General features: G+C 36.3%; 1 protein-coding gene across 1 annotated transcript; it reads right to left on the bottom strand.

Moving 5' to 3' along the window:
* Positions 1–53,106: 53,106 nt before the first annotated feature.
* LOC309824162 (RNA/RNP complex-1-interacting phosphatase-like) lies at positions 53,107–53,883 on the bottom strand (the record flags this gene model as incomplete). Its single annotated transcript, XM_082656897.1, has 1 exon — positions 53,107–53,883. One exon carries the CDS (start codon positions 53,881–53,883, stop codon positions 53,107–53,109), a length of 777 nt encoding a protein of 258 aa, XP_082513023.1.
* Positions 53,884–72,089: the final 18,206 nt, after the last annotated feature.

The following is a 72,089-nucleotide window of genomic DNA, read 5'->3' as shown; positions in this document are numbered from 1 at the left end:
TTGTTGTTTAATTTACTGTTTAAAAAGACCCCCAAGTACAGTGCTGGCATGCTGTATAGTACTCCTAGGTACAACAGGATGTGAAATCCCTTAAGAAGAAAATGTTGTGTTAGATAAGTTTTGATCAGGCATGAGTTACAGTAATGTTGGGTGTGAGTTCAATGTTAATGAATCTACAAAATATATTAAGTCCCTTTAAACAAAAACAAAAAAAAACAAGATTATTGATTCACCAGTTGATTAAAATGTTGTAATCAGAGACTCAAAGGGACATAACCTTGTATTTCCCCTAGGAGTAATGCTTAAATATTCACAATTCAGTGTTCATGGTGACATTATGGAACATAGAACTACCACAGATAATGAGAATTAATTATAAATAATAATAGCAATACATTGTAACCTGTTGAATAAAATAGAAAACCATAAATCCATATAAATATAATTAAATAAATTAATTGGAAGTTTGATGAAAAGGGGGATATTTTCATAGTCTCTACCAGAGATTGTTTTCTACCAGATATTTATTGATTGAAAGTAGGCACAACCTGGTAGGATGCATGAGAATGTGGCATCTCTTTTGTCATATTCCTATAAAAGTTGCATATTCTGTCTAATCATGAGGAAACAGCAGTCAAGCCCCAAAGTATCAAGGTTATAAAATCAAGGAAAGACTGAGGAACTCTTCCAGAATGAACACTAAGATGACATGACAATTTCATGCAGCACAAAATTCTGGACTCGGTCACTTTGCTATAAAAACACTATTGGGACAATCAGCAAAACTTGAATGGAGTCTGGGGATTAGATGGTAGTAATGTATCAGTTCTGATTACCTGATTTTTGTCTGCATGTGGTTGTATAGGAGGACTTCTTGTTTATACTAGTCAGGAGTGATTAGAGCATCCAGTTGGCAATTTACTCTCAGATGGTTCAGAAGAAAAAACTAATTTGTACTGTACTTCCAATTTATCTTTAAGTTTGTGATGTTTTCAAAATTAAAGTGTTTTCAAAAATAGACATTGGTTTAAGTTGTTAAAAAACTACATATGCTATGTCTTCTACCAAAAAAAAAAATACTACACCATTGTCCATTTTGTCTTTAGTAGGTCAAGGAGCTTTACAGTCTGATGAATACCACATGTTTTTTTCAGGCTAATGTGATCATGTAAATTAATTTATACTGAATAGCATGATAATGTGCCCAATGCCATATAGCAGTTGGTTGGTCTATGATCCCCCACTTCATAGGCCATTTCTGAGACCCTTTCCTTTCACCTTTTAGCCTCCTTTTTTATGTCTCGGTACTTTTATTTGAAGTGTATTCTTCATTCATCTGAGAGGGACGTTTCTATAGAAAATTCTGAAATATATTAGTGCCACATGGAATAAGAGAAATTCAGTGCTTCCCTGATACAAAGCTTTCAGTAGCAGCCCCAGCCTTTTTTTTCAATTTGTACCTATGAATCCCAAATTCGTAGGCTTAGTGATCAAATTTCTTAACTCTCTACTTTCTTCACTGGACAATTCAATATAAACACTCAGTAGTCAATCTACATGCTCACAGTAGTGTCTAACTTCTGTATCTTAGGCATATGGGCTTTGCTCCCAGGGGTCACTTGCAAACAGGATCCACATAAAGGTAAAAACATTCATGTCAACTAGGTTATTATTAGTGCTCCATTTTGAAATAAGAATCCTATGCTAATTTATTTGAAAATCATACCATCCCCAAAACATTTATTCAGACACATTCCCCAAAGAATTTTTTTTCATTAACCAGGAAATATAAATGGCATTTGTATCAAGTGTAATCATAGAATCTCTGTCAGTTGGGCATCAGAATTTAAATCTTAAAAAACGCAGGTGACTGATGTTAGGAGTGACACATTTCTCAGGTCTTTTGATTCTTTCACATTCTTGTCTAGTGGATTTATTTCTCTCTATTCATTTTTGCCATAGGAATGCAATTTTCAAGGTCCTGAATTTCTTTTTCATGCACAGCGATTGCTATTCTTAGTCCTAAAGGATTGTTCAGTGAAATACTATTTGATTTCGGTGCTCCTTTTGTCACTGAACCTAATATGTATGACTAATTTTACTGTTTACTTAAAAAAAATTATGCTACAAAAAAAATTAGAGTGGCATATATTGAACTCTAAATAAAAGAATTACCATCATGTATAGTATAGCCACAGCCTGCTATATTTTGAAGGCTTGTATTTAAGTTATAGGAATATAGCTTAATGTTTCTCAGTTTGGGCTGCAGTTGAAAATTCCTTTAGGGTGCCTGTCCAGCTCACAGTGACCCCTTTTTCTGATAGATGTGTCTTCATATGTGATTGTGCTTATCATTTATTGCCAGTGGAGCAAACTGGACCTAAATTTAGCTAAACCTATTCTTTCTCTTATAAATTTTGGAATTGCAACTGAGAAAAAAATGGCAGTCTTGGCTGGACTCATACCTGGGGGAGAAACTTGACAAATGCAGAGTGTCTGTATAAACAAAAAAAATCAGAGAAATCAAATTTATGGAGAATAAAGCTGATATTCAGTGAGATTCAGAGGCAGAGGATAGGAACAGAGCAGAGCCTCCCAGAATCCTGACAGATAGTTGTGCTTGGATTCTACAAGATTCCCAGGATCTTTTTCTCTTTTTTTGGCATAAGCCAGTTCAATTTTTTTCTCTACTATTTTTAAACATGGGGACTAGAAATCAAATTATTTATAGCCCTTGAACTTCAGATCAAATGGTGATATCAGAGAAGTAAAAACTCCGTGAAAAAAGATTCAGTTAAACCAAATCCCTGGCCACCCAAGCCTAGTCCATGAAGTCTGCTGTAATATTAAGAAGGGCATTAAGACTTCAGCATTAAAAGGCTGTGTGATGAAGGGAAGGAGTATAAGAAAAATGGTTCTTACTCAGTTGTTCACAATAGATATCACAACTCACAACATTTCACCATAAGAGAAAAAAAAGCCCACATTTCTAAGATGACTACACACACACACCAAACACACACCCACACACACGTATTAATCATAAGAATACACTGTATATTATGTACATATCTATATATATAGTCTGTATAGTATTTATGTACGTATATAGGTATATATAGAAAGTATATATATACATGTTGTCATCTTAGAATATGTAAGTCTATATACATACATATTCTTGGAATATATGTATTTATACACATTTTATAAGATATTTATAACTATATATTTATAATTATTGTGACCATAGGGCTTGGTTTGTCCAAAACCATATCAGTTTATGCCACTGTCTAGCATAATTTCAAATAGCATGCCATGAACCCATAAGAGTTTTGGATGATGAATGTTATAGTCATCCAAGTTCACATTCATTTTAAATTGCACAAACATAATATAGTTAGGAGTAAATTGTTATGTTGCACATTTAAAACAAAAATAAATCAATTAGTAGTTTAAATTTGTAATAATTCTGAGTAGCACAAATTTTATGATTCCCAAAGTTATAAGAACTGGAGTCTCTCATATCTTCCAAGTTCCTTCATAGTCTCTCCATGAGGTCCCATAAGGACTCTTAAAATACAAAGAGTTAATCTCCAAAGATATTCATCCGAAGGTATACACAAATTACAAGATGCCAGTTATAAGTCCTGTGGCATTAGACTAAGACTGGTTCAGTAAGAGATGATGCACCAACTAGCCATATTATGAGGAATATGGTTTCCTAGATGATTGGTTTCAAAGATTTCAAATTTCAGAAGAATTTTTGTGTGAAATTTCTAAGTAAAAGAAATTGTACATTTACACAGAGTTGCCAAGTTTTGATTTTGCCAAGAAAGGACTTCACAAAAATAAATACCACCTCCTTTACCTCTTGTTATAACAGGATAGGTATTTTCAACTCAAAACAAGAAAAATAAATCATTTATCTCAACAAAAGCACACTGACATACAAAGAATAATGATAGAAGTAAAAATCGTTTTTTTCAAATTTCAAATCTAAAATAAATTACAATATAATGATTTTATATGATATGATACATAACTTGTCTTGACGTAAAGTTGCCTGACTACATTTAGCAGCAGCATAAAGTGGTACTTAGACGACAAAGTTGCTCACAGTTTATTTATTACATCATCAAATTTTGAGTTTTAAAGTGGTACATGTATTGACAAAACATTAAGCACAAGTCACCTCTATTTATAACAATTTAGGAAAATCTGGTAAACTGTACTAGTTTATTCCATCAATTAAACGGTAAAACTAAAACACTGTCGTAATTAATGAAGCTTTAAATAAACTCTTGAAATCAGGTAGTGTAAGTGCTTCATATTTGTTCTTTTTCAAAATTATTTTGATCATTAAACTTCCTTTGCATCTCCATATACATTTTAGAATTTTTTTTAATTTCCACAAAAAAAATCTGCTGGGATTTTAATTAGTATTGCAATGAATGTATAGATCAATTTGGAAAGAACTGCCATAATAACAATACTGAATTTTCAGAATTATGAACATAATGTACTTTTCTATTTCTTAGGCTTTTTAAATTTCTCTCAGACCTACTTTATAGTTTATAGCAATCAGATTTGTATATATTTTGTCAAATTCACCTCTGAATGTTTCATATTCTTTGTGCTACTATAAATTGTATTATTAATTTAATTTTAATTTCTGTTTATAGCTATAGTTTTTATTTGTAGAACTTGTATTCTACAAATGTGCTGAACTCATTTATTGGTTTTAGTACCTTTTTTCTAGAACCCTCAGGATTTTCTAAATTGATAATCATGTCATTTTTAATAAAGAGAGTTTTACATCTTCATGCCCAAACTTTATGCCTCTTGTTACTTTTTCTTGCCTTATTATCCTAACAGAGATGTAGAAGTAAAAAGGAGCTCCAGATTGGGGCAGAGAAGAATTCTTGAGTTCTGATTAGATTAGAACTGAGCACTAATTAGATTGGGCTGAGCACTAATCTATGCTAAAGTATTAGGAAACTACATTGGACCAGGAAAAGAACAAACAAAGAGAAATAAGCAGAATAATCCTTTGGGCTCACACAGCTCTGTTTACATCAGCCAAAGTGGAAAGACTTCCTAATACAGGGGACACTGGGTAGAGTCCTCAAAATGTAATGGCATTAAATGTGAGCCGAAATTAACCTTAGAACAAAGCCTCCTATGGACTTGCCCCAACAGTCTTAAAACCAAGACTCAAAAGGATCAAAGTAATTCCATGTAATTAACTACAATCTAAAACAAATTCAACAGTATTTAAAGGAATATCTCAACATCCAATAATGTATAGTTCATATTATCTAGTATGTGATAAAAATCACTAGGCATGTAAAGGAGTGGGAAAATATGATTCAAAATCATAGGGAAAGTCAAACAATTTAAACAGTCCCAGGAATTTCACATAAGGTAAAATTAACAGAAACAGTTATTAAAACATCTATTAAAAATAAATTTAACATATTCAAGATGACAGATGAAAATATGAACATGATGAAAAGAAAAACTGAAGATTTAAGAGCCCCAAATAGACCTTTCAAAGATGAAAAATATAATGATGAAAAATATAATAACTAAAGAGAAAATACATGGGGCATGATTTACAAATCAGAGACTTGAAAGAAAGGATATCAGTGAATATGAAGGTATATTAAAAGAAATGATCCAAAATTTAAAACACAGAGGAAAAATTAAAATACTGGAAAAAATGAACAGAATATTAACAACATGTGGGTAAGTATCAAGTTGTATAACAGATGTATAATTGGAGGAACAAAAGGATAGTAAAGGGGAAGGACAGAAGAAAGCATTTGAAGAGATAATGTAAAAAATTTGCCAAATTGTAAGAAAATTAAAAAGATACCCAAGAAACTCAGGCAGAAGAAATATTTTTTAAAATCGTATTTTTCTCTTACATTCCCACTTTTGGTAATATTGTTGTTTATTTTTTCACATGCTATAAATTCCATAGTACTTTGTTTTTATTTCAGACAGAAAATTATCTTTTAAAAATTAAAAAAAACAATAAATATAATAAACATATTTACCTGCATAGTTACCATTTCTCACACTTTGCCTTCCTTTTTGAAGACATTGTCTAGTTTGACAAATTTACTTTTTATCTTGGCACTTTAAAGATGGCCTTCCCATTGTCTTGTACCTTGCATTGCTTTTATAATAAACCAATGTAATTACTTATCAGTGTTCTATTGATTGGTGTTTTTCTCTTGATCGTAGTTAATTACATGTCTTTTTTTTAAGATTTTCTTTTAATATCTTGTTTTCAACAATTTGACTACAAGGTGTCTAGGTGTGGGTACCTTTATGTTTATTCTGTTCAGTATTCCTTGAGCTTCTTAGCTTGAAGGGTTAATATTTATCATAAAATTTGAAATATTCCTCAGCCATTATTTCTTCAAAATTTTCCTTCCCCAATTTCTCCTCTATTTCTCGGATTTCAAATGCACACATGTTGGAAGAATTGATTTTTCTTTTTTACAAATCACTGAGGCTTAGTTCATTTTTACAAGCTTTTTTTTCAGTTCTAGAATTTTAATTCTTTTTTACAGTTTTTATTGCTGTCTGCAATTACCCATCTGTTCATTTATTATGTCTATTTTCCCTTGTATCATTAAAATATTTTAAATAAGCACTTTAAAGTCCATTTCTGCTAACATTAACATTTCTGTTATCCTATTTTATTTATTTTTCTTGGCTTGGATCATATTTCTTGAGTAACATTTTACACAGGTATAACAATTTTTACTGCATTCCAGACACTGTGAATGATACATTGATGAGTGTGGAGTTTTGCTGTTTTCTTTTTTTAAGTTTTGAGTTTTGTTTTTGAGGGCAGTTAATTTACCATCAGATCAATTTGTTTTTAACTTTTTGAGGTTTTAGTGTGACGCACACTCTAGGGCTTGAGTAACTCTATTCATAATACATATCTTTTCAGAGGTCTGAACCAAATGCCAAGGTCTCTCCTTGCTGGCTGGTCAGACCTCCTACATTTTCCAGTACTGTGGTAGCACTGGAATTTCTGTTTATCTAATAATTCCACTAGTTCTTCTCCACCATGCTTTACAAAAATTTTGTTTGTATATGTGACCTTAGTGTTCATCCAAAGGATTAATGCTACTGCCATGACAATTTTTGGACCTCTTTCTCTGTGTACCTGACTTTTCTGGGACTCTACCCACACCAAAGTGAGCTCCTTCAGCACCTACAAATTCATATTTCTAACTTCTCTGTTCAGTGAGACCACCAAAATGTACTCCCCTACACTGTGGTCCAAAATGTACCTCCAGGGTGAATTCCCATGTGATCATGTCTATCACCCTTTTCTTAGGAATCATAGTCCTCCACTGCCTATTGTAAAATGCGTGAAACTCAAGCGTCTTATAGTTTTTCCAGTTTTATACAGATGTTTATGTCAGGAAGGCTAGACTAGTGTCCATTATTTCAGGATGGTCAGAGCAGAAGTCCACCTAAAGGCAATTTAAAATCGTGGGATAGATGGCTTGTTTTCTTCTCATTTCCAAATTGAATTCCAACTTAATCTCCACAATAAGACTGATTGTTACCTTTTTCAAGCAAAGAAGATTTAAAAGAAATTATTTCAAAGGGTATTTTATACAAGCCCTAATCTTACATGATACTTTATCTTCAATCTCCCTACAGCTGCTAGTGCTGATGTTAACTTCAGTTAGAGAATTTGGCTTTTCAACAACCTCTCAGTCAATGTGAATTTCAGAATGCAGACTGAAAAAACTGCTCTTAGAAATGCTACATTTTCTTTTCTTTTCTTATCACTTTCAGATAGAGCGTATTTCAAAGCAAGCTCATTTCATGTAATTGCAAAGGCCTAGAAGAAGGATGAGTTTAAATCACAGTTGTTCAGACTTCTGGCTGTGTGATCCTCTTGGTTCCATTCTTCTTCTATGTGTCAGCATCACTGCCTAGTTGACTTCCTTTACAGTGACAACAAGACTGCAGCATTTGTAAGTTTTACTTCTATATACCACACCATACTAGAAGGAGAAAAGTTATTTGTGTAACAGAATTTCCATAAAAATTATTGAAATGGAACCCAATGATTGGCTTAATCTAGATCATATGCTCCATCATTAACCGAAATAGATTCCCAAATGAGGCTGAGTGCTCTGGAAAACAGAACAGCAGCTGAATGCTTAGGAGGCAACTGTTTATTACAGTTGTAGTCTGATTTTGTTTAATGTTATATCATAAGCATTTTTCCAGTGTTCAAAATTTTTGGTTATCATATTGATACAATAAACTATCCTTCATAAATTCCTCTACTCTTGTGAAAACTAAATTATTTTCTTGAAGCTTCTTTTTTTTTTATCCTGACCATGTCACTATGAAAGAGGTTAAAGGAAGATATTATTAACTCCCCCTCCCAATTTACAGATAAAATAATTATGTCATAATATGTTTAAATGGTTAGGCCAAATTCATGGAGAGACCAAATTAGTAGAATGCCAGTTATCACACCAAAATTTCATGCATCAAACTATCTCCACTCTAACACAGCTATCTATTTTATGGAAAAGAGAGATAAATTCATAATTTTAGTCAGATTAGTTAAATTCCAAATAACGTAAAGAGTTTCAGATTTTTTCAAATGAATGAAGATATTATTAATCAGTCAAAGGGCACATAATAAAAATTCATTTGTAAAGATTAATTTATACTTTAAAATGTATTATACTACAAAGATATAAAATGATTTGTCCTATTGTTCCATTAATCATTACCTATATATTATTATATTCTATCAGATATGCATCACTCATTCCTCTGAAATTCTTTCTGTATCACTAATTTGATACTCAGTACTACTTCCCTCCCTGGCCTCTTCTTTACTCTCTCCTTCCCTTTTCTCTTTCCTCCTCTCATCCCCACCTAGTACCTCACTGCCTCAAAGACATAATAAAGACATAATAAACAGGTGAGAGAGAAAGAGTGGAGCACTAACAATTCATAAAATCCAATCACAACATCAAGTAAAAGTATTACTATAATTATATCCCAACCATAACCATATCTAATTTTTTGCCAGAACACGTCACCGCATACTACAATATTCTATCTCAGTTACATACATACGTCTTACATAAGTTTCATCACCTTATCCTCGAACTTATTCCTAAAAGTCAAGGAAACAATAAATCAGATAGTTTATACAAAGTACTTAGTACAATGCTTGGACAAAATAACTACCTTATGAATATTACCTATCTTCAATAAGTGTTATAAGAAAACTATATACTTCGTAACTAATTATACCTGAAACAATCAAAAAAAGGTGGAATAGAAATTTCAACCAGAAAAACCTCACCCAATGAAAAGCTATACTGCGTCCTATTCTTAAGTGCTACATGGTCATTTTGGCTTGTGGATGGCACTATTCCTCACAGAAATTTTGTTTTTCCCTTTGTACTACCCTTTTCAGGAATCAGGGCTATCCCCGTTTAGGCATTTCAGGGGAAAAAAAATCCAGTGAGTCCTATGATTGGAACTCTGTGAGATACAACTGAGGAATCTGAATTGTGTACAAGAAAGAGATTTGGTGATTAGAGGAGTTTGAGAAGTAATATTCCTAAACTATAATCAGCATTTTAAAAGAATGAGGTTCTACTGGTCTTTTTGAGCTGTTTGATTCATCCTATTACTTTATTCAAAGTTAAGAACTGCTGAAATTGCACACGATGAAATGTTTTGCATGAGGCCAAAGACTTGGTAACCTTAAGTAAGATTAAAGAGCTTTTCTCTGGAGGATCAAGTTAGACATACCCTGAAGTGTTTTCCTGGTCCTCTGACCTGAGACAGAGCACTCTAGCTCAGCCTCCCACTGGGCTGCTGGTTACCACCCCTCACTGTGGGGCAGAATTAATTAGTGTCTCAGAAGCTCTTCCAAACTACTGTCCAAAGGACATACATAACAGTGGCCCCTCAAGCATAATCATCCTGTCAACCTTTTACCACCCCACAGCCCGGTTACACAGCTGATGTTTTAACACTTATAGTCCTGCAGTAAATTTAGCACAGCAACATGCCAAGTGTCATTATTCTCCAGAGAGACCATATTTAATATTTTCCTTTGCAGATTAGCGGCACTAAATTTACTACTTCCTTCTTGCTATTCAGTATAGCCTTGTATTTGGCATGCGACCTTAATAGAAATGTTTTCCTAAGCATTCGAAACACAAACAGCATCGAAACAATTTCCAGGCAGGGCACCAAATGAGTGTCAGTCGGAACAGGGAATCACAGCTGCAAAGGGACTGAAGACTACTGCACGTACACCATCCATCATGTTTCTGTCTGAGGCACAGAAGTAAGGAGAGTTTGTCGCCTCTGCTGTTCCTGGGAGTGTAGAGCCTATCAATCTAGCCATTTCAGCCATGTCTGCTAAGCCTTTCACTCTCCACTCACGCTGAAGATCTGGAGCCTTTCTGCAGATGATCCCTGCCCTTCCATCTGCTTTGGCATCTGTGCTAGGAGCAGAAGCAAAGCTTCACAGCTGTGGTTTCCCTTGCCCAAACCTCCAGGACCAACTCTGCAGATGTTCTAAGCACAATATAATTGGGATATTCTTTCAACCGCTGCTCACATATTCCTTTGAGTAATGCAGAGAACAAAATAAAACCTATCAGAAGTAATCATGAAGAAAAAGGTTTCTCCTCTCTATCCAAAGAGCCACAACAAATTACCAAGGCAAACAATTTACCAAGATTTCTGCTAAGGATGATTCAAATCACTGATAGTCTCCTGTGGAATGAGTAGGAAGAAACACTCTACAGTACTGAAGATACGAAAATATCTAAATCAGAGCAACTCAATTTACAACTGTTTTATTCTATAATTTGTTGTGTGTGTGTGTGCATGTTTACAGAAATATACATGCTTATTTTAGAAACTTGGAAAAATATGGACAACTATTTAAAATAGGGATTGGAAAATTATAGCTTGTGGGACAAATTTAACCCACTGCCCACTTTGATAAGTTTTACTGGAGAACAGTCATGCCCATTTGTTTACCTATTGTCCATGTCTGTTTTCTTGCTACAATCAGAGGGTTACTTAGTTGTAATAGAGACAGGATGGCCATCAAAGGCTATAATATTTATTATCTGGCCCTTTAGAAGAAAAAATATTCTCTATAATCTGATAACTCAGATATAACCACAGTTACATTTTTACATAATGATTTGTCTTTTTAGGCCTTTAAGGAAGGGAAACACACCCTTCTCTGAATCCACATTTTAATTCCTCCTTAAGAAGAAGAAATAAAAGCAATTATACCCCAATAAAGATGTTTTAAAAAAATAAATAAATAATCAGATCCTAAAAACAGATCTATGTTTCCTAGTGAATAAAAAGCCAGCAAATTCAACCACTGCACCACCAGGGAAGCCCCAAATAAAGATGTTTAAAAAAAAAAAAAAAGCCAGCAAATAGCAGCAGAATCAATCTTCCTTCTTCACACGGGTACCATCTTCTCCGCTGTTTCCTGTCTTCCTTGGAGACTGTCCAACAGTAAAGTCTAGATTTGGACTGAGGCAGAGAGTGAAAGCCTCTTAGGCTTTCAGCCTAAGTAGTTTACTTTGGCCTAGGCTAATAAAGAACACTTTATCTTGGAGCTGTGGACCCAAACCTAACGTCACAGTTTAAATTCAAAGAATCAACTCAACCGTGCAGAAACTTTTTCTGGTTTTTTTCCTAATACATAGTATCAATTTTTTCAAAAATCCTCCACACCCTTATGATACATGCACCTTGAAGTTAGCAATTAGTAATATGTAAGTTCCAATAATTTTGATTTTTTTTTTTTGCAGTACATGGGCCTCTCACTGTTGCGGCCTCTTCCGTTGCAGAGCACAGGCTCCGGACGCGCAGACTCAGCGGCCATGGCTCACGGGCCTAGCCGCTCCGCGGCATGTGGGATCTTCCCAGACCGGGGCACGAACCCGTGTCCCCTGCATCGGCAGGCGGACTCTCAACCACTGTGCCACCAGGGAAGCCCTATAGAACTTTTTCATTAAAGCTTTTGAATTAAAATAAGGTAAATAAAAGAGATTAAAGAATATTTTTAAAACAGTGAAAATAATAACATTTAAAAATTAAAAGATGGACTTTATTATAAAAACATTTATCTTTAGAGGAAGAAATAAAATATTAGAGCTTTAAGCGTAGTAGAGGAAAGAGGAAGAGTGATCATTCCTTCCCACACCAACAACCCTCTAGCCTTCTCCCACTTCACTTGGAATAATTCTCCATGCATGCAAAGGACAAAATGGAACTGCCACAGTAATGGTCTGAGCACTATTAATGTGGTCTCCCTTCAAGCATGGCTCAGGTCTTACCCATGCCTAAGGTTTCCTTAGTCAGGAATCACCTGGTTGCATGGAAAAGAAACACAGCTATACCAGATAAGTAAAATGAGGGGAGGTAGGGTGTGGTTGGAATATTGCAGGAAAATCTCAATGAATCCCAGAAAGAGGGACAGAACTAAGAATTGGAAATTAGCTGGAACCGAAGTAGCAACTCTCTGGGTCTGTATGCCCTTTCTTTTTTCCTGCTTTTCTCTACATGTCTCTGCTTTATTCTCTTTTTCTCTGCAGACCGGCTTTTTCTGATCTACTTCCTTATAGCCACCAGACTGTGTCAGCCCTGGCTCATTTAAGTGCCCTAAAAAGAATGAGCAGAGTAACCGTGCCTCAGATCCAAATTCCTGGGAGGGAGAGTCTAATTGACTGCTTGCAAGCCAAAGGGTAATCTCCTGCTGGATTAGCTGTGGTCAGGGACTCTAAGTCACTTAGTACCAGTGTTGTCCCTCCGCAGGCTATCAGGACAATTTGAGCTGGGCTGAAAATTGACCTAGTTTTTACTACAGGCTGTAGGTAAAAGAGCACCATAGATTCCACCAGGTTAGCCAGGGCCTCCATAAACCCAGCTCCAAGAGGATCAGAACCTTACCCAACTCCATCTGTGTGCACAGATTAAAGTGTTAAATCTAGCCTTGTTCCCAGAATATTGACTGATTGAAGAACTATATACTGTGACCAAAAAACTGTTTTCTGAAGACTCTATCCAATAAATACTTAATTTTTGACATCTTATAGCATGGGGTTAGAGTGCTACTTATATCAGTAAACATCTGGATAGCAGGCCTTAATTTCTGTTGCCAGGCTTACTTTACCCATGATGCCAATTCCCTCAATTAACTCCATGAAAAACAACATAATTTTTTTTAAAAACCTCCAAATAATCAGAAATCAAGGATTATCACCATTGTCACATTATAATTCTGATACAAACTTTCTTAAGAATTTACTATATCTCTTCCTCTTCTTATTCCCTCTTCCCTTTCATTCTCTCGTCTCCCTTCCCTCCCCTTCATGAACAATTCAGTCCAAAAGCTATTTAGTGGAACCAAGCAAGGTAGGCATCCACATGCTGAAAGAGAAGTGTTAGCAGCCTGACATGGTATGCTGGAACAAAAGAGGGATGGCTATGTGCAAGAGAATGGCCCAGAACCAAGAAGAGAAAGGAGGGCATCCTAGGGTGAAGCTTAAGTAAGGTGAGGAGGGTATCCACTCAAAGGACAGTGGTGAAAATGGCCTGGTGTTCAGAGCCTTTTCAGGTGGAAGACAGTGTATGTTCAAGTGGAATGGTGCTGTAGGGATATTGTGCAGATCTCAAAGCCCAAGCAAGGTAAGGAGGGCATCTAGATGCAAGGTGAAGTAGACAAAGTATTAGCAATGGCAATTTGGATAAATCCTTGAATAAGTAACCAAAATGAGGAATGCATCAAGTAACTATATTGAGGATAATGGGAACCAATTTTCTCACTGTCAGAGAAGAAAGGAAAACTAGAATAAACATTGTGGTATCGGATTTAAATTGCAGATATGGGAGTTAACATGTGGTTTAAAATATAGAGATAGAGATATATAAAGATATATGTGGATAAATAATTTATAGTTAGATAAATAAATATCTGTAAGTATAAATGTAATAGTCTCTGTTCTATTGAAACGGACAAACAGCAGTACCCTCAAGAAGGAAGTATACCTAATTAACAGATTTGGATTTCTAAAATCTATTCTACACTATAAGAACCATGGATCCCTGGAAAAATAGCTGATTCCAGGATGGGAGCAAGCAAATATAAGATAACTCTGAACTATCATTCTTCTGTACCAGAAAGTAAGGAAGTGTTCAAATAATGATGAAGACAAGTCAAAGTATACAGAACCCAGATTGAAGAAGCTCCTATTTGAACAAATAGGAGCAATGTAAGCATCAATAAAAATCATCACAGATTATAAACCATTGGATGAAACAGTATCCCATAAAATCCATAGTAGTATAAAAGCATAAAAGAATATACTGAAATTTGGTGAGAACCAGAATTTTACATAGCCTCAAAGTACTTCTTCACAAACTATCTAGTAATGACAAACAGCAAAATGGTAAATTTACAGTGGAAATTCTTTCAGATCCCATCCTAATCTAGTAATCAAAATGAACATCACATGCGATGGGACAAATAGAAAATGAGTTCCACACGATGGGATGAAAAGAACATAGCATTACTTCAATGATATTCCTGCCAAAGACAGATACTCTAAATCTAATTCATGAGAACACATCATAAATCCAAATTGTGGCATATTCTACAAAACAAATGTCCTGTAATCTTCAAAATCAGGAAAATTAAGGAACGTATGAAAAAGAGTTCCAGATCTAAAGAGACTAAATAACAAGACAATTAAATACAAGTGTTTTATTGTTGTTACTATTATAAAGGATATTATTGGAGCAACAGGTAAAACTTGAATGGGAGATAGGATTTCAGTAATAAATAAATGCTAATTTTCTGATTTTGATCACTGTATTGTGGTTAGGTAGGAAAATATCTACTGGGAGATATGAATATCTTTAAGCTCCCAGCATTGCACAGATCTAAGAAGCAGGAAATTAGACACAACAGAAACAAAATACACATAAACAGTAATGAAGTCTGTATTCCAAGTATTAACTAAATACAGAATTAAAATTCTGTGCAATTAATAAAAGAAAGCATTTATTAGGCACTTTTAATACAAGGTACCATAGTATATTTATTATACATTCTCCCAATTTTTAAAAAAACAGCAAAGAAAGATTACAATTTTCTTCATTTTCCACATTAAAAAACTGGGTCATAGAATGGTTACTTGCCCAAGATTATATCACTTATAAATGTTAAAGCCAGTGATGGCTAGTAAATGTTTAACAACCGGTTCCCTAGAGGAAAAAAAATCACTCTGCTTTGTACCATTTGCCAATTTCTGTCTTGTAAATACTCCCCCCAACACTAATTTCAAGCTACCAACAAACATAATACCGCTGAGCAGAGTTAGGAAGAGATGCACACAGGCTCCTCTTGCAAGACAACGCAAGACAACGCAAGCCAAAGCAAGCCAGCTTTCAGGAAAGCTCTGGTAAAGGCTACAATCTGAAAATTGTCAGTTGAAGTTCAGAGACCACCATGGCATAATGCCTACATTTAAATCTTAAACTAAAGAAGAAGAATCATTTCAATATAAAGCAGGTATGTATTTTTAAAAGATAAATAAAAAGAAGACCTAAACTGACCAGAATACTTGGTTAGAGATTTTACCAATCATTAGTGAAAAGGAATGAAAAATTAATTAAAAACTCACTATACATGATTTCTCACACTCACAATTATATACATTAAATGTTATATGTTATATGAATATGTGATATTTGCTACTGTGTGTGTACATATAAACATTACTGTATATACATATATATGACATTGGTTATTTTATGAGATTTGTTGATGATAGATATATACAAATAAAGAGATTAGATGTAGATAGAGATAAAAATGAGATCAGTGCATTTTATGTTATACATTATAGATGATATTAAATTATATATTGTATGCATAATATATAATAGACATATGAGATTGTTTGGCATACCTCCCATCCAATCTGTGGTAGTTATTTTATCAATAGCTGGGACTTTTCTGGATGTTTCTGTGCAGGTGTTTTTTTTAATTTGGTTTTGTTTTTGTATCTTTATTGAAGTATAATTGCTTAACAATGTTGTGTTAATTTCTGTTGTACAACAAAGTGAATCAGCTATATGTATACATAGCTCCCCATATCCCCTCCCTCCGGAGCCTCCCTCCCATCCTCCCTATCCCACCCCTGTAGGTTGTCACAAAGCATCGAGTTGACCTCCCTGTGCTATGCAGCAGCATCCCACTAGCCATCCATTTTAGATTTGGTACTGTATATATGTCAATGCTACTCTCTCACTTCATCCCAGCTTCCCCTTCCTCTCTGTGTCCTCAAGTTCGTTATCTACATCTGTGTCTTTATTCCTGCCCTGCCACTAGGTTCATCAGTACCGATTTTTTAGATTCCACATATAGTGCGTTAGCATATGGTATTTGTTTTTCTCTTTCTGACTTACTTCACTCTGTATGACAGACTCTAGGTCCATCCACCTCACTACAAATAACTCAATTTCGTTTCTTTTTATGGCTGAGTAATATTCCATTGTATATATGTGCCACATCTTTTTTATCCATTCATCTTCTGATGGACACTTAGGATGCTTCCATGTCCTGGCAATTGTAAATAGTGCTCCAATGAACATTGTGGTACATGTCTCTTTTTGAATTATGGTTTTCTCAGGGTATATGACCAGTAGTGGGATTGCTGGGTCATATGGTAATTCTATTTAAGGAACCTCCATACTGTTCTCCACAGTGGCTGTATCAATTTACCTTCTCAGCAACAGTGCAAGAGGGTTCCCTTTTCTCCACACCCTTTCCAGCATTTACTGTTTGTAGATTTTTTGATGATGGCCATTCTGACAGGTGTCAGGTGATACCTCATTGTAGTTTTGATTTGCATTTCTCTAATGATTAGTGATGCTGAGCATCTTTCCATGTGTTTGTTGGCATTCAGTAAGTCTTCTTTGGAGAAATGTCTATTTAGGTTTTCGATCCATTTTTGGACTGGGTTGTTTGTTTTATTGATATTGAGCGCATGAGCTGCTTGTATATTTTGGAGATTAACCCTTTGTCAATTGCTTCATTTGCAAATATTTTCTCCCATTGTGAAAGTTGTCTTTTCATCTTCTTTACAGTTTCCATTGCTGTGAAAAAGCTTTTAAGTTTCATTAGGTCCCATTTGTTTGTTTTTATTTCCATTTCTCTAGGAGGTGGGTCAAAAAGGATATTGCTGTGATTTATGTCAAAGAGTGTTCTGCCTATGTTTTCCTCTAAGAGTTTTATAGTGTCTGGCCTTAAATTTAGGTCTTTAATCCATTTTGAGTTTATTTTTGTGTATGGTGTTAGCAAGTGTTCTACTTTCATTCTTTTACACGCAGCTGTACAGTTTTCTCAGCACCATTTATTGAAAAGGCTGTCTTTCCTCCATTGTATATTCTGGCTTCCTTTGTCAAAGATAAGGTGAACATATGTGCGTGGATTTATCTCTGGGCTTTCTATCCTGTTCCACTGATCTATATTTCTGATTTTGTGCCAGTACCATACTGTCTTGATTACTGTAGCTTTGTAGTATAGTCTAAAGTAAGGGAGTCTGATTCCTCCAGATCCATTTTTCTTTCTCAAGATTGTTTTGGCTATTCGGGGTCTTTTGTGTTTCAATACAAATTGTAAAATTTTTTGTTCTACTTCTGTGAAAAGTGCCTCTGGTAATTTGATAGGGATTGCCTTGAATGTGTAGATTGCTTTGGGTAGTATAGTCACTTTCACAATGTTGATTCTTCCAATCCAAGAACATGGTATATCTTTCCATCTGTTTGTATCATCTTTGATTTCTTTCATCAGTGTCTTATAGTTTTCTGCATACAGGTCTTTTGCCTCCTTAGGTAGGTTTATTCCTAGGTATTTTATTCTTTTTGTTGCAATGGTAAATGGGAGTCTTTCCTTGATTTCTCGTTCTGATTTTTCCTTGTTAGTGTGTAGGAATGCAAGAGATTTCTGTGCATTAATTTTGTATCCTGCTACTTTACCAAATTCATTGATTAGCTCTAGTAGTTTTCTGGTGGCATCTTTAGGATTTTCTATGTATAGTATCATATCATCTGCAAACATTGACAGTTTTAGTTCTTCTTTTCCCATTTGGATTCCTTTTATTTTTTTCTTCTCTGATTGCCGTTGCTAAAACCTCCAAAACTATGTTGAATAATAGTGGTGAGAGTGGGCACCCTTGTCTTGCTCCTTATCTTAGAGGAAATGCTTTCAGTTTTTCACCATTGAATATGATGTTGCCTGTGGGTTTGTCATATAGGGCTTTTATTATGTTGAGGTAGGTTCCCACTATGCCCACTTTCTGAAGAGTTTTTATTATACAAGGGTGTTGAATTTTGTCAAAAGCTTTTTCTGCATCTACTGAGATGATCATATGGTTTTTATTCTTTATTTTGTTAATATGCTGTATCACATTGATTGATTTGCGTATACTAAAGAATCCTTGCATTCCTGGAATAAACCCCACTTAATCATGTTGTATGATTCTTTTAATGTGCTGTTGGATTCTGTTTGCTAGTATTTTGAGATGTATCTATGTTCATCAGTGATACTGGCCTGTTAATTTTCTTCTTTTGTGACATCGTTTTTGTTTTTTTTTTTGCGGTACGCAGACCTCTCACTGTTGTGGCCTCTCCTGTTGTGGAGCACAGGCTCCAGATGCGCAGGCTCAGTGGCCATGGCTCACGGGCCCAGCCGCTCCACGGCATGTGGGATCTTCCCAGACCGGGGCACGAACCCGTGTCCCCTGCATTGGCAGGCGGACTCTCAACCACTGCCCACCAGGGACGCCCTTTTGTGACATCTTTGTTTGATTTTGGTATCAGGGTTATGGTGGCCTCATAGAAGGAGTTTGGGAGTGTTCCTCCATCTGCTATATTTTGGAAGAGTTTGAGAAGGATAGGTGTTAGCTCTTCTCTAAATGTTTGATAGAATTCACCTGTGAAGCCATCTGGCCCTGGGCTTTTGTTTGTTGGAAGATTTTTGATCACTGTTTCAATTTCAGTGCTTGTGATTGGTCTGTTCATGTTTTCTATTTCTTCCTGGTTCAGTCTTGGAGGGTTGTACTTTTCTAAGAATTTGTCCATTTCTTCCAGGTTGTCCATTTTATTGGCGTATAGTTGCTTGTAGTAATCTCTCATAATCCTTTGTATTTCTGCAGTGTCAGTTATTACTTCTCCTTTTTCATTTCTAATTGTGTTGATTTGAGTCTTCTCCATTTTCTTCCTGATGAGTCCGGCTAATGGTTTATCAATTTTGTTTATCTTCTCAAACCAGCTTTTAGTTTTATTGAGCTTTGCTTTGTTTACTTCATTTCTTTTTCATTTATTTCTGATCTGATCTTTATAATTTCTTTCCCTCTGCTAACTTTGGGGTTTTTTTCATTCTTCTTTCTCTAATTGCTTTAGTCGTAAGATTAGGTTGTTTATTTGAGATTTTTCTTGTACCTTGAGGTAGGATTCTATTGCTATAAACTTCCCTCTTAGAACTTCTTTTGCTGCATCCCATAGGTTTTGGGTCATTGGGTTTTCATTGTCATTTGTTTCTAGGTAGTTTTTGATTTCCTCTTTGATATTTTCAGTCATCTCTAGTTTTTTTTCTTTTTGTTTTAAGATGTTGGGGGTAGGAGTTTATTAATTTATTTATTTATGTTTGCTGTGTTGGGTCTTCATTTCTGTGCCAGGGCTTTGTTTAGTTGTGGCAAGCGGGGGCCGCTCTTCACCGTGGTGCATGGGCCTCTCACTATCGTGGCCTCTCTTGTTGCAGAGCACAGGCTCCAAATGCGCAGGCTCAGTAGTTATGGCTCACAGGCCTAGCTGCTCCGTGGCATGTGGGATGCTCCCAGACCAGGGCTCGAACCCGTGTCCCCTGCATTAGCAGGCAGATTCTCAACCACTGCGCCACATGGAAGCCCATCTCTAGGTTATTTAGCAGTATATTGTTTAGCATCCATGTGTTTGTAATTTTAGTTTTTTTCCTGTAATTGATATCTAGTCTTATAGCATTGTGGTCAGAAAAGATGCTTGATACAATTTCAATTTTCTTAAGTTTACCGAGGCTTGATTTGTGACCCAAGATGTGATGTACCCTGGAGAATGTTCCGTGTGCACTTGAGAAGAAAGTACTCTTTTGTTTTTAGATGGAATGTCCTATAAATATCAATTAAGTCCATCTTGTTTAACATGTCATTTAAAGCTTGTGTTTCCTTATTTATTTTGTTTGGATGATCTTTCCATTGGTGTTAAATGGAGTGTTAAAGTCACCTACTATTATTGTGTTACTGTTGATTTCCCCTTTAAGGCTGTTAGCATTTAGCTTATGTATTGAGGTGCTCCTATGTTGGGTGCATAGATATTTACAATTGTCATATCTTCTTGGATTGAACCCTTGATCATTATACAGTGTCCTTCCTTGTCTCTTGTAACAGTCTTTATTTTAAAGTCTATTTTGTCTGGTATGAGAATTGCTACTCCAGCTTTTTTTTTTTTTTTTGCGGTACGTGGGCCTCTAACTGCTGTGGCCTCTCTCACTGCGGAGCACAGGCTCCGGACGCACAGGCTCAGTGGCCATGGCTCATGGGCCCAGCCGCCCTGCGGCATGCATGATCCTCCCAGACCGGGGCACGAACCCGTGTCCCCTGCACCAGCAGGCAGACTCTCAACCACTGCGTCACCAGGGAAGCCCTCCAGCTTTCTTTTGATTTCCATTTGCATGGAATATCTTTTTCCATCCCCTCACTTTCAGTCTGTATGTGTCCCTAGGTCTGAAATGGGTCTCTTGTAGACAGCATACAGATGGGTCTTGTTCATGTATCCATTCAGCCAGCCTGTGTCTTTTGGTTGGGGCATTTAATCCACTTACATTTAAGGTAATTATTGATATGTATGTTCCTATTACCATTTTCTTAATTGTTTGGGGTTTGTTTTTGTAGGTGTTTTCCTTCTCTTGTGTTTCCTGCCTAGAGAAGTTCCTTTAGCATTTGCTGTAAAGCTGGTTTGGTGGTGTTGAATTCTCTTAACTTTTGCTTGTCTGTAAAGCTTCTGATTTCTCCATCAAATCTGAATGAGATCCTTGCTGGGTAGAGTAATCTTGGTGGCAGTTTTTTCCTTTCATCACTTTAAATATATCTTGCCACTCCCTTCTGGCCTATACAGTTTCTACTGAAAGATTAGCTGTTAACCTCATGGGAAATCCCTTGTATGTTATTTGTTGCTCTTCCCTTGCTGTTTTTAATATTTTTTCTTTGTGTTTAATTTTTGTTAGTTTGATTAATATGTGTCTCGGCGTGTTTCTCCTTGGGTTTATCCTGGGTGGTACTCTCTGTGCTTCCTGGACTTGATATGACAATTGTATTTCCTATCCCATGTTGGGGAAGTTTTCAACTATAATCTCTTCAAATATTTTCTCAGACCATTTCTTTTTTTCTTCTTCTTCTGGGACATCTATAATTCTAATGTTGGTGCACTTAATGTTGTCCCAGAGGTCTCTGAGGCTGTCTTCCATTCTTTTCATTCTTTTTTCTTTATTCTGCTCTGCATCAGTTATTTCTACCATTCTATCTTCCAGCTCACTTATTCGTTCTTCTGCCTCAGTTATTCTATTGATTCCTTCTAGAGTATTTTTAATTTCAGTTATTGTGTTGTTCATTACTGTTTGTTTGCTCTTTAGTTCTTCTAGGCCCTTGTTAAACATTTCTTGTATTTTCTCTATTCTATTTCCAAGATTTTGGATCACCTTTACCATCATTTCCCTGAATTCTTTTTCAGGTAGTTTGCCTATTTCTTCTTCATTTATTTGGTCTTGTGGGGTTTTATCTTGATCCTCTGCCTGTAAGATATTTCTCTGTCTTCTCATTTTGTCTAATTACAGGATTTGAGGTCTCCTTTCCCTAGGCTGCAGGGTCTTAGTTCCTCTTGCTTCTGTTCTCTGTCCCTGGTGGTGGCGTTGGTCCATTGTCTTGTGTAGGCTTCCTGACGGGAGGGACTGGTGCCTGCATTCTGGTGGATGGAGCTGAGTCTTTTCCCTCTGATGAGCAGGGCCATGTCAGGTGGTGTGTTTTGGTGTGTCTGTGAGCATAGTATGACTTTATGTAGTCTGTGTGCTGATGGGTGGTTTGTGTTCCTGTCTTGTTTGTTGTTTGGTGTGAGGTGTCCAGCGCTGGGAGCTGCTGGCAATTGGGTAGAGCTGGGTCTTGGATTCAGATACAGGCCTCCATGAGAGCTCTCTGTGATTAATCTTCCCTGAGGCTGGGAATTCTCTAGTGGTTCAGCATCCTGGACTTGGTGCTCCCACTCCAGAGCCTCAGGCCCAACTTCTGGTCAAGGGACCATGACCCTGCAAGTCACTCATCCCGGCAATAAAGGGGATTAAAAAAAAAAAACAACAACTAACGAAACCCCAGACAAATGGTGAAAAGTAAAATCAAACAAACAGAAACAAGGAAACACACACACACACACAAAAGAAACAAGAACAGAACCAAATAAATCAAGTAAGGAGAGAACAACCAGACAAACAGAAGAACCCAAGAATGAAATAAACAATTACGAAGAAAGCTGACAAAAACCCAAAACCAAAAAACAAAACCAAAACAGAGTGCTCAGAGTGCTAACTGAAGAATGAAGCAAAGAAACAAACCAAACCAACAAAAATGATATTAAAAGAGAAAGGGGAAAGAAGACAGAACAACAGAAAAACAATGTAGAAACAGAAATATATTTTTTAAAAAGTAGAAAATATATTAAAGAAAAAAAAAGACAAACAAAACCCCAGAGAAATGGTAAAAACAAAATGAAACAAAAACAGAAACAAGGAAAGACACACGCGTAAAAGAAACAAAAACAGAGCCAAATACAACAAAAAGCAAGAGAACATCCAGACAAATAGAAGAACTCAAAAATGAAATCAAACAGGATTAAAACTAACAAAAACACATAACCTAAAAACCAAACCAAAGCAGTGTGCCAACTGAAGAAAAAAGCAAGGAAACAGAACAAACCAATAAAAATCATTAAAAAATAATAATAATAAAATAAAATTAAGTAAAAAGGGAAAAAACACAGGACAACAGAAAAGTAAAGTAGAAATGGAAATATAAAATATATATATATTAAAGCCAAAGAGGGAAAAAAAAAGGGAAAAGAACACAGAACAACAGAAAACCAGAATCAAAATAGAAATGTATAAAAAAATTAAAAATAAAAATATGTTATAAAACACGGAGATCCCAAAAGACTGAAAAAAAAAAAAAACCCAAAACAACAACAAAGAAAAAGAAACCAACAACAACAAAAAAAGCTAGAACAAACAACAGAATGAATCAAAACACAGTAAAATCAATAGTAATAATTATGTTTCCCTGGGGTCTCCGCTGTAAGTGTCCTTTGTGTAAGTGTTTTTGGATGAGAATTACCTTTAAATAGGTGGACCCAAGTTGACAATCATTCACTTTGGAAGGCTATCTCTATTTAAGGTTTTACTTCACAGTCAAAGAATAACTATAACTCAACAACTTTTTGACCTCCCTAATTTTTACTTTGTTGGCTACCATTTAACTCTTATTGATATCTTTCATGCAGATGCATTACATGTTGTCATCAAATGATCTTCCAGCTCAGGAATATCAATTAATTTTTATTTTGTTTTGTTCCTTTTTTTCAGAATCACAGTACCTGGAAAGTTAGAGGAAATAGCACAAACAATTTATCAGACCCTGGCTTGAAAATCAGACTCATGTTTGTGGTCAAAAGTGCAGCCATGAATTGATCAAGTTACGTCTTCAGATAGTCCAAGCTGCTGTCAAAACCTTGGTCATCCGAATTTTTCTCAAGACTGTACCACATGATTACAACACTATAAAGTCAATTCTGGACCCCTGCCTTCAATTAATCTCAGCTGATTACATTTTTCTGCTGTTTCAGGTTAACAGCTCTGGTTCTCCTCTGCTTTTTACTCTCCCTACTATCCCCAAACGTGGTAATTATGGACTGCCTCTTAATTAGTGACATCTAGAGAAGATTATGATATAATTCAGTTGGTAAATGAGGATACTGAGACTCAGGAAGTATAAGACACCTACCCAATGATGGACAATGATAGAGCTGAGTTTATAATTCTCAGTTCTGAATTGAGTTGTGGGGTCTGGAGATTTTTACATCTGAATTTCTTCCTTTGGACAACATCAGTCTTTAGCAATCTTCAGTCAAGTTTTATATTAACATGGCAAAATACCTTAAAGTTACTAGTCATTTTTAGTAAATGTCTTTATGTTCTCAGTGTTATTAATAACAGGCTTGTGCTGTAATAAATAGAACTAATGAAGAAAATAGCCCTGATTCTATCATTGTGCATCTTACTTTATAGAATGTGTCACATAGTTATAGACACATGTAATGCAGGTTAAGTAAAGCCCTTTGGGATAAAGAAAATACTGTTCTACATCTGAATGAAATTGTCAAAGTGTAGCTGTGCCCTTACTTTCATTTCTTGTACATTCTTTATAACTTATGACCTAAGGAGAAAGGGTGCTGGGAACAGAAGGGAAAAAATAAAAATAATTTTTAAAAGTTGTATAAAATAAGGGAGACAAATAATAAAATGAAAACTCAAGGGAAAAAGAGATGGAGTCCCTCTCAAGTTCTTCTGTGGAATGGCAACTCCCACATACAACAGCAATGAAGAATTGGCAGGGCTGCTCTTAGTCTGTTCCTGTGGTACCTTCTTTACTGATTCAATTTCACAATATCAATATGGTAAATAATATAAAATACATTTCCATGCTTCAAGTTTTTAAGTGTAAATTCTCTTAATCACTACAATAACCGAGTGAGGTATTATTTTTCCTAACTTATAGAATACACAATGAAAATCAGAGAGGGTAAAGAACTTCTTTAAGGTTTTAAATGAGAAAGTGAAAGAGTAAGAACTTGTACATGGAATCTTATGAAGTCAAACCAATATCTGTACACCATGGATTTTTCTCTGCTCTGCAACCCTATAAACCAAATCAATAACAGGGGAGTTGGAGAGAGAAGTATTTATAGCCATATAAGAGTTTATACTAGGCTTCCCTGGTGGCGCAGTGGTTGAGAGTCCACCTGCTGATGCAGGGGACACTGGTTCGTGCCCTGATCCGGGAGGATCCCACATGCCACGGAGTGGCTGGGCCCATGAGCCACGGCCGCTGAGCCTGCACATCCAGAGCCTGTGCTCCGCAACGGGAGAGGCCACAACAGTGAGAGGCCCGCGTACCGCAAAAAAAAAAAAAAGAGTTTATACCAATCACAACAATCCAGCCTCAAGGCAATGTCTTAGTCAAAGGAAACCAGTTTGGAAATAAAAGAATTTCCAACAATTTAAAATCTTTACTTCCATTTTTCTAGTGTAATGAAGAGGACTTCAAAACCATAGTGATACTTCTTTCAAATTTCTTTTTTGTTTCTGATGAATTTTTTCATATTGCTGTTGCATCAGAACTCCCAAAGTCTCTGCAAAATTTACCCTCAACCTTAAACCCACACACACATTCTCCTCTTCCCTTTCTGTCTTTCCTTCTTATTCTGAATTTCCGAGCTCTGAAGAGTTTTGCATAAATTATCTTATTTAGTCCTAACTATATTATAGCAAGATACGTACTAGTCTCAGAGATGGTGACTTGCCCAAAGCCTTAGATGTAAAAAATGTAGCTGTATCTAATTTCAAAACCATAGTCTCTCTAGTATACCACACTTCCAGTTTTATATACCAAGAAATCCTAGAAACTACTAAAGAAAATCTGAATTTTTGATTTTCAGATGTTTTCCCTTCTCAATAATTGACTTCAATCTCATACATGTATGGGCTAATGTCCTTTAGCCCAAACTTAAGGAAAAAGAATTAGAATAACAGAAGTTGCTGGTTGACATCATGAACATCACCAGAGCTTACACTGATACTTTACATGAACTGAGCTTGACAGCATCCACAGAACAGACAGAAATCTCTACATTTTATATGTAAGAGTGACTGTGAGATTTCTGAGGTTTAATGTTAAGGTCACTAATTAAACAGGTCGCTGAAACTCCTTCAGAATCTTGCTTATGAAAAAAATGGCTTATGAACTAGCAGGAAAAAAAGAATTAGCATTTATTTTCCTACCATTTCTTAACCTTTCGAAACTCTGACTTATTTTCTAGAAGGTATTTTGCTAAAAAGGCAATTATTTCCCAATGTAAATATCTGTTGACTGAACCCCAGTTGTTCCTGTCATCACAGTTGTCTTGGTCTAAGTTAAACATAATGGTTTAGGGACTTAGATGATTCTTAGCACTCTAAAGATTGCACATAATGGAGCCCAAGTGATGCTGCATTATTGGCAATCATCCTGGAACTAATAACAGCAGTTATTGGGCCTATAATCTCCTAGGAATTAACAGACGAACTCTTTTGATCAATTTGCAGGACATCATCATTACCATTAAAAGGCAGTTAAGATGATAATGTGCCACTGTAACTCGTACAGTGGGCAGTAAATGGTTATAAGTGAAAGTGCTGAGACGGCAGTCCTGACTCAACTTGGCCTATAGAGTTAAATGTTCTCCCTTTTGGGCTGATGCTTGCAAAAAATTTAAAGTGACAGAAAACAGGCACTCAAGAGATATGGGTTTTGGGCTGGTTTGTTTGTTTCATAGGGATGACTCCCTTTCTAGTGCCCTTGCAGAAAGTCAGTCCTTTACCATTCAAATGACACGATTTCCTGTGGGCCTGCTTTTTCAATAATCTATAATAATAACCAAGGATTTCAGAACAAAGGAATGAGACGATAAACACAAAGAGAGTAGAAAAAGCAGGAGTCTTAAGGGAGGAAGAGCTATAAAAACTACCCACAATAAGGTGAAACAAGGGATGTGCAAGGTGCAAAGTAGAGAAAGTGACAGAGAAATGTAATTCAAATCAATAAACATTTGTTGAGTCCCTACTGTGTTGCAGGCATTATGCTATGCACTTGGCCTTTATGATCCCTTCCTACTTGGAGTTTACACTTATCTAAGAACATAAACACATGATAAATATTTTTTAAACTCAATAAAATGAAAAGGACAGGATGCCATGGGAACAAACAACAAGGAATTCTAACCAAATCAAAAAGAAGTCAGTACCGGGAATTCCCTGGTGGTCCAGTGGTTAGGACTCCATGCTCCACTGCAGGGGGCACAGCTTTATCCCTGGTGGGGGAACTAAGATCCCACAAGCTGTGTAACGTGGCCAGAAACAACAACAACAATAACAAAATCAGTACCAAGCAGCACAATAACAGGTGGAGAAATTAAATGAACCACTAAGAATTGAAGAAAAACCTATAAAGCCTTAGAAATTACCGAAATAACTGGAAATTGAACAACCTACAGTAGAAGTAAATAAAACTTTACCATTATAGTAATAATGATAGCTACCATTTACTTAGGTCCTACATTATGTCATGCTAAATGCTTTAGATGAAATATTTTATTTTAATCTATATGACAACTTGATTGGGTGGGTATTAATATTTCATATTTATAGATAGGTAAACTGAAATTTAGGTAACTCGCCCAAGGTGACATAACTAGCAAATATCAAAACCAGGAGTTGAATTTAAATCAGACTAACTACATAGTTCATTCTCTTAACCAATATGCTATATTTCAATGCCCAGAGTTAAATGGAGAATAACACCCAAGACTCAATAGCCAGTTTAATTAATAGAATCAAGAAAGATATAAGGGACTGGAGTGAAGACTAGAGAACAGAGGAAAAACAATATTTGGGCCTATATGATCTTTTTATTACCAATCTGCTACTGAGGTAGGATTGGTGTTCAACTTTAGCTGACTTTATATAGGTTACAAAGAGATCATGGTAAATAAATATAACTGATTAATTTAGCATATCTATAAAATGCCATATATTAATTCCTCAACATTTTCTTTTTTGATTTCTATTTGTTTCAATGATATCTGCTCCCAAACACATTTGAAATACTTTATTCAATGATGGTAATAATAGCAAAATTATATATCATCAGAAAAAAAAAACAAGAATCAGAAAACAGTAGTGGTAGGGAAACGTCAAAACTTCTGACTGAAGAGGGCTACAAAAAATGAGAGAATATGATTTCTTTCTGAACTTTGCAGAAATAAAGGCAAAGAAAAACACAAGATATGATACATAGTCTCACTGTCACAAAAACGATCCATTTGATGAAAAGAAATAAGGTTTTTCTGCAATCTACGCATTAACAGGAATTTGCCACTAGGATCTTCATACAAGACAAATTGAGCAACATAAAGAATCCATTAATAATTTCCTCCATAATTATCTTATCAGGTTATTTTCAAATAATTTGTTTCTTTTTAAAGACTATGGGAGGGGACTTCCCTGGTTGTCCAGTGGTTAAGACTCTGCACTCCCAATGCAGGGGGCCCATGTTCGATCCCTGGTCAGGGAACTAGATCCTGCATGCCACAACTAAAAGATCCTGCATGCAGCAACTGAAGATCCCACATGCCGCAACTAAAGATCCCACATGCTGCAATGAAGATCCCACGTGCCACAACTAAGACCTGGTGCAGCCAAATAAATAAATAAATATTTTTTTAAAAAAGACTTATGGGAAACAACTTTTGAGGTGTCTAACATATAAGCCACAGAGTCAAGCTGCTAGTGACTACATCTCTACTGACTTGTGCCAGATACATGATTCAAGACAATAAGACCCAAAAAAGAGAAACTGCACTGCTAAACTGACTGGGAGAGGACAGTGGATTACATGATGGCACAACTTAGAATCAAAGTTTACCTATACCTTATGCTGCTGTTCCCAGGGTCTGGTTCTCCATCTTTTTCTTGAGTTCCATGACATATTCCAGGGACCTTCTAAAATATTTCCACTTTTAAGTTAGCTTGAGTTGTTTCTTTAATTTGTAAACCAAGTACTTAATACAATTGCAGATTTAAGAATCACAGGTACTATTTATAAAATACCTGAATCTGTATTGTTAGGGAACCATTGACAGAAATTGCCCGCCTTGGCCAGGCATGATAACCACTTGCATGAGTTGTCTCACAAAAGGAGGTCACATAAGGAGCACAGTGCTGTCTGCTGCTGCCGATAACCAGAAGAATTTGGCAGGACCAAAAGCAGGGAGAAGATGCCAGTCTGTAATATGTCCTGCCAACCTCCCAGAAACCCTCGTGCTAGAACTAACCTTGTCTGAGAGATGCACACACCACCGGGAAGGACCCTGAGTCAGACCAAAAATGGGCACAAGCAAGATGATGGGCCAGAGACAACCTGGAAAATAACCCCATTACCATAAAACCTGAGACTGTGAGCCACATGGCAGAGCAGTTCTCCTGGGTTCCCTAACCCCTCAGCACTCCTTCCCAGTAAAGTCTTTTGCTTTGTCAGTACCTCAGGCAATTCATTTCCAAGTGTTAGACAAGGCCCACTCTGGGGCCCTGGAAAGGGTCCCCCTTCCAGTAACAATATTGTTCCTGCTCACCAGCTAGTTTTAGTTTACCAGTTAGCTTACACTAATTCTAAGACAGTCATGACCAGCCCTACTTATATGGCAGAGGAAAAAGCAAATGTTTTACAGATACTGTCTAATCAGGAATTGGCATAAAAAGAGGTGTACTAATCAAGGTTTTAATGTACTCTTTCTGCCTTCTCCTTGTAATTTCTAACAAATATCACACAGCACTAATATTAATGTAGAAGTTATACACAAACAATGATGGGAAAGATATGAACATATATAATAATATAATTTATTGAACACCAACTGTGTACCAACTTCTTTGCTAGATACTTTTCATAAACTTTGTTTTTTCTTAAAAGCATACCCTTAAAGTTTGTTAGCGTTTGACAGCCCTTTGTCCTTTAAATTGTGTATCCTTTTAGATAAAGGAATCAAATAGACATTGAAATATCAGTTTTTGGTGGGGAGCATGGTGATCACATAGTACAGCTTGTACCCAGGAACAATATGGTCTTTCTACACCTTTTCTGCAGATCCATGTTACTCAACAGGTCACAGTAATTGATCAGCAGCAGTTTTGTCCCTGATAACCCCCACCCCCATCTCTCACTGCAGGAGTATAGACTGTGGGGTTCCTTTTAATCTGGTAAACAGATGAAAATCTGCATGAAAAGAGCATGTAAATCAAACCAAGAAAAAGTCAGAAGCAGCTGATTTTGCAGATTAAGTGTTCTTTTTCCAATCAAGTGAGAAAACTCATCTACTCCTGCTTCTCTGTGAATGGAGTAAGATGTGGGGAAAAACCAGAAGGGTTGCCCTGGTACCACTGCCTCCTAAACAATGGAGGCACTTCCTGTCTGTGGCACTCCTCAGTACCTAACGTATTATTATCTCTACTTGAGAAATATGCATCAGAAAATTTAAATACTTTGCCCAAATAGGTTGAATTCAAATATATATTTGAGTCCAAATCCCATAATGGAATTTTGGACATTCCACTCCAAGGACATTCCAGAGCAAAAAATAGGGTCCAAACACAGGAATGATGAGTTCAGACAGAAAAAAGACAAAACCAAAACAAGAACATATGCACATATAATTAAAATTGGGAGAGGAAGCACAATAGGTGAATGTTCTGTCTTGGCAAGCAAGAAGAATCAGGCTCTAGCCGTGCCTTAGCAACATCATCTGTGTGATGTGACCTGCCTAGAGCAAAACACTGAAACCCTTGGGAACTCAATTCCTTCATATTTAAAATATTTGAAAATGTCATGAAACAGTTAAAGAAATTAATAATTCCTAGTTTGCCTTTTCCTTTGCTTTGGTTGTCCCTCTCTTTTAAATATCTTTTCAAAAGTATGGTATAGTAGAATATAACTAAGATAAATTATAGTCAGACAATCAAGCGTTTTGCTCCTTTGATCCCATCAACTCTTCATGTAATCTGCAAAAAATCACTTTGTCAGTCACTGCCTTCCCAAACTTCAATTCCTTGTTTCAACTTGCAGACTTGGTCTAGGAGTCCTTTAAGCCAATCATGATTCAGGCAGCTATTACTTAAGTATCCTCAGAAATGGAGGCCTTTCCATCCTAAGCTTGGTTTCTACTATGACTGAGACTGCTAGGCTCAAAGGCTTTGCTAACAGTGAAATTCTACTGAACTTATTAGCTCCAAGTTCTAAATCCCTGCCTAGTTCCTAACCTGTCCTGCCCTTATCCCGCAAGACAGACTGAAGTACATGCCTATACTCCTAGGCATGATGCTCCTATGGACTGACCAACTATAACACAATAATAGCACCCACATGCCTGTAAAGATTAATGGATAACTGCATCTCCGGATGGCACATCCTTTCTCCAACATTGACTTCCTTGTATATTGTCTCTAGCCTGAAGCAATTCCTTCTTCACTGTTTTTCTGCTGGTATTTCCTATACCAAAGTTGTATCATTTCTTCTAATTCAAGTCACTCCTTGACCTTACTTTTTGCTCCTTCCCCACTGGCCTACAAACATCATCCCAGCACACCCCACAGTAGAACACATCTACTTCATGGTAACTTTATGTTTTGAGCCTTGAGTTCTTCACCTATTTAATAAGAAAAGTGGGCAAAATAATGAGAAATATCTCTTTAACTCTGAAATTTACAACTTTGCATTATATACCTAATAAATGTCTCCAAACGTTCCTCTCAAGTTTATGTTTCTTCTTGAAGTCATATACTTTCTACTTATTATTACAAACTGTTAGTGGTTAGGGACTTTTTTCTTCATCTTTGTACCTGGTGTTCTGCTCCCCTTTCTCTAACATCAATCTTTCTCCCAGTGGCTAGAGTAATGCCTTGCACCTAAGAAACACTCAAGTTTATCCAAGGATTTTCCTTAGCCAGGGAAATTATATAACGATGCTTCAAAGAGAAGGTAAGGAGGCTACTGAAACAATACAGGGCCAGGCTAGTAGTGATAAAGGTGATGAAAAATAGTCAGATTCTAGATATTTTTAAAAGCAAAGTCCAACAGTATTTGTGAAGAGATTGAATACAAGATATGAGAGAAGAGAGTGTGAATGTCATTAGAATGTTCAACAAATATTTCTTTTCTCCATTATTTAGAGCACATTTTCTCTGTGATCAGGTGTTTTTTTAATTCTGACCAATGAATGGAAGTCCCTTCTGGGCTGAGCATTTAACTGTTTGTGGCCCTCAGAGCAGCTTATTTTCTCTGTCAGCACAAAGATCGACAGTGTCTGAGATGGTGACCCCTTCACTAAATGAGAAAAGTCTCCCAGCTGACTCATGATGAACATGTAGCATGAGATAGAGAGAGAGAAAAAAAAGATAGGGGGAGTGAGAGAAAGGAGACAGAGGAGAGAGAGAGAACTCTTTGTTGTTTAAAAGCCCCGAAATTTGGAGTGTGATTCTTACATCAAAATAGCTTAGTTATCCTTATTGATAAACAATTTCCCTAGAAGTACAGTACCGCTCTAATAAAACCTAAAATGCATGGCACTGGTTTTGACTAGGTGGTAAAGAGGAAAGAGTGATATTATATGGAAGAGTAGAAAGATGGTACTTTATGTTATACAAAAGTATGGCATTTGGTTAAAATGTTAACTGTAGTAACTTGAAATGCAGATAATGTACCCAATGAACTTGTTACTTTACACGAAAAACAGATTATCAGTAGTATGTGGTGGCTGCTATTGGTGGCATTTGACAGGGTATTATAAGAATAATTAGGAAAAAATGACCAGTTTGCAAGCAGGAATGAAAAAGATTAAGACAGGTCAAAAACTGGGGGATTTGTAGCACTGGAAAAAAGCAACTGTAAAAGAAAATAATAATTTAAAAATTTATAAAGTATGTGGGATGACAAAGGCCAATCAAATCTCAGCCTGTGGTAAGGATGAGATATTTTTTATACCTCTCAATGAATTGACAGGTTGAATGAATTAATGTAGTATTGAAGAAATCCTAGCAGTTCTACAAATTGCCCCCTGGAAAAGATGTTAACAAATGACATTCTCCCACCAAAAGTCTCTTAGGCTCAAGATAACTACAATTAAGTTGAAAAAGAAAAGTAAACAGATATGACAAAGAGAACCATAAGTTTGGCTACTGGTGCATGTTTCTTACTGGAATCAAGGAGATAAAAAACCAAATATATTTCTGCATCTGGTATTCTGAGAAAAAAACAAAATCAGAAAAAAATCCCCCATCAGTTTGGACTAAAAGAGACTACAATTGCTTAAAAGCTAAAATGACCCATTGAGCCTTAAACTTCTACAGGCAGGAAGCAGGCAAAGAGACCTGCTCAGCCACCAACTACAGCATATTCTCCATAGCTCTTTCAAAGGTAGCCAAGGAGGATAACAGAGAAATAGGAAACCCCAAGAGCCTGGAGCCAAGAGTCATAAAGAATATGAAATTTGAGAGCTCCAGGAAGTAGATTAAGCACTTAATTAAGCAACATTCTTCATTCCTAGGACATTAGGTCTTAAAATTTTTGATCAGTGGGATTTTATACATTCAGCAGAGAAGTGAAATCGCTGTGCACCTCCCAATCTTTCTCTTTATGAATGGAAATATTTATTGTGATTCCTCAATTGTATATTAGTTTTTGATGGTATAAAACTTTTCTTTCTAGTTCATAGGACCTAAAATCTAGAGAAGCCACATTCAAACCTCCTTTAGAGATAAGCATGTATCAACTAATGATCTCAACTTTGAGCTTGAAGGAGCGAGTGGTGCTTTTTTCTTATCTTTCTTGGAGAGGAAGTAATTTATTTCATGTGCAAGGAGGAAGATGAATCAAATAGTTGGTAGCAAGTAGAGTGTATTAGTCATCAGTTACAATTTTCTACATCCACTAATTTCTTACCACTTCCAGACTGCTAGTATAATTCCCCTCCTAGTTATTTTAGCAGTATGTAAGGAGAGGGAGAGAAGAATGGTGAGTTTTCACTAATGAATTGTGAGTAGAAGTAACGCATGCCACTATTCTAGTGGCAATAATTCAAGCTTATTGGCAAGAATTTAATAAGCAGTGTAAGACCTTCTAGAGCTCTCCTTTTTTCTCTGGCATGGAGATCAACAATTTTCAAAAAAGTGGCTACTCCGTCAGTCTGGGTCCCTGAATGATTACAACACAGAGTTCCCACTTACCCACAGTGGAAAGGTGGTGTGAGCGAAAGATTAACCTTTGTTATTTGAGCCACTAAGATTGAGCATTGTTTATTACCACAACATTGACATACCTATTCTAACTGATACAGGAAGCAACATTTCCATATTATTTGTTGCAGTAAACTATTTGTTTTAAGTATGTCAAATTATATTATTTCTGTTACTGCTGGTAGATAGTTCAATTGGTTAAATCAGTGTAAATGAAAATTTTTAATTTCTTAAGAGACTCCACTTTTTAAAATTTTTACTAAAATCTGTATTTCCTAAACTTCTTCTTGAGCATTTCTTTCTTAAAAAAACAAAATGGGGCTTCCCTGGTGGCGCAGTGGTTGAGTGTCCGCCTGCAGATGTAGGGGACACGGGTTCGTGCCCCAGTCCGGGAAGATCCCACATGCTGCAGAGCGGCTGGGCCCGTGAGCCATGGCCGCTGAGCCTGCGCATCCGCCGACTGTGCTCCGCAACGGGAAAGGCCACAACAGTGAGAGGCCAGCGTACCGCAAAAAAAAAACAAAAAAACAAACAAACAAAATGAAATGATTACATGACAAAATAACTCAGCACCACTAATCCATGTTAACCAGACAGGTATCTGCTTGCTCTATTATAAAAGAAAATTTCTTTTGAGTAACTCAACAATGTTAGAGTAATTCCCTTTGGAATAGTCATAAGCTTAGACTGACATGCAGTATTTTTTACTTCCAAAACACTATACATATTATAAATATGTTTTACAATGTTATTCATACTATACATATGCTTTAAGATTTAAAACATAATGGGAAACTCTAGTGAAATCAAAGATACATCAACATAACCGCAGACTCCAGGTATTCCCTGGACTTAGGATCATGCATTTATTTCAATAAATACCATTACTAAGAAGGATACAGATGAAACTACAAAGACTAAAACCCTTTGGGGCAGCCAAAATTATTTGACTCTCTTAAGAACAATGTCGCCTAACACTTTTTACTCTAATCCTATTGAAAAGTGACAGCTTCTTCTCATTCCCTAGGGCCTATTTCAAATTCTCTGTTTGGAGATCTAACTGCTAAAGCCTAAATCATCCTTGATCCAGAATCAATCAGCTTTTCGGCTTAATCCAGTTTCAGGCAAAAAGGTAGATAATGAATTTAATGGGATTGATTTTTTTCCTGTCAGATCATAATGTCCACTCTTCAGTGAGCCAATTAGGTGGTTTATATGAAGGTTTAGGTAAAAGCAAAGTTATTTTAATTATTTAGATTTCTTAACTGGCCATTATTAACTGGTCAGAATTAAAAAGATTTAGTTTAGTCAGCTAAAATCTCCTTTGACGTGGTCAGAAATCATCCAGTGCCATCACATTGTTCATTAAGATATTCCAAACAAAGCAGTTAAACATTATTCTCCTTCTAAATATTTGGTTTCATGGACCTACTGCCTCTGCTTTATAAGTAAGGAATCTTTTTTGTATGTTTCACTGATGCTGTTCTATCATTTTTTTCTTACAAAAGACCACTATTTCCTAGACAAGATATGAAAAATTATCCTCTACAATCCTCTATCACCTAGCCCTCACTCCTAAGGATACGTTAATTCATCCAACTACTTGAAAAAGGACAATGATAATGAATTAAGCCTTCTAGTCAGACAGGCCTTGAAAAGTTCATCAATTTCTCAGTCTCTTTCTTCTATCTATTAAATGGGTATAAAAGCATGTACCACAAATGTGGCCATATGACTTTTAATGAGGCGATGCATATAACATACTAGGCAAATAGCATAGCATAGGGGTCAGCAAATGACAAATTCTATTAGCTCATGATAGGATAAAACATAATACAGGAAGGTTTAGGGGTGATGAATTTGTATCATCATAATAAGTAACTCTTTGAAGTTTGGGTTGATAATAAGTTTTTTGAGAACAAGGACCATCGTTCATAACAAATTTGGGGTGCTTTAATACCATGTCTTGCACAAAGTAGGTATTTAATAAATGTTTGACAAGTGACTGAATGTTCACAAATATGGAAATGAAATTTATGTCCATCTTGCATTTTTCTTACCAATTTTTGTGTGGGTGTGGCATTTTTACCTTGAATCTATGGATTTCATAAAGGTTTCGTGTGGGTACAGATAGGAAGGTGCACATGTGAGAGAAGGGATTGATTGCTTACTTTGGAGCTCTGTTTTTATTTGTTGGTATGTAGTGGTGGACAGCACAAAATACTTTTCTCATATTTAGAAGTTAGTCATACCACAACCCAAACTTTGGGGTTTCTAAATTTATTTTCAATTGGCAAAAAGAATATTTTCATTTTTCAAAAGAACTTAAAATGCTCAACAGTTGCAAAACAACTCTTGGAACATTTTAATGAGTCAAACGTAAACATATGTAAATAAATTAAACCCACACAAATTAACTTTCCATACAAGTGCTTATAACTAAGAGAAAAGAGAAATTTTGGTTTTGCTTAGCTTTAGTTAGCCAAGAGAACAAATTATGTCCAAGATTATCCTGAATCTATTATGTGGAAATGTAGAAATATCACTCATTTCCCTGGGCTTCCACTGGGAGTGAAGCTCCCAAGTTAAGGACAAATCCAACATGCAGAAGTTCCAATCCATGTTTTAGGTCTTCTTCCCCCAATTCAGTGCAGCAGCTAATGAGAGAATAGCCTAATCAAGAAGGCTAACCATAAGAGGTAAAATCAGAAAGCTTATGTATAATCCCAACGCTCTCTCCTCCTAGTTGCTACTGTATATTCCTAACATTTGTAGGTATCCTAGCTCTAGGCAAATCCATCCTCAAGGCAGCCAACATCTGTCTGTTCTTTATTTCTATCTTAATACACACATCAATTTTTTAAAAATCTGAATCTCTAATACTATCATCCTACCTTCAGATTTCTTCTCAACATTCACTTTGCTTTGTCCATCCTCACTTTGTCACTTCCTAAGAAACTCCTTCCTAAACTAAATCTAAACTCAGATTACATAAAAAAAAAAATTCCCCATAAATGGCAGCTCTTCACAGTAGTTAATGTTTTTCACACAATCGTTAACAAAATGACTAGGGAGAAACAAATCTAAGGTTCCTTCTTAATACAGAGTTCTGGGTCATTGCAACAGTTTCAAAGCACAAATGATGGCATCAACACCAAGAAGAGACAATCCTTCTATTTGCTAGACAATCCCTGTGGCTTCCTCTCTCTCTTAGGTAGCCTAGGGGCACTCTTGCTCTGCAGGGTTCTCATAATACTGGTGTTAGTAGGCAAACTAACCTAGACAATTGTGTGAGTTGCCAAAGTTCAAAGCTCAACTTTCATTGACCAAAAAGTTCTTTTTATTACAGTGTGGCTCAGATGCTCTCTGCTCCCTCTCCCAGCTTCTCTAAAGAAGTGGAAATCAGGGTAGGTATAGGGTCCCTCTCCTGCAGCACCTTCCACTGGGTATCTAGCTACACTCCAGCCAAGCATACCTCTTTATGGGATGAGAGCTTAGGAGTCCTGATGACTCTTTGCTTATGGCTTCCTCAATAAACCATACTTAACACTTTTGTGGTGTCTGTCCCTATCTTCTGGTTTTACAAATACTTTTCCCATAAAGATCACCGAGAGTAACATCCCATCCAATGCAAAAGGTGTCTACAGCATCTTCAACAGATTTCTCATATCTTCAATGACTTTCTACTGTCTATTCATTCATTGTCATTCATTACAAATTATTAAGTACCCACAAGTGCTTAGTAAGGCCCTGGACTAGTATACATCAATTAATAATATAAACACAGTCCCATAGCATTCAAATCCTCTGTGGTCTGAGAACAATCTACGCTTTTCAGTTTCATCTCTCACTAGTGAAAACAGACTAACATATACAGCATCTATTATAATCCAGGTACCATATATTAAAATTTCATAGTACTTAAAATCATCCCAATAATGTTACCGTTCTTGTGGGCTGATTCTCAGTATCTGCTTTGTTTTTTCCAACCCCAATTGCCAAAAAACAAAACAAAACAGAACCCTAAGGTTTTAAAGGTCATTTTCCTTATGTGTTATCACTTACCTAATAAGTGGCAAAACAGAATTCAGACACAGGTTGGCCTTCTTCCAGTGCCAGGAGCTTCCTACTATACCATGTAGTGATGTAGTGCCTATGCCTGACACAGTAGGTATTTGATAAATATTTTTGAATAAGTGGATGAATAAATAAATAAAATAAAAAGACAACATCATTTTTCCCATTTTAAAACTGCTTTTGCTCTGAGACTTCTGGAAAATTCTACATTACTCTCTGTACAAAAGAAATTATAGTAAACATATGTTCTCCAACTATTTCTGAGACATACATTTAAAGATCATTTTTCTCTAGTTTTTCAGTGATCTCAGAAATTGTTCTCAAATCCTGAGAACAGAATTTCCCTGCATTCCCATCTTCTACCTTTAATAAATGGATTGCCAACTACCACAAAACATTAGCTTTAAAGCAAATAAAAATGCTACTTGACTCATAGGTTGGCTGATCTGCAGAAGTGTGAAGGCAATGTGAGGCCACTGATGAATTTTATTTACTGACTTAAGGAAAAAAAAATCATCACTTAATTTATAAGGCCTGACCTAGATGAAACGCCCAAGAGCCAGGCTCTTACTTGAAAATGCACATCAGTGTCTTCAGATTCAATTAGGGTGATTTTCCAAGACATAACCACTGCTCCCAGCAAAGTGTCCAGCCACTGGAAACACAATCAATCATGCCAGACATCATAAGCTTAATGCAAGCCCCCTGAGTGCATCATAGAGAGACAAGGGGAAAACAATGAGGAAAAAAGAAAAAAAGGTAAAGCTTTGCTAAGTAAACACAATTCACACACAGAATTTCAAATTGCTCTTCTCCCACTCAGTGGAAGAAGATGTCTCACTGATGGTAAACAGTGGAGACCGATACCTGAGCAAATCTCCTCGAGAGATATCCTTTGACAAGGTAAGAGGCTAAACAAAGAAAAAAAATCCAAGACATACCTTCTCATATTGGCATATAAATAATATAGTCAATACCTTAACCTTTTCCCCTCACAGCTGTAAAGCTCCTTGAAGGGCATTATGTTACAAGTAAACAAATTAAGTGAATAATGTGTAGTTACAGGACTCTACGGGAACAGGGCTGGAACTCAACTGAAGTCTCTAGCTAAACGTTCAGAACTTTGATCTCTCTATCATGCAAGGTCCTAAGGTATACAAAATACTGTAATAGCTTGGAATGAGTACAATGAGAGAAGTGTAAATTTCCTGCTGTCAATGAGCCTATACCTAAAATGATGACCCTGAGATATGGAAGGCACTGACAGATAATATACCCCAGACCTTTGATATCTTGTTGATGAAGAAACTAAGGTCACATAAATTACAAGATTTATTTAAAGTTACACAGTTAGTCTCTGTCTAAAAGTCTGGTCTAAAATTCAGTTGTTCTAACCCTTCACTCATTTTTTTCCCCATTTGACAATGATAAGTCATATGCCTGGGCTAGAGTAGAGTGATCCTCGCTCAAGGCAGATCTGAGGTGTGGATCTATCTGCTGAATGTTGTTAAGGGGTACTGCTCAACCCATATACACTTTGATTTACAGGAAGGCTGAAGAGCCTCCTGGATAGAATCATGCAGTCATATCCTCATCTGGACTTTGATATCACAGTGATGTCTAACAGAAAGGATGTGCATCCAAAGAAGCTAAATTGCCAGAGGAGACTGAAGAATGCCTCCTCCTTCCAATCACAAATCAATATCCTATGTGAAGAAGGTATCAGGCACAATGAGCCAAGGCGAGTAAAAGGCTTAAAGATAGAGAATGAAGGAAAAAAAAAAGAGAGTGAAGCACTTCAGGAGTGAGCAGTGGCTCAGATTCACTTTGCAGAATGTGTTTCATGCCCTAGGGATCCCCCAAATTACTTGAGAGAACATGGAACTCTGAAACGGGGACTAGATTCCTATTATCACACGAACAGTAGCCAATAAGATTCAAATAATATTGCTAACGTGACCTTGTTACAATCCCCAAACTAGTAATCCTTGGGTAGCTTCAGTTTACTTTTCAAAAAATCTAAAATAAGACCAGGATATACTTAAAAAAAGAGTAAGCAATGGCCCAAGAGACTTGGCGTCATGGAATTACAGAGTGGTTTCATTGTGAGCTGAGCTGATCAGGGCTACAAATATCAGAAAGACCAGAAAGACCAGTTCATAGACTAAATGGTAAAATTAAAGAGCAAGGCCTAATAATGGAACTCCATAAGCTTCAGTATCTTTTTTGGATTCTTGGTCATATCAGTGAATTCTGACTTTTAACTCAGACTAGAAAAACATCCTAAATCTTCTAAGATTTCATATATAGGCCTTTTTCTTAAAGCATTATATCACATAATTTTTAAAGAAAATTTAAATATCAAGACATCTTCTGAGATGATTAGAGAATTCCTGGGGAATAAAAACTAGGTCTGGCAATTGCATGAGATATATGTATTAAATACTATTCGGTGAGTTATTTATTTCTAGTCTACCTTTACAACAAGATTTATAAGTTTAGAGATAACTCTAAACTTTTATAGCTGGTAGGAAATAATTTTATAGCTGAAGAAAATATTGGAGATAATCTAACTCATTTGTTTTCAATCTGGAGTGGGTACCAAAATCATACACAAAACTCTAGAAGTATCTATATGCCACCAAGTCCATGGTACTTGATTTATAAAAGCCCCAATGATGATTTTGACATGCTTCTCTGGTTGAGTAGCCTTTATTGAATCCGTCCTCCTCCCAACATACTACCCAGAGCAAATGAATAACCAGACATATAGCTTGAAATATCTTAAATGTATGCCAATTTTATTTTTGTACAGCTCTAATTATTTGAGGATTCTTATATATGCTAATTAATGTTCTATTTTCATGTATTTTCTAGCTATTTATCTTGGATTAAGAGCAATACAGAAAAGTCGATTCCCTCCACTTCAAGTCATTCCAACTTTTAAAATTTACACATGAGCAAACTATAATTTGCAAAAGTAATCAGACTAAAGTCAGAACTGTAATTAAGACTCAGGTCTTCAAACCTTAATCCACTGCTTCATCCACTATGTAGGCTGAATTCTAAATTTTCTCTCACCACTAAAATGCTATTCCTTAATGCTGTAGTTCTCAACCCTGTCAGACTCAATGCCCCTTTATATAAGAAATTTTTACTCTCCTAAAATGAAATTCATGGATAATACAGTCTATCTACACACATAACTTTTAAAAAAGCAATGTAATTATGATATAAATTAATATATTTTAAAATATTATGTATTTCAATATAAATGTTTGGGCATAACTATACTATATTAGTAGAATCACTGGGAAGCTACAGATGCACAGTGACTCAGGTATATTGTAATATCATGAGCAGTACTGCGAAGAATGACATACTTTTTTAAAATGATTACTAACTCCAGGCAAAGAACAAAATAAAATACAACTTTCCCAAATTTTCACAATAGTAGAATTCCTGAAAATCACTTATCTTTAAACTATGCAAAATTATTTTGCATTTATATATAAAATGAGTTTGTTTCTCAGATCAAAAATTATAAACAGGTGTTCCGTGTACATTACTATCATGTGGAACATTCTGAAGTTGTGAGGGAAGAAATACAATTTATCATCTAGGTTTCTTGAGCACTAAAGGTATCTGGCATCCCAAGAGCCACCCACTAAATGCCAGCAATGCCACCTCTAATAATTAGAACAATGAATGTTGTCCCAACAAATTTTCAAGGGAAAGGAACTACCCTCATAGAAAACCACAGTATAAGTGATTATTATAAGAAGTACAAAAGATCTCCCAATACTGATTCTACATAAACTTATATCAATACTCAGAGAATTTAAATATCAGCAAATATCTATTTTTTCATGTAAAGGAAAATTTAATGGACATTTGCAGGCAAAAGACACAAAGCAGGTTGGTGAAACTCAAGCCTCCTGACTTAAGCCTCAATCCTCATCCTCAATAGTAATTTGTTGAAATAAGATTGGTGGTATGTGCCAAGTATTTGGGGGTTTTTGTTAAAGAAGATTTAGACTATTGAAGTTTGACATATTTCCCATTTTTATTAGTGAATTATTGTTTTATATAAAACTTGCTAATAAAGTTGGAATTTCACATTACTAATATCACTGTATATCCTGATTTGCCTTCCACACTAGCAAAAAGATTATTAGTAATGCCAACTTTACCCCTCCAAATGTCCCCATTTTCATAATAAATTAGTTTGATTACCTCACTCCCAAATATTATGTTTGCTCTAAAACTTGTTGAATAGCTTTACTAACCAACTAAAACTTCTGATAACAAATCATTTTGATGAGTGTGAACTGTCTCCCATTCAATTTGCTTTGTAACATCAATATCCTTCCTTAAAATCTAGTCATGTTCTGCAAACTATGAGTTACAAAAAACAAAGTGATTGATGACCCTGATGTTAGAGAATGCCTTCATTTGAGCTAACTGATCTGCAGAATTTACATTAGAAAACATTAGGACAACTGGCCAGGATTACTCATTCTGCCTCTGGTCCAGAGGTTCAATATTTCTTCAGGACTACTGAAAAGAAGGGTCTATTGGCCATATTCTAACTGCAAAAATGTATTTATGATTAGATGCAGAGGGTTCTGGTAAAGGAACTCTGTGCATGAAATGTAAGCAGATGAACACCTATGAAAAGTAGGAAAGGAGAACTGGGAGGATCATCCTTCATGGTGCATTATGTGTGATCATTTTATCGTGGAGGTCAGGAGAAATTGTCCTCTGTGAAATTAAATTATGATTTGTTGTATTACTGTTTCCGAGTTCAGCTTTCAAAATGCATCAGTTTTCTGGGTCCCATGTTTACTAAATTTGAGGAGGCAAAAACTGTTCCCAATCCACCATACCTCCTTCTCTTTATTTGATACAAATAACTTTAGCAGCCTATATACACATGGTGTGTGTATTAGTATTCACTTGCTGTTACATCAAATCACCACATATTTATCAGTTTAAGCAATATAAATATGTTATCTTACAGTTCTATAGGTCAGAAGACCTATACAGATTTCACTGGACTAAAATCAGTGTCAGTAGGGCTATATTTATTTCTGGAGCCTCTCGCAGATAATCCATTTTCCTGCTTTTTCCAAATTCGATGTGAAACACATTCCTTGGTTCATGGCCCTCCTCCTCTCTTCAAAGCAAGCCTGCAGTGGATTAAATCCTTTCCATATTGTATTGATATCTCTCAGACCATTCTTCTGTAGTCACATCTCCCTCTGACCAGTTAGGAATTCTCTGCTTTCAAGGTTTCATGTGATCAGATTGGGCCCACCCAGATAATGCAAGATAATTTTCCCATCTCAAGGTCCGAAACCTTAGTTACAGCTGCACAATGGCTTTTGAAACAGAGGTTAACATACTCACAGGTTCTGGGGATTAGAATGTGGACATCTTTATGGGGCCATTGTTCTGGCTATCACAGAATTAAACCAAGTCAAATAGTCTAGATAGAAGTCCTGCCTTCAATGGTATGGGAAAAATTGCATCTCCTGTTCATTTTATAAAATAATATTAAATGTTGCCATAACTTCATTGGGCTAATCCCCAGAATTGCTGCACCCGAGCTATCGGCTAGTAGGTATATTTTCCTGGGTGCAGAATTACTTAATCAATAAGAATATTAAACTGGGATATGAAATGAAAACTGAAATATATGCCCTTCTCAAAAAAAATGTTTTAAAAAAATTCCCTCAAACATTTGATAACATGTTTTACAGAATTATAGAATATTAGAGATGGGTATTTAACCACAGAAATTATATAACACAAACTCATTTTAAACATGTAAAAAGAAAAACCAAGGGAGATGATATAACTTACTCGACAAAAGTTACAAAATGGAGTAATTCATAACAGAGTAGGAATTAGAACCAAGGTAACCTAAGTCTTAGAAAGGGTTCCTAAATTCCTACATACTTTTTTTCGGTTGGGCAAATCAATTTATCAGTACTAAACTAATTATATAAGGTAATGTTTCAAATCTGAATATTTCCTTTAGATCCCTAAATTAAGTCATTAACCTGGGACAGAGAAGTGCTGTGTGTGTGTGTGTGTGTGTGTGTGTGTGTGTGTGTCTGTATGTATGTATGTGTGTGTCTTCAGTATTATTTTTGCATTAAATAAAATCCAAGTCAGAGCCACAATGAAATACACCCATCTGTCTCCTATTGATTTGTGACTCATCCTAGATCATATTAGGATTTTATTGCTCAATAAACAACACTAAAATTGAAGTTTATTGGAACTGTGATGGTTGGACATTTCCAATCTGTGTGTGGAAGACCCAAGCCAATACCAAACTAATATGTTAGATGAAACAATTAAAAAGAAATTAATTCTGGTAAATGATCATTGATTCTGATGGGAGCCAAGAGTTTAGACATACAGATAAATTTATCTCCTTTCTGTCTTATTAGTAATCCATTCTAACTTTCTATCTCATGGTAATTCAAGTTTATATCTTACTTTTCACTAATATATGACTAAAATGCATATATTTAAGTCAAACATGATCAGATTCCATAAATCACTGAAACAAACACATAGAGAACTCTCTAAAGATTAATTCCATCCCAACTGCTAGATGATTTTACATTGAAATCTTAAAGTGTCATTATGTCATTCGTCCAAAAGTCAATATGTGGTAGTTAATATGACCCTACAAGCTATTTTATTTCTAAAAACAAGAGATAGTTTGCCAGGAACAAAAAAATGGGGTGGGGGTGGGAAGCATAAGATAAAATACATTAAGAGTGGTTCCAATAAGAAGATTGAAAAAGCAAGAAACAGGTCTGAGAAAAAAAAAACCATCTGGAAAAAGAAAGAAGACTATTTAAATCTGTGTGGATTTAGTTAAATCAGTACAGTAGAGATGAATAAAAATTAAACAAGATGCACAGAAAAAGAAAATCCAGATTTAAAAGTCTAAAAGAAAAAATAGGAATAAGATCCTAAAAACAACTATAAAGTACCAAGAACAGAAACACCATGATTACTCAAAACAGAATTCATTTTGTTTGCAATTAACAATTGTTAGATTGCATTCTAATTCTGGTAATATTGTAAAGAAAAAAAACCCTTTATTGTACTTAGTCTCAGCCCTCCAGCATGATTATAAATACTCTCTTGTGCCCAAGAATAAGAAATAATGGCCAAGACTAATGAAGCTATAGATTTCTTTTTGCACATTATTCCTTTTTAAAAATATGTATCAACTCTATTGGGACTCTTTTTTTAAATTTAATTTTATTTATTTACTTTTATACAGAAGGTTCTTATTAGTTACCTATTTTATACATATTGGTGTATATGTGTCAATCCCAATCTCCCAATTCATCCCACCACCACCACCACCCAACCCCGCTTTCCCCCCTTTGGTGTCCATACGTTTGTTCTCTACATCTGTGTCTCTATTTCTTCCTTGCAGACTGGTTCATCTGTACCATTTTTCTAGATTCCACATATATGCATTAATATATGGTATTTTTCTCTTCCTGACTTACTTCACTCTGTATGACAGCCTCTAGGTCCATCCAGGTCTCTACAAATGACCCCATTTCATTGCTTTTTAATGGCTAAGTAATATTGCCTTGTATATATGTACCACATCTTCTTTATCCATTTGTCTGTCCATGGGCATTTAGGTTGCTTCCATGATCTGGCTATTGTAAATAGTGCTGCAATGAACACTGGGGTGCATGTGTCCTTTTGAATTATAGTTTTCTCAGGGTATATGCTCAGTAGTGGGATTTCTGGGTCGTATGGTAGTTCTATTTTTAGTTTTTTAAGGAACCTCCATGCTGTTTTCCACAGTGGCTGTATCAATTTACATTCCCACCAACAGCGCAAGAGGGTTCCCTTTTCTCCACAACATTTCCAGCACTTGTTGTTTGTAGCTTTTCTGATAATGCCCATTCTAACTCGTGTGAGGTGATACCTCATTGTAGTTTTGATTTGCATTTCTCTAAAAATTAGTGATGTTGAGCAGCTTTTCATGTGCCTCTTGGCCATCTGTATGTCTTCTTTGGAGAAATGTCTATTTAGGTCTTCTGTCCATTTTTTGATGGGGTTCTTTGCTTTTTTAATATTGAGCGGCATGAGTTATTTATATATTTTGCAGATTAATCCTTTCTCCATTGATTCGTTTGCAAATCTTTTCTCCCATTCTGAGGGTTGTCTTTTCATCTTGTTTATAGTTTGCTGTGCAAAAGCTTTTAAGTTTCATTAGGTTCCACTTGTTTATTTTTTTGTTTTTATTTCCATTTCTCTAGGAGGTGGGTCAAAAAAGATCTTGCTGTGATTTATGTCAAAGAGTGTTCTTCTTATGTTTTCCTCTAAGAGTTTTATAGTGTCCATTTTTATATTTAGGTCTTTAATCCATTTTGAGTTTATTTTTGTGTATGGTGTTAGGGAGTGTTCTAATTTCATTCTTTTACATGTAGCTGTCCAGTTTTCCCAGCACCACTTATTGAAGAGGCTGTCTTTTCTCCATTGTATATCCTTGCCTCCTTTGTCATAGATTAGTTGACCATAGTGCATGGGTTTATCTCTGGGCTTTCTATCTTGTTCCACTGATCTATATTTCTGTTTTTGTGCCAATACCATATTGTCTTGATTACTGTAGCTTTGTAGTATAGTCTGAAGTCAGGGAGTCTGATTCCTCCAGCTCTGTTTTTTTCCCCTCAAGATTGCTTTGGCTACTCAGGGTCTTCTGTGTCTCCATACATATTTTAAGATTTTTTGTTCTAGTTCTGTAAAAAATGCCATTAGTAATTTGATAGGGATTGCACTGAATCTGTAGATTGCTTTGGGCACTACAGTCATTTTCACAATACTGATTCTTCCAATCCAGGAGCATGGTATATCTCTCCATCTCTGTGTCATCTTTGATTTCTTTCATCAATGTCTTATAGTTTTCTGAGTATAGGTTTTTACCTCCTTAGGTAGGTTTATTCCTAGGTATTTTATTCTTTTTGTTGGAATGGTGAATGAGATTGTTTCCTTAATTTCTCTTTCTGATCTTTTGTTGTTAGTGTATCAGTATGCAAGAGATTTCTGTACATTAATTTTTTATCCTGCTCCTTTACCATATTCATTGATTAGCTCTAGTAGTTTTCTGGTGGTATCTTTAGGGTTATCTATGCCTAGTATCATATCATCTGCAAACAGTGACAGTTCTACTTCTTCTTTTCCAATTTGAATTCCTTTTATTTCTTTTTCTTCTCTGATTGCCAAGGCTAGGACTTCCAAAACCATGTTGAATAATAGTGGCAAAGTGGACATCCTTGTCTTGTTCCTGTCTTAGAGAAAATGCTTTCAGTTTCTCACCTTTGAGAATGATGTTTGCTGTGGGTCTGTCATATACAGCCTTTATTATGTTGAAGTTGTTTCCCTCTATGCCCACTTTCTGGAGAGTTTTTATCATAAATGGGTGTTGAATTTTGTCAAAAGCTTTTTCTGTATCTATTGAGATGATCATATGGTTTTTATTCTTTGTTAATATGGTGTATCACATTGATTGATTTGCATATATTGAAGAAGCCTTGCATTACTGGGATAAACTCCACTTGATCATGGTGTATGATCCTTTTAATGTGTTGTTGAATTCTGTTTGCTAATATTTTGTTTAGGATTTTTGCATCTATATTCATCAGTGATATTGGTCTGTAATTTTTTTTCTAGTATCTTTGTCTGGTTTTCATATCAGGGTGATGGTGGCCTCATAGAATGAGTTTGGGAGTGTTCCTTCCTCTGCAAGTTTTTGGAAGAGTTTGAGAAGGATGGGTGTTAGGTCTTCTCTAAATGTTTGATAGAATTCACCTGTGAAGCCATCTGGTCCTGGACTTTTGTTTGTTGAAAGATTTTTAATCACAGTTTCAATTTCATTACTTGTGATTGGTCTGTTCATATTTTCTATTTCTTCCTGATTCAGTCTTGGAAGGTTATACCTGTCTAAAAATGTGTCCATTTCTTCCAGGTTGTCCATTTTATTGACAAAGAGTTGCTTTTAGTAGTCTCCTATGATGTTTTGTATTTCTGCGGTGTCCACTGTAACTTCTCCTTCTTCATTTCTAATTTCACTGATTTGAGTTCTCTCCCTCTTTTTCTTGATGAGTCTGGAATCAATTTTACCTTCTCAAAGAATCAGCCTTTAGTTTTATTGATCTTTGCTACTATTTTCTTTGTTTCTATTTCACTTATTTATGCTCTGATCTTTATGACTTCTTTCCTTTTACTAACATTGGGTTTTGTTTGTTCTTCTTTCTCTAGTTCCTTTAGGTGTAAGGTTAGATTGTTTATTTGAGATTTTTCTTGTTTCTTGAGGTTTCTTGTTTCTTGCTATAAACTTCCCTCTTAGAACTGCTTTTGCTGCATCCCATAGGTTTTGGATCGTCGTGTTTTCATTGTCATTTGTCTCTAGGTATTTTCTGATTTCCTCTTTGATTTCCTCAGTGATCTCTTGTTTATTTAGTAACGTATCATTTAGCAGCGATATGTTTGTGATTTTTACATTTTTTTCCCTATAGTTTATTTCTAATCTCATAGTGTTGTGGTCAGAAAAAGATGCTGGATATGATTTCAATTTTCTTAAATTTACCAAGGCTTGATTTGTGACCCAAGATGTGTGCCCTTAACAAGAAAATGTAATCTGATCTTTTTGGGTGGCATGTCCTATAAATATGAATTGAATCTATCTGTTCTACTGTGTCATTTAAAGCTTGTGTTTCCTTATTACTTTTCTGTCTGGATGATCTGTCACTTGGTGTAAGTGAGGTGTTAAATTCCCCAACTATTATTATGTTACTGTTGATTTCCTCTTTTATAGCTGTTAGCATTTACCTTATGTATTGAGGTGCTCCTATGTTGGGTGCATCGATATTTACAATTGTTATATCTTCTTCTTGGTTTGATCCCTTGATCATTATGTAGTGTCCTTCCTTGTCTCTTGTAACATTGTTTAGTTTAAAGTCTATTTTATCTGATATGAGTATTGCTACTCCAGCTTTCTTTTGATTTTCATTTGCATGAAATATCTTTTTCCATCCTCTCACTTTCAGTCTGTATGTGTCCCTAGGTCTGAAGTCAGTTTATAGACAGCATATACATGGCTGTTTTTTTGTATCCATTCAGTGACCCTGTTATCTTTTGGTTGGAGCATTTAATCCATTCACATTTAAGGTAATTATTGATATGTATGTTCCTATTACCATTTTGCTAATTGTTTTTGGTTTGTTTTTGTAGGTCCTTTCCTTGTCTTGTGTTTCCCACTCAGAGAAGTTCCTTTAGCATTTGTTGTAGAGCTGGTTTGGTGGTGCTGAATTCTCTTAGCTTTTGCTTGTCTGTAAAGCTTTTGATTTCTCTGTCAAATCTGAATGAGATCCTTGCTGGGTAGAGTAACCTTGGTTGTAGGTTCTTCCCTTTCATCACTTTAAATATATCATGCCACTCCCTTCTGGCTTGTAGAGTTTCTGCTGAGAAATCCACTGTTAACCTTATGGGAGTTCCCTTGTATGTTATCTGTTGTTTTTCCCTTGTCACTTTTAATAATTTTTCTTTGTCTTTAATTTTTGTCAATTTGATTACTATGTGTTTCAGCATGTTTCTCCTTGGGTTTATACTGCCTGGAACTCTCTACGCTTCCTGGACTTGGGTGGCTACTTCCTTTCCCATGTTAGGGAAGTTTTTGACCATAATCTCTTCAAATATTTTCTTGGTCCTTTCTCTCTTCTCCTTCTGGGACCCCTATAATGTTAATGTTGGTATGTCTAATGTTGTCCCTGAGGTCTCTTAGGCTGTCTTCATTTCTTTTCATTCTTTTTTTTTTTCAATCCACAAGCATTTATTTACAATTCTGAAAACTTCCACATAATTAAAAATGGGACAGGGCTTCCCTGGTGGTGCAGTGGTTGAGAGTCCGCCTGCCGATGCAGGGGACACGGTTCGTGCCCCGGTCCGGGAAGATCCCACATGCCACGGAGCGGCTAGGCCCGTGAGCCATGGCCACTTTGCCTGCGCATCTGGAGCCTGTGCTCCACAATGGGAGAGGCCACAACAGTGAGAGGCCCGCATATCGCAAAAAAAAAAAAAAAAGTGACAATAGTAGTAAATTACTATTTGGATAAAGAAAAGATACAAGTTAGCACAACATAGTTTACAAACTTACAATTAGGCACATTCAATTTGGTGCTAAATCATAAAATATTCTTTTGCAATTATGAAAAATATCCAATAGGCAGATAATGGCCAAAAAGTACAAATGATACAAATATCTATAGACATGACAATGTACAAATTGTGACATAAATCTATCAGAAACTAGAAAATCTATGTTGGTCTTATAATTCCAGCTTGCTAAAAGATACAGGCTTTGGGTGGAAACAGAAAAAATGCCAGACCTGGCCATAACAGGGTTTCCAGAAAGTATGGGCACTAGCAAAGAGTAGGCCTCTGGATGGGAGTGGGTCCAACATGAGATAAAACAATGCCTTAATGGGTATGTAGTATGCTGGGATGGAAAATATAGGAACAAGGGATATTTGGAGAATCATACAGCTAAGTATTTGACACTAACAAAATCTACCAGTATCTGATAGGGCCTCAGGTACCATGCAAGGGTTTGAGGGATTCCAGTATTTAATTAAATCAAAATGTGACAATGGGAAGAATTAAGGACAGCCTCAGGGGTAGATGAACTGGGTATGTTACACCAAGACATGTCTCAGTTGACCTGTTGGGTTCAAAATGCAGGAAGTGGATATATGGGACAAGACAATACCCTAACAATAAGAATAAAGGTTTAGGGGCTTCCCTGGTGGTGCAGTGGTTGAGAGTCCTCCTGCCGATGCAGGGGACACGGGTTCATGCCCCGGTCCGGGAAGATCCCACATGCCATGGAGCGGCTCGGCCCGTGAGCCATGGCCGCTGAGCCTGCGCATCCAGAGCCTGTGCTCCGCTACGGGAGAGGCCACAACAGTGAGAGGCCCACGTACCACAAAAAAAAAGAATAAAGGTTTAGGTCAGGATAGGGCTTGATGTTCCTAAGTGTTGAAATAGAGCTCTTTAGTTTCTTCCTCCTACATGTAAGATTCTTTCATAGGTTAAGATGATGCTGAGCCTGCAACCTAAAGTTAAATGGCTGGAACTAGGGAGAGAAAATAAGTTGCATAGGCTCGGAAGCAGGAAAACCCTAACTAAGGGTTTGCCTAAATAGAATTGAATGTTGGAACTGAATATTTTAATATATAAACATTTTACTGATACCAAAATTTGTCTTACCACACTTCCCCCAATCTCACACCACCCACCCTAACCTGCAGCAGCTATGGGTCCCTTGATTTCCATGGAAATATAGAGAAAAGAGACACTGATCTGGCTTGCAGGTATTTGGTAAGTTGTTAGCCTCACATCACATACTAGTATCATGTAAGTAGGCCATCTGAAATATGAAGCTTAGGGGAAAAACCTTGAAGAAAACTTAAAAGCTTAAGCCACATCTCTATACTACAACACCTTTCACAATCTCTTCTCAGATAAGCATCATCCCCATCAGTGAAAAAACTCGTATCTCATAATAGGAAAAACAGGCCTAAAAATTAAATGTGTGTCTTTGGAGGTCCCATCTATGGAATATCTTCCTGGTACTAGAAAAGTCCTCAGAAAGATCAATCTTTGCACCCCCGAAAGCTTACCACCAAGGAAAATGACTAGATCCATAGATTTCCTCCCTCAAACCAGCTTACCTCACATATAAATCATTAGCAACTCAGCCCTTACTCACATTATCACAGTCACAAGAGTGGTTAGGGAGCAAAGCACTAACCAGGGGAACTAAAACAGAGGCAATCCAGGCCAAGTTGGGCTGATGGCAGATATCTGCTCCTTACTCTTGGGTGCATAATGCTACTCACCACAATGCCTTTTTCACAGACCCTTTTTAAAGTTTCTCCACAAAATCCAACAGGTCAAGTTAGTTCATGATGCTTCAAGATAAACAATCATCAACAGAAAAACATGCAATATGTCTTACAATGTTGGAGTCCTTAAAAATATGACAAGGAAATAACCATGTAGATAAAACCAGAGCAAAAATCTGTATTCTACAAACATACCAGTGAATGCTATTAATAAGGTAATATGACATAAAACAAAATGAAAAATATATGTAAGACTGTTCTCTTTAGTGTACAGAATTCATGGCAGTTGCTGCACTATCTAGCTACTTAAATATATCTATAACTATCTGTTCTGGTAATACAAAATGAGGCCAAAGTGTGTCAACTTGTTTCCCACAGTAACCAAAAAATCTACATGAATCTCTTTTCTCCTGTGCCCTTTCACCTTATCTGCTCCCAATTCTCCATGAATGTCCTCTTCTTTCTCTAATTATTCTCTTCTTCATTTTGCTTGGTCTTGCACACAAGCATGCAAGACAGAGAATCCTAGAGGTCCAAGATTCTAGAGTGGCTGCTTGCAAGGGCGAGGAGATTACAGTAACTGCCACACTGTATATACTTCTGTGCAAAGAAAAAGGGACAGTATTCAGAATGTCTCTCACATATAAAAGAGCTGGATGGCAGGATACCTGTGTGGCCCAAGGAACTAGAGGTAACAAAGTATGGGCAAAAGAATTGCAACCAAAGGCTGGAAGAGGAAAGGTTTGCAACCAACTCTGTCTCCTAGCTGTCTGGTATTTGCTTCCAATGGGCAGAGTCTATTTTGTGAAGCATCAAGCACTGAAAAGAAGACTCCTGCTGCTGGAAGTTGACAGAAAGTAACATCCATGAGGGTAAGAATGCAAGATCAAGGCTTGTCCTGCAGATGAGGTAGCCAGTCCTGTTTAAACCGTGGGTACAGTGGACACCAATAAGTCTGTCATTATGTTTATTTTCTTTCAAAAACCCATTAACAGCACATTGGAATTTAAAAATAGTGTCATCACCTGGCATCTGATGCCCAATTGTACAAATTCTTAAATAAGGAATAGTTTCTGGTAAGTCCTCTGGCTTATAATTGGGGCAAGTATATGTTAAGTCAATAATCAGCCCAAGTTCTTCATTCTGTTCTTGGATTTTGTTTAAAAAGATACAAGGGGGAAAACATTCTTCTGGAGCAAGATTCTTTTCAAAACTCTTTTTTAAAGGAACTTTGAAAGCAATGAAACGAGTCCCAGGCATCCGCTGTCCAACTGGGAGATAGTCTTTCCACCTTTCCAGGATGTGCTTTCCACCCTTCCTCTTAGCCGACGAACATCCAGAAAATCCGTGACCCTGACCACAGCGCTCGCGGGCATGATGCCACTGGCTCATGTGACCCCCAAGATGCCGCCCACCCAATGCCAAGAGTGCCAAAGTCACCAACCCAGCGCCCCTGGTGCCAGAACAAGGCCCCGAACCACAGGCGCCTAGGCACAAGCCCACGCAGCTCGCGGACCTCCTTCTACTGCCTCTTTTCATTCTTTATTCTGTTCCACAGCCGTGAATTCCACCATTCTGTCTTCCAGGTCACTTATCCATTCTTCTGACTCAGTTATTCTGCTATTGGTTCCTTCTAGTGTAGTTTTCATTTCAGTTATTGTATTGTTCATCTCTGTTTGCTTGTTCTTTAATTCTTCTAAGTGTTTGTTCTTTAATTCTTCTAGGTCTTTGTTAAACATTTCTTTCATCTTCTCAATCTTTGCCTCCATTCTTTTTCCAAGGTCCTGGATCATCTTCACTATCATTATTCTGAATTCTTTTTCTCGAAGGTTGCCTATCTCCACTTTATTTAGTTGTTTTTCTGGAGTTTTATCTTGTTCCTTCATCTGGTACATAGTCCTCTGCCTTTTCATTTTGTTATCTTTCTGTGAATGTGGTTTTCGTTCCACAGGCTGCAGGACTGTAGTTCTTCTTGCTTCTGCTGTTTGTCCTCTGGTGGATGAGGCTATCTAAGAGGCTTGTGCCAGCTTCCTGATGGAAGGGACTGGTGGTGGGTAGAGCTGGGTGTTGCTTTTGTGGGCAGAGCTCAGTAAAACTTTAATCCACTTGTCAACTGATGGATGGACCTGAGTTCCCTCCCTATTGGTTGTCTGGCCTGAGGCAACCCAGCATTGGAGACTATGGGCTCTTTGGTGTGGCTAATGGCAGACTCCAAGAGGGCTCACGCCAAGGAGTACTTCCCAGAACTTCTGCTCAGTGTCCTTGTCCCCATGGTGAGCAACAGCCACCCCCCACCTCTGCAGGAGACCCTCCAACACTAACAGGTAGGTCTGGTTCAGTCTCCTATGGGGTCACTGCTCCTTCCCCCTTGGTCCTGATGTGCACATTACTTTGTGTGTGCCCTCTCAAGAGTGCAGTCTCTGTTTCCTCCAGTCCTGTTGAAGTCCTGCAATCAAATCCTGCTAGCCTTCAAAGTCTGATTCTCTAGGAATTCCTCCTCCCGTTGCCGGACCCCCAGGTTGGGAAGCCTGACATGGGTCTCAGAACCTTCACTCCAGAGGGTGGACTTCCGTGGTATAACTGTTCTCCAGTTTGTGAGTCACCCACCCAGCGGTTACAGGATTTGATTTTATTGTGATTGCACCCCTCCTACCATCTCATTGCGGCTTCTCCTTTGTCTTTGGATGTGCAGTATCTTTTCTGGTGAGTTCCAGCGTCTTCCTGTTGGTGACAGTTCAGCAGTTAGTTGTGATTCTCGTGCTCTTACAAGAGGATGTGAGTGCATGTCCTTCTACTCCACCATCTTGAAATAATCCCAACTCTGCTGGTACTTAATGAACCAAATATCTTTAAGACTTTTGCTAATTTGAATTAAAGTAATGTACTATGCCTTACTGTACCTTCTGCTACAACTAATAAATAAACATCCATTGGTATTGTAAATCATTTAGTCAGCAGCCTAATTTCTGCATTCATTTCTAATTTTAAATCTACTTTTACTATTTCTCAACACATTATTAATAGAATAAGTCTGTCTTCAAAATTCCATTTGATATGTCCTTTCTATAATCAACCTTTTCATAGACCTCACTGGACAGTAAAGACAGAATCACTTTAATAAAAACATATTCTGATTTCACAAGTTCTCGCCTCTACTTGCCCACACAAAACCTCCATTTTTCCTTATAGTACTCCCTCTTACTACTGATAATGTAAATTCAAACTAGTGTACAAGCTATAGCTACCACATAGTGTCCTTCAAGTTCTTCAATGTTCTTTTACCCCTTTATCAGTCCTTTCAACCTTAGTTCCTTGAAGATGCTAAATTTAACCTATTTATAGAAAAGGTAATATCTTCTGATAATGGTTTTTATTTCTGTAATTGCTTACTTCTTTCTTCTTTATTTTCTTAGCATTTCCAGCTTCCTTTTCATCTTTTTTCTATGAGTTTACTGCCTCTCCTCTTTATCACTGCCTCTCTTCACTAAGTCTTTTTAAATGACTTCAGGTTCCAGTTCTGGTCATAATAAAGTACTTTCTACCCTTACAATGCCCTTGAATACAACTAAAACTCAGGAGACAGTTCATGGAATATCTATGTTAAGATTCTGAAAGGTAAATTGTAGCAAGTGGACTAGTAAAGGAAACCAGAACTCAAAGTGTCACTGAACCAGAAGTTAGTTTTTTCTTTCTCAAATATCTCCCAGCCTGAACTCAAAGGCAACACAAAAGCTGGAAATGCATACCAGGTAAAGACAGAAAGAATCTCAAGTGAAGCCCTATATTTCTTGTCAAAAGACAGAAAGGAAAAAAAAAAAGGATACTAAGAGTGGAAAAAGGAGAGGGGGAAAAAACCCTGGATTTTTTGTTTCTTCCTTTCTCTCATAGCCCAACAACCAGGAAATCTCATGGCAATGCTAACAGTAATGGCAGCGGTTTCTGGACAAGCACAAACCACCACAAAGAGTAGAAATCCTTCTCTTAGACCAGTAGAATTGTGATCTCAAGAGCATCTGAAAAATCCCATTGCTTATTCCCATTTACATCTCCTCATGGCCTCAGATGCAGATACAGCTTCAAGAAGTGTATGACAAAGTAGGTAAACTAAAGTCCTGACTTTCTAGCCAGAAGACCAAGAAAAGGAGTACCTAGTGGCCAAAAGATGTAGGGGATATTAGGTGGAGAAAAACCTCAAGAAAGTGACTCTGTAAAATTATAGATGAATTCTTGGGCTCAGCCTTGAGTTATACCTGGGTGGAACTGACCCTAATGAGCACAACAAAGTTTTAAGAACATAACTATGGGATAAAATACTTCCCAGATCCAAGACTAGCCACAAGATAGCGAACAGATAGATGCAATTACCATTGAAAGATTTTGAAAAATAAACTGACATTGAACTAACAGTTTACAGAAGGTAGGTAAGGACTTGCAACCTGAACTTAGCTGGGTCAAATGCATGTTAAAATAAGAAGAAAAGCAAAGTCTATATTCTCCAGAGGATTTAAACAAGATCCAGATTCACATAACAAAATTCAAAGTGTATAGAATACAATCCAAAATTATTCAATATATATACAAAGAATCAGGAAATTTCAATGTATGTCAAAGAAAAAGACAATCAGCACATACCAACCCCGAGACAACAAAGATATTGGAATTTTCAAAGACTTTAAACTTTAAAACAGCTATTATATCCATGCTCCAATAAATAAGAATGATCAGTCTTGAAATGAATGGGAAAACAATGTCTCATCATAGAAATAATAAGTATAAAAAAGAACCAAATGGAAATTTTGGAACTGAAACATAAAATAACCAAAATTTTTAAAAAATCGAATGGTTGGCAGACTGGAGATAACAGGGGAAAGAGTCAGGGGTAAAAAACAAGATATGGCTGGACACTAGAGTATTAAACTGATACCAAAATTGCAGTCAACGTATATTCTCATCTTGGTAACTGAGTCTTGGATGAAAGTAAAAAGGCAGTAACTAGCAGAGAACCAAAGCCAAAATTCATCTTGAATTCTCAAATTGCAAAGCTGTATCAACAGAAAAAAGGGTAGGAGTGGAGAGAGATATTGAGTACAAAGGGTAAGCACATGGGAATTTGGGGAGGGTGATGAAATTGTTCTGTAGCTTGATGGTGATATTTACATGGCTCCAAGCATTTGGCAAAACTCATAGAACCGTACACCAAAACAAGTTTTACTGTATGTATATTCTAAAATAAGTATTGAGGAAAAACGATACTTGGACAATTCCCAGTTTTGGTAAATTAAACAATACCTTGATAACAAATCATGGTTAACAAATAAATAATAAGGGAAATTATAAAATATTATCAACTGAATAGTAATAAAAATACAAGATATCAAAATCTGTGAGATACAGCTAAAGCAGTATTTAGAGGAGTATATATAACTTTAAATATTTGTTTTAGAAAGGAAGATCTAAAATAAATTATCTAAGAAGCTAGAAGATGAAGAGCAAAATTGAAACTTAATAAGTAAAAGAAAGGAAATAATAAAGGTCAGAGCTGAAATCAATGTAATAGAATATGGACAAACAATAGAGAAAAATCAATGACACCTAAAGCTGGTTCTTTGAAAAGATTTATAAAATTGATAACCCTCTAGTTAGATTGATCAAAATTTGCACTTAAAATGGATACATTTTACTTGTGGTAAAATATAACTCAATACTGTTTTAAAAGAAAAAAACTTTACAAGAATTAAGCAATATATTGTTTGTAAATTGCACAGAGGTTCACCCCAGAATTGCTATACTAGGAGAAATAACCTTTTTTTTTTTTTTTACATCTTTATTGGAGTATAATTGCTTTACAATGTTTTGTTAGTTCCTGCTGTACAACAAAGTGAATCAGCTATATGTATACATACATGCCCATATCCTGTCCTCTTGAGCCTCCCTCCCACTCTCCCTATGCTACCCCTCTAGGTTGTCACAAAGCACCAAGCTGATCTCCCTATGCTATGCAGCTGCTTCCCACTAGCTATCTATTTTACATTTGGTAGTGTATATATGTCCATGCCACTCTCTTTGTCCCAGCTTACCCTTCCCCCTCCCCGTGTCCTCAAGTCTGTTCTCTGTATCTTTATTCCTGCCCTGCCACTAGGTTCATCAGTACCATTTTTTTAGATTCTATGTATATGCATTAGCATACGGTATTTGTTTTTCTCTTTCTGACTTACTTCACTCTGTATGACAGACTCTAGGTCCATCCACCTCACTATAAATAACCATTTTGTTCCTTTTTATGGTTGAGTAATACTCCATTGCACATATGTGCCACATCTTCTTTATCCATTCATCTTTTTTTTTTTTTTTTTGTGGTGCGCGGGCCCTCTCACTGCTGTGGCCTCTCCCGTTGCGGAGCACAGGCTCCGGACACGCAGGCTCAGCGGCCATGGCTCACGGGCCCAGCCACTCTGCGGCATGTGGGATATTCCCGGACCGGGGCACGAACCCGTGTCCCCTGCATTGGCAGGCGGACTCTCAACCACTGTGCCACCTGGGAAGCCCTATCCATTCATCTCTTGATGTACATTTAGGTTGATTCCAAGTCCTGGCTTTTGTAAATAGTGTTGCAATGAATATTGTGGTACATGTCTTTTTGTGAATTATGGTTTTCTCAGGGTATATGCCCAGTAGTGGGATTGCTGGGTCATACAGTAGTTCTATTTTTAGTTTTTTAAGGAACCTCCATACTGTTCTCCACAGTGGCTGTATCAATTTACATTGCCACCAACAGTGCAGGAGTGTTCCCTTTTCTCTAGAAGGAGAAATAATCTTTAATTATTTCAACAGATACCAAAATTTTCTGGATAAAATTTAAAACTATTCCTGATTTTTAAAAATACCTTAAGAAATTAAAGAATATTTTCTTAACATTATTAAAAAATATACTGCAAACGAAAATTCAGCCTTAAGATGGAGTGATGATATTCCAGATATATTAACATTCATTTTGCAAAATTTTATTCATCTTTCAAGATCCATCTCAGATATAACCTCCCAAATGATTTTTTTGGTACGTCTCTTGGCATTCCCCCAAGGATTTGCTATTATTTCTAAGATAATAATATCATCTTCTATTTTGATTTGTTCATTCTATTGTCTGTCTTCTAGATTAGAATATAAATCCCTTAAAACCTGAGGCTTTCTTTTTTCTTAATAATTTTGATTTCCAGAGTCTATAAAATAGTATCTAGCCTACATTAAGTGTTTAACACTTATCTCAGATTTTAAGACAAAAAGCATATATTATTTTACTTACTTTTATATCCTGAAAGGTAATAGCTACCCTTCCCATTTTAGAAGTGAGGATATATATCATTACAGAATTTTAATAAATTGCTCAAAGTTACTCAACAAAAAGGAAGAACTGCAACTCAGTTTTAGATACCTACACAAGTCAAATACTCTTACTTGAATAACACACTATTAGGTTCTACTGTTGCTGTAGCAAATTTCAAAAACTCAATGGCTTAAAATCACACAAATTTATCATTTTACAGTTGTGGAGGTCAGGGATTCAAAATGGACCCTGCTGTGGTAAAAATCAAGGTTTGGGCAGGGCTGCATTCCTTTCTGGAGACTGTAGCCTCCATTTTCTTGCCTTTTTCAGCTTCTAGAGGCTGCTCACATTCCTTGTCTTGTTTTCTTCTTCAGTTTCAAAGCCAGCAATTGCCTGTCAAGTCTTTCGCACAAAGCACCACTCTCTTGCCCCTCTACACATTTAAGGACTTCTGTGATTACATTGGGACAACCCACAGAATCCAGAATAATCTCCCCACCTCAAAGTCAGATGAATAGTAGCTTTAATTCCCCTATTCTATGTAACTTAATATGTACACAGGTGTAGGGTATTAGAACATGGACTTCTTTAGGAAGACATTATTCTGCCTATCACATATACCTTCTTAACATGATCCAGTTAAACTTTATGAGTTAATGAGGAAAAATCTGAAATGTGGTAATAGTCCTGAAAATACATAATACTTTTAATATGTAATACCTCAGATTATAAACAGGTAAATAAAAAACATACCTATGGAAAATTCTTGAAAAAAATTGTATTTCCTAAACCACAATTTACATCTAAATTGATGGCTAAAAATAAACATTATTTTTTACAGGGTTATTACCAAATTAAGTGCAAAAAAGAAAACAAAGCAACAATGTTCTTTAATTTAAAATAAGCAATTGCTGAGGACAGACTACAATCTTAGCGGCTGTCAATCTATTCTCTGGAAACCCTAATAATTCACAAACTCTAGAGAGGTTAAAACTGAATGAGGATCACCTTTTCCCAATTTGCAGAGGGGAAAGTAAGTTATTTGGAGAACTAAATATTTTTTCCAATTTTAACTTTTCTCTCTTAAAAAATCTTATAAACCTTTGGGCACCACACTTCCTCTAGTAAGCACTAGCATACAACAAAACCACCGAATAATTAGAAAAGAATGTTTTTTAATAACAATAGTAAAATAATTACTACAAAGAGCAGAAGGTCTTCCTTAGTTTTATATCTTGTCTTTCTTATTTTGACATGTTTGTAAAGATTTTCTATGACATTTTGGGGAGAGAATTAAAAAGGCACTTATAATGGTTAGTTTTGTGCCTTTATACCCCTTTATATAAATAGTTACTATTCAGGCAGTTTAAAATTATATTATGTTATCAGAAATGCAAATATACATATGCAGTGGTAATTGTGCCATCTCTCTCCTTTTACATTCACACCATACCTATGTATCAGATTCCATACCATACTTATGTCAGATTTAATTTTCCCATATTCTATAACTCCCACAGATAACACTTGATCTACTCAATGATACATAATTATATACATACATGGCTGTTACACGTTGCTAATAACATAAAAATAAATCTGTATGCTTTTCTCTATACACAAGTTTCCATATATACATCTGCATATATATGCATTTCCCTAATACAAGTTTCTCCTCTAAAAGTCAAATGTAGCCATTTGTCCAGGGATGAGCTTACTAATACCAGTAAGAGGAAAAGAAATAGAAAAAATAGTTAATATTCATCTGCTTTTGCTCAAAATAAAATATTACAGCAAAAAATATGTTTCAAATCCTGGTATTGTTGAAACAGATGCTTGGCACACTTCACAATTTATATAAGGATGGTCTAGAAAGGAAGAGGAAGGAGGAAATTTCCCACCCCTTGCAGTTCCAAGGAATTTGGGGTAAGATGTAGGAGGAGGGTAACACTTAGAAACTCCAGGGAAAGTACAGAGGTGGCCAAGAATACACAGGTACTAGCAAGGTGAGAGAGTAAACCTCTACAAGTTTGCACACTGACATTTCCAACCCAGCACCCGGGCATCAGAACTAAGGCAGTATTGCAAGGTAGGTAGACAGGTAAAACTGAAACAGTCCTTCTGTCTTTCCATGGCCTATGTGTAGAGACCAAGTCTTTGCATATGTGGAAAAAAGAACGGTAAAAAAATACTCCCTAGACCCAGAGAAAAGAGGCTATCTCTTGTGGGGACTTCAAGCTCAAAGACCAATGGTGCCAGAGCCCTGAGCTTCACCTGGAGGATTACATGTTTATCCAAATAGCTAAAAACAGTCAGTTGCAATGTAGCAGGAATCAGTCTGAGGAGCAGACCTACAAAGACTATCTAAAGAGCAACAGGATGCTCAGAGGGCTTCATCTTCTCTGCTGTCAAGTTGATGTCATCAGCCTTCCTTTCCATATATATACAAGCACTTCCTGGCAATGGAGCAAATCTAAAAAGACTGAGTGTTTTTCCTGAAGCATCTAAGAAAAGTTTGGGTTATACAGAAAGTCACTGACATTGTTGATTACAGTGATATCATAAAATGAAATTGAATTTCTTTCTGTTATCCAGTGGATTACAGCTCTCATGGAAAACCAGAGCAACTGCAGATGATTTTAAAACCTATATATTTATTTCATGTGAGAATTATTACAGTGTGAATAAACTGGGAGCCCCAGTTTGTTCACTGATTGTCTTGCTTGCAAGTCTAGACTTTTATATGCTTCCACATCTGTCACAATACTACCCACAGAGTAGACATTAATGCTTGAATAGAAGAAATACATATATCCTACCAGTATCCTTGTGGAGCTTTAGTCTAACAATGGTCCTCAACAAAGGCTGGTAACTTAGCTTCCTAGAAGGTACTGGAAATGTGAGGAAATGTTTTTGCTTTTCACAATGGCTAGGAAGTTCTACAACATTTAGTGAGTGGGAGCCAGGGTTGCTAAATGTCAAAAATTGAGAAGCAACATTCTGCACTTAAATAGAGCGCTGTCTCACCCAAATTGCCAGTAGAACTCCCACTGAGAAAAACTGAGAAATGGAGGCACTATAGTAAGAGATGTATGACAGACAAATTACAGAAAATACAGAGAACAAGAGAGAGACAAATAAATTACAGAAAACTCCTTTACTCACTAATGTACACTATTGCTAACTTTTGATCTATAAGCAAATGGCTCTCTTAAACTCACTTAAAAGCTCTAAGGAATGCTGCGGGGCATGGTGGGCAGTGGTGGCAGTGGTCACAGGGGAGAGAGGCAGAGATGAGCAGATGGTGGAGATGGTGAATGTGGCAGGTTAACTTCTTACCCTGTAAAAAAAAAAAACCTCTGGATAAAGATGGTAGCCTTCTGACTTTAGTGGAAACCAGGCGGAAGCTTTATAATAGGTTCATGTTCTACATGGCAAAAGAAGGGTAAAAGTCATTAAGAGTATTTAAACTCACCCAGAAATTTCCATACTTTGAGCCAAAATGTACGTAGAAAGACTGTTGAGATCTTTTTATATTTCCTTTTTTTAAAACCATGTTTAAAACACATGAAGTAACTCTTCAAAATTTGAGACTGACATTTGCTTCAGAAGCTTCAATGTGACTGACTTCCCTCCCTCAGCTTTATATGCTCAACTACCAGCAGTATCAGGGGGTGTGAAAAATGACTCAGTTCTAAATAACATATTCTGGAGCTATGAACATTCTCTATTATGCTCATGAAGTATACACATTTTACTCTCTAATAAATATGAACCCACAGGAAAATAAAAAAGGAGTTTAATCTTACTTTCTCAACCAGCCTTGCCAATCAATTTTAGTAAATTATAAACAGAACAAACACTAAAAGAGAAACTAAAAGAGATTTTCATCCTCTGAACTAGGATAAAACAGCCATGTGCCTTTAGGTTCTTGTTTTCCTTATGGTTTCTTTAATTAGTCTTTATAATCCTGCACTGACCTTGAACTAGTTTTTTTCCTTTCTGAAAGGTGTTTGGTTGTATATGAAAAACAATTGCATCCACTACAAAAATAAATACTAACTCATGTAATGAAAACTTTAAAGAAACAGAGATGAAAGGAAATAAAAAGGTACATAAAAAGATATTGAACATATTTTGATCCCTGTTTTACATTTCCTCCTTGTTTTCTGTGGAGTTCATGCAGAATCTCAGAGAACATTAAGAAAAAGTGTTTGCATTCTCTCTGCATAGAAAAGTGGGAAATAGGAGAAGGCAAGACCAACTGGCTTGGAAGTCAGCTTAGTAACAAATGTGATTCTAACCAATTCAAATTCTGTCACTCAATTTGCTGTTTTAAAACTCATCTGAACTGAAAACTAATCTCCAGAACTGTATTAATAAAACTGACTAAAAGAAGAAGAAACAAATTATCAGTTTGGAGGTATTTGTCTTGTTTTGGTCACTTAATATTAAAATATATACAAAAAAATCACACACACACACACACAAACACAACCCACAAAGCCAATCTGTCCTCTTCACTTAGATAATATAAGAACCTTTGATTGTTCTATGTACAAAGATTAAAAAAAAAAAATCAGTGCCCAGTCTTTATATAGTGTCTACATTATATCCACCCTAAAAGCATTAAAGGCAGACTTCTTTCCAGAAAATCACAATCAATCAAATTTATTAACTTTTGCTTCTTCACATTTTATCTTTGAGAAAAGAACATGTTAAAATAAACCTTATCACTTAATAAAGAGTGTTGACATATGAGAAATCTGATCAACAGTGTTTCCTGCTGGAAATTTAAGGCTTAGAAAATTCCAAGATATTTATGAAGCCAAAACATTTATTTATATATTATCATTAGTCTTTCTCAAATGAACTAAGAAGTAAGTTTAGGAATTAGTGACAAAAGAAATGTTATTTTTATTTTGGTGAACCTTTGTTCCAGAAAATTAGTCTGTGCATTAACTCAAAGAGGGGAAAAATTTATTCTCTCCTGAATAACAGTCCAGAGCTGAGCTAAAGATAGGAGATGGGTGAATTCTCGTTAATCCAGGAACAATTCCATTTGCCACTGTCTGCATAATTTAGGTGGACACTGCCACTTCAGTCACTTTATAGCCCATGAAAGGAGAAAAAACAGACTGTAAATCATGTTCCCTTTTAAAAGACATTATTTGGAATTTACACACATCACACCACTAATATCCCATTGGGTGGGGTTTAGTCATATGCCCACACCTAGCTATAAGGAAGGCTAGAAAGAATAGTGTTGAGCCAAGCACCCATGTGGCCAGGTAAAGTTAGACGGTCAGTTATTTAAAGGAAGAAAGCAAGTTTGGATACAGGGGAATAATAACTGCCTCTACAGAACAGTGATTGCCTCCAGAAACTTGGAGTCTAGGGTAAGAGAAAGATTTTCTTTTTATTGCATCCATTTTGTATTTTCATACTGCATCTATGAATATTACTATATTTTCAATTTGATTCCATGTGCCCTTCATTTCATTATTTGTTAAAAATTTGTTCTTTAAAATAATTTAAGAGAGACTTTTAAAGAGTTAAAAAAGTAAATAAAAACATGTAATGGCTTTTCCCAAAGAGCTTTACATTCTTGACACCAGCTAAAGTGTGATCTTTAGCCCTAAAATATACAAATGTGCGTGCATGTGCTTCAAGACTATTCATGCACTTTTGAACTTTTTTAGTAAAATAGTTTAGAGCACAGTCTGGAGGCAGGCTGCCAGGTTCAAAAACTGGTGTGGCTATAGCATCCATTAGCTCTGTGACCTAAGACAAGTCACTTAACCATTCAATCAGTCTGGCTTCCTCACCTATAAAAAGGTTTAATAATATTTGCTATTATTATTTTGATAATTATCATTTATTGAGATATTGCAGCAAACATAGATAAGTGTTTGCCCAATAACTACTTAGCCCTTCCTTCCTTACTCACAACCTCAATTTTATTTTATATGGCAAAGATTGCAGTTGAAAGTATTAACCTCTTTGCTATTCTTGGATTTGAACTTAAAATATCTGACACTGTTCAGGCCAGTGACATAAAGGTAGAAATCACTAGATCAGCATGCCAATTGTTAAGTTATTGTCATCTGTCTTGAAGCTAAAATATATTTTTTAAACCCTGTAAGCATTGGAAACCACCTACCAAATATAACAGAAATGTATAGAGCTAGGATAAGTTATCTGGCTACTCTACTTTTGTTGTACTGATACTTTAAAATTCAGATTGTGGCTTGTAAAAATGAGACACTTCTCATAAGATCTGCAATTATGTCTATATAACTTGTAAAATAATCAAGGGTTCTTTCATTTAATATGTAAATACTACATATGTGACTCAGGTTTTCATTTACCCTAAAAGTTTATTGGTTACTCTTTGAAAGCAAATCATCCTTGGTTTCCAAAAGCAACAATATAACATTTTAAGTATCTACCAATAAAACTGATATTATAGGACTAGCATCATGTTTATTTTCACATTTCTTCAGGTAAATATAAAACTTGTTTTTCATATCCTCTTTCCCTAGTATATCATTATTTTTCCCAGACTGAATAAGTTCAGCTTTTCCTAAAAGGTAATTTTAGTCCAAATATAAAGGATATTATAATTTAGAAATTCAAAAGAAAGAAAAAAAAGAGACAAAGTCTTTCTAAAAAGGAGAAATGCTTAGTAAACTTAGATTTGATGAAAGATGTTTTGTTTTAAACTCTCATGTTTATTCTCTGTTCTAGAAATTAGGGATAAAGAAGAAAGAAAAATATACACAGGTTTTCCCCACTACCTGAAAGTAAAGTATTCCTATGAAATCTTTTGTAAACTGAAATGGCATAAATTGAACAAGCAATTACTATAGGGCATATCTTGCTAATAAATGAACAAAACAAATGAAGCTAAAACACAGACACAGTTCTAAGCTTCTGTGGCTTGATACTGAGATGCTGAGTGTAGTTCCCGGGGAAGGAGCTTGGCAGTGCCACTCTCACTGCTCAGCATGAGCACTGCCTCTATAACAGATAGGCTCGCTGCTAAACAAACACTAAACACTATATTCAATTTTCCCCTTTTTTCCTAAAAGTGAAAATCCTCTTCGTATTTCTTTCTGTTATCAAAAACAGGTACTAACGTAGGTCTTTCGTAAATGCGAAGTAGTGTAAAGTGATCTTCTGAAAAGCAGAGCTACCTGTAGTTCCTACCCTCATAAAGTTTATATTTTAGTGTAAGATATAGAGTTAAATACTTAATTACATGATAACTTAATTACCATTGTAGTAACTAAGTAGAGAAAGTATGTGGTATCAAGGGAGACTATTAAAAGCAGCCAGAACCTAGGAGCCAGAGAAAGGTTTGATAAGTAAATTATATTTATTTTTATTTTTTTTAACATTTTTATTGGAGTATAATTGCTTTACAATGGTGTGTTAGTTTCTGCTTTATAACTAAGTGAATCAGCTATACATAGACATATATCCTCCCTCTTGCATCTCCCTCCCACCCCTCTAGGTGGTCACAAAGTACTGAGCTGATCTCCCTGTGCTTTGCGGCTGCTTCCCACTAGCCATCTATTTTACATTTGGTAGTATGTATAAGTCCATGTCACTCTCTCACTTCATCCCAGCTTACCCTTCCCCTCCCCGTGTCGTGGACTTGAGTAAATAATATTTAAATTGAGACCTCAAGGATCAGCTGAAGAACAGGGTAGGGAGGACTGGGACAAATGTTCCAAAACAAGTCAGTAGTATGCTTGAGAGCAATGATACAGAGTAGAGCACAGTGTGACTGAGCAACCAAAGAGCTAGATTCCAGCAGCAAAGAGGCAAGTTGTGTGGAATAATTCTTATTTGGATTTTGTTTTAGAATTTATACTAATTAGCACTTCACCTATTGTAATAGTAAACTTTATGTGTCAAATTGACTGGGCTAAAAGATGTCCAGATAGCTGGTAAAACACTATTTCTGGGTATGTCTGCGAGAATGTCTCTGAAAGAGATAGCACTTGAATCAGCAGACTGAGTCAATAACTTTACGAATGCAGGTGCTCATTATCCAATTAGATGAGGGCTTAAATAGAACAAAAGGCAGAGGAAAGGGGTACTCTCTTTGATTGAGCTGAGACATCCATCTTCTACTGCCCTTGGATATTGGTGTTCATGGATCTAGGGCCTCAGACTCCGACTGGTTATTATGCCTTAAGGACTCCTGTCCCTCCATATTCTCAGCCCTTTGGACTCAGACTGAATTGTACCACAGGCTTTTCTGGTTTTCCAGTTTGCAGAAGGCAGATCCTGGGACTTATTGGCCTCCATAATCACATGAGAGCCAATTCCTATAACAAATCTTCACTTATCTATATCTATGTTCATCTTATTGGTTCTGTTTTCTGGAGAACTCTGATTAATACACCTATATTATAGATTATCATTTATCATGATTGTCATATCAGTCAGGATAAGCTAGTTTATGCTGAGTAACAAACACCCAAATCTCAGAGGCTGAAAGCTATAGATATTTACTTCTTATCCTCACTAAAGATCACCACAGTTAAACTGGAGACCTTGCCCACTTTGTGATCTAGCCTGACAAAGCTGTAACTATCTGGGACATTGTAGGTTTCTGTGGCAGAGAGCAAAGAAAGCTCTGAAAGGACTCAAATTGACAATAAAATGCTTGACCGCAAAACAGCACAGGTCACTTCTGCTTACAATTAATTGGCCAGAACTGGACATGTAGTCCCACCCAATAGTAGGGTGCAAAGTTCAATCCTGCCATGAAGGCAAAAAAAAAATAGAAATACCTGGTAATACCTGGTAATGATGACCACACCACTGTTTTGTTTTGTTTTTTAATGGCTGTATCAATGATTTTAAGTAGAGGGTTAAAACATATATATTTACAAAAGTTTAGGGGAAAAAAGGACTGAGACTAAGTTAAAAAAAAACCAGAAATATTAACAACAGATAATTTATGGTAAAATTATACATAGTTTACATGTTATTTCATATACTTCTCTGTATCTTCTAAATTTTCTCCAATACATATTTTATTAGCTAGGATTCTTTATAAGGAATAGAAAAAAAACCCTCAAATTAAGAATGACTGAAACAATAAGGAAGTTGTTCAAAAACTGGAGGCAGTCATCAAGGGATGTTAGAACATTCCAAAATGTAAGGCATCTAGAGTTTATCCTAATTTGTTGTTCAGATGTACATGGCTTCCTTCCCCTAAGGTCATTTCACAGTCCAAGATGTTTGCCAGAGCTTCAGTCATTATCTATTTTGAAGGAAGCAGCAAAGAGGAAGGGGAGCAGATCCTCCCTTTAAGGATGCTCCCCATTGATTAAGCATACTACTTCTACTAAAATCACCCTTAGCTACCTTAACTGGAAGAGAGGCTCAAAAATGATATTTAGGGCTTCCTTGGTGGTGCAGTGGTTGAGCGTCCGCCTGCCGATGCAGGGGACACGGGTTCGTTCCCGGTCTGGGAAGATCCCACATGCCGCAGAGCGGCTAGGCCCGTGAGCCATGGCTGCTGAGCCTGAGCGTCCGGAGCCCGTGTTCTGCAACGGGAGAGGCCACAACAGTGAGAGTCCCGCGTACCAAAAAGAAAAAAAAAAAAAAAAAATGATGTTTACTCTAGATAAACATATACCACCCAATATCAGATCTCTTATCTCTATCATCAATTTCTTTTTCCAGTCCTTCTCCCACACTTCAATCTGAGATATCTTTCTCAAATGGTTATTTTTAGTGGTTCAGAAAATAGCCCAAAATCATTATCTTTGTATACATTCCTCTTATCCTCCTTGTCTTGTCTAATGATGTAACTATGTATACACTACAACTGTGATACACCAAAATCATAATCTCCTTTATTTTCAATAAAAGCGTTATCCTGCTTTGGCACCTCCCTTCCACTGATACTAAAAAAATATTTTAAGACTTAATAAATTAGTGTAATCCAGTTTAAATCAGTCTCTTTCAGGGAAATATTAGGATAATTTACAATCCATAGTCCAAAATGGACTTGGATGAAGAGAGAAGATATACCATCATGGAGGGGCATAGGAGTGTTTGATCCTGAAACTGTCTTCTTTTGCGGCTCCATTTCATTTAGTATTTGGGCATTGATTTCTGTCCCTCTAATATCCACTGGAGTGTCTACAGCTGGTATAAATAATCAGCCTTGATCTTGTCATGGGCAATGCCAGATTAATTGCTCCCAAGGCACTCAGCCACCTTCCTTGTTGCCTAGGTCTTCACCTTACATCTAGCTGGCACTGTAGATCCCCTGAAGCCAGGCAGTTATTCCAACTTAAGACATTTAATCCTATATCCTCTCTGAAAATGGCTTATAGTGTAACTCTACTTTCATACCTTCTAGAATTTTATTTTTAATTTATAAAGAGAAGCTTTGGAATGTACAAACCCCTTTCTCTTCCACCAAATCTTAGTTTACAAGGCCATGGTGTCACCAGAAACTCAAAAAAAACTGGCTTTATATCTCAGAGCTAAACAATGATTTATTTATTTTGGGCATCATGTTCTTAATACATTGCATGGAGAAAGTACAAGGTGCAATTATTTAAGGGGAATTAAAGAGAAATCATTTTAATAATTTAAAAATATTGTCCCACTATATTCATCTCATGCCATAACTCCTACATATAATAAATGCATCTTATATTTTTGAGCAATTATTCTGTGCCAGACACTGCTTTTCAAGTGCTTCATAAGTAACAATCTAATTAAACTTCCGAACAGCCTTACGATTATTATCTTCCTATTTTGTAAAAGAAGAAACTGAAGCACAGGTAAGTTAGCTGCCCAAGGTTGCACAGATAATGTTCAGGGCCAATCTGGCTCCAGAGCATGTAATACCACAATGCTTTTCACTAAAATATGTTCCATAAACATAAATACCATCTAAAGGCTGATGTGTTCTAAATTTAAATATCTAGCCTTAAAATTTTCCCTAAACTTCAGACTCAAATATTAAGTAGTTCCTTCATTTTCACTTGGATCTCTAATAGTCATCTCAAAAGTAGCATATCCCAAACAAAATACAGTTTTCCCTTGGTATCTGCCTGTGGTTCCAGGACCCCCAAGATCCACATATGCTCAAGTCTTTTATATAAAATGGTGTAGTATTTGCATATAACCTACACATATCTTCCCAAAACTTTAGATCACCTCTCGATTACTCATAATACCTAATACAATGTAAATGCTGTATAAGTAGTTGCCAGCACATGGCAAAATCAAGTTTTGCTTTTTGGAAGTTTCTGGAATATTTTTTTCCAAATATTCTTTGATCTGAGGTTGGTTGAATCCACAGGTGTGGAACCTGCATATATATGAGGGCTGACTGAACCTGGTTTCTATGCACCACCCCCTCCTGCTCGCACCTGTTCCTCCCATCATTCTCATTCCAGTAAACAGCTTCATCATTTTTCCAACTGCTCACACCAAAACAACAGGATCACTCCTGACTTTTGTTTTTTTTCTCACACTCCATGTCCAATCTACCAGGAAATCCTGTTGCCTTTATCTTCGAAATATTTATTAATACCTCCACTGCTACCACCTGAGTAACACACCATCATCACTTTCCTGGGTTGTTGAAAAACCTTGTACCTGGACTCTCTGTTTCCACTCTGCACCTATAGTCTATTCTCAACATAGCAGCCAGCACAATCATTTAAAACACATAATTCAGATCATTGATTCTCCTTCACTTAAAACCTTCTCATAGACTTCCATATCTCTGAGAATAAAAGCAAAAATCCTTAAAATTGATTGTGGCCAGGCCCCACTGCTCTCCATCTCACTTCATTTTCTGCCATTCTCCTCCTCATTCACTCAGCATCTCATTCATCACCTCTTTCCTCATTCAGCTCTAGACCCCTGGGCTTCCTTGCTCAAATGCACTAAGCATCATTCTGTTTCTGAGTCATTGTACTTGTTCTTCCCTGGCCCTGAGAAGCTCTTTCCAGATATCTGCTATCTTCCTTATTTCTTTTGGGTATCTATCTTGGATAATGTCACTTTATCCAAGAGGCCTTCCTGACCACTCTATACGACATAGCAATTCACCCCACCCCTTCCATGCCTTGGTGGTTTCTATCGCCCTTTCTCTGCTTTGTTTTCTGTCAACCTACTCATTACCATCTATATAATATCTGTTCATTGTGGGCCTCTTTACTCTAGAATGTAAGCAGGAAATGTAACTGTCTTGAACACAGCCATAGCTAAGAGCCTAAAATTTACCTTACACATGACAGGTATTCAAAAAAAAGTTTGGTAAATAATGATGCACACAGTCATAGAGACTACTTAGAATTTCACAAATGTGTTTTATATTCCTTTGTCTTTATGTGCTCTATTCTCTATGCCAATAATACCCTTTTGC

The sequence above is a fragment of the Grampus griseus genome (genome assembly GCF_964374135.1).
Source record: "Grampus griseus genome assembly, chromosome: 6".
NCBI classification, from domain to species: Eukaryota; Metazoa; Chordata; class Mammalia; order Artiodactyla; family Delphinidae; genus Grampus; species Grampus griseus.
The sequence above is the reverse complement of the archived record's forward strand: the minus strand, read 5'-3'. Positions and strand labels throughout refer to the sequence as shown.